This window comes from Sorex fumeus, unplaced genomic scaffold, assembly GCF_029834395.1.
Source record: "Sorex fumeus unplaced genomic scaffold, SorFum_2.1 ptg000028l, whole genome shotgun sequence".
NCBI classification, from domain to species: Eukaryota; Metazoa; Chordata; class Mammalia; order Eulipotyphla; family Soricidae; genus Sorex; species Sorex fumeus.
The window spans coordinates 15,427,010-15,498,950 of NW_026606085.1; the positions used below are offsets into that span (position 1 = coordinate 15,427,010).

A 71,941-nucleotide genomic window follows, 5' to 3' on the forward strand; every position below is an offset into this window, starting at 1 on the left:
AAAATATCTAATTTGAAAATATTCTGCTTATGGTGGTGGGATTGGTGTTGGAATATTGAATGTAACATCTTCATGAACAGCTTTATAAGAATAAATAAAAATAAGAAAATACTTTGCTTGTTTCTAGAATGCTCACTTCATTTTTGCGTGGCTCAGAGTTAGTATTTTGTTATTTCATAAACAGCATGTTGGCTCTGTTCATTGAGAAAGAAGCCTTTGGGACTAGTGCATTGGGAGACTTAGCTAAAATACATTGTTTTTCTGAAAAATTAAAAAATATGAAATTAGAAGTTTCTGCTAATGTTTATAATCCAGAGAACAGGTTATGAAGGAGAAAAGAACCCAAATCATGTTACTAGGCTGAAACTCAAGAAAAATGGCAAGCTAAGAAGAGACCGCTACTTGGGCCCTGCTAATGGAGGTTAGACCCCGATAAAAACTTAGAAATCCAAGTTTATATCTTGTTTCTTAGAATATGTAACTGTGCACAGTCCACTGTCCATGAAGTCTTGCTAAAACCAAAATGCACGGTCATTGCTTATTGTGGTGTTTTGGGAAAATAAGGTGGAAGTTTCTGGCTCCAGAAACAAGGCTGATGGGGCAGCAGCTTCAGGAGAGAAAATAGAACTGAAACCTCTAAGAAGGACTTAGAAGGCAAAATGATGAGTAACGGAAGCCTTGTCTTTGGTTCTCTTCTGCTTTAAGGTCTTAGATGTGTTTAGGTGGTCACAGGATTTCAATCAATCAATCAATCAATCAATCAAAGGATTGATGTCCACTAAAGGTAAAATTCAGAGACCTGGGCCCTACAAACAGGATGAGAACGCTATTCAGGTCTCCCAAAGAGGAATTGAAAGAGCTATGCTTGGAATATCACGTTTCACTCAAATGAGAGAAAGAATCCGGAGTTCCGACCTCCATCGACGATCAAGAATCAGGGACGCTGTCTCGTCTGCCAAGGTGTCAAAAATCAGATGGGCTGGTCACGTAATGAGATTTAAAGATGACCGCTGGACTAGAGCTGTTACCGACTGGATTCCACGGGATGTCAAAAGACCGCGTGGCCGCCCACCTACCAGATGGTCAGACTTCTTCATCAAGATCATGAACTATCGGTTTGAGGCTCTTCGTGTTCCTAGAGCGAACAGACGCCATTGGGCTACACGAGCACGTGACAGGGACAAATGGAGACTTTACTGGCACCCGCTCGAGCAAACCAACGATTAACGGGAAGTCAAGTGATCAAGTGATCAAAGGTAAAAGAGCAGGGCTGAAGAATCTGAAAACAGCCACATCATTCCTATTTTCATTTTTTCCTCTATCAAGTACTTTGCATGGATTTCAAGATGCAAAATATCTGAACTTGATCCTTGGAGATCAATGATTAGGCAAATTGTGATATTGTGTCTTTTTCTTAAGGATGTTGGATTCTTCTTCTTCCTCTCCTCATTCTCTTTATTCTCCTAAAATGAAATGCTACTCTAAAAACGTTCAGGCGGCTTCACTAGTAGTAATTTAACAATATTGATCATTTACTGTTTTCCTCAACTCCACTTAGTAGGAGATATTTTGAAATTGAACTGCTTTGTTGGCTTCTTTGTTTTGTTTTGTTTTGTTTGCTTTTTGGGTCACACCCGGTGAAGCACAGGGGTTACTCCTGGTTCATGCACTCAGGAATTACTCCTGGTGGTGCTTGGCGGACCATATGGGATGCTGGGAATCGAATCTGGGTTTGCTGCATGCAAGGCAAATGCCCTACCCATTGTGCTATCATTCTAGTCCCTTGTTGGCTTCTTTAATGAAAAAAAAATTGGTGACGGAAACTGTTGCCATTGAAGGGAGTGCAGGAACTGTCAGGATGGTGTCAGTGGGCCCTGCACCATGGATGAAACTCAGGACACAACCCTGGCCCCCTTATTTTAATACTCTTATTATCTATAAATGTCAGGCATTGGCAAATTATTATCCTACGGTATTAAATGACTACTCTGACTCTATCCCCTGACCTCAAAGTCAGTATTTCATTTCTGTTGTACAAAATCACAATCACAAATCATCCTGTTATTCGTCAATTGCTTCGAGCAGGCCCCAGTAACGTCTCTTTCATCCTAGCCCTGAGATTATATTCAAGGCTCTTTAGGAGAATGAGACCCATCATTGTTACTGGTATTTGGCATATTAGGTACGCCACGGGGAGTTTGCCAGACTCTGCCGTGTGGGCAGGTCACATTCGGTAGACTGCCAGTTTGTCCAAAGTAGGAATGAGATAATAAGATGTCATAATAATGCGGCCGCGTGGGTTCCGGGAGCTGGTTTTTATAGTCTCTGGGTCTTGGCCGTTGATGGGATTACACGGCACCAGGGGGCCAGTTGGTGGGTGTGACCCCCACCTACTGGAGTTTGGAGGATCTGGGTGGAGGATGCCTGGCCCCAATCCGAGTAGGCTTGGAGATCTTGGCCCTGGAACCCGCGTGACTTTGTCCCTCTGCCAGTACCTTCATGTGTGCGGAGAGTGGTCTCAGCATGGTGGTGGCTGGTCCTGGATGTCTTTGGCTGCCGGAGCCCTGGTCGGGACAGGGAGGAAAGCTCGACCTGCTCCCCTCCAAGGGGCTCCAGCGAGGGCAGCCAGGGGCCAAGATCTCCAAGCCTACTTGGATTGGGACCGGGCATCCTCTGTTGTACAAGTGAGAACAAAAGAATTGATTTTAGTTGAGTGTCTCCCAGACAGTGCTCAGAAGGCCCAGGGCCCCCACCTAACTCTTCTTGATCAATCAGGCAGGTAGACACTTTTTCCCACCCGCAGTGAGCAGAACAAGTGTTCAAAAGGAGCATCCAACTGTCATAGTTAGGGAAGTCCTCTGGTGTGCTGGCAATATGGTTGTGGTTATATCATGGCATTTGTAATAGCAAAATGTCATTCTATGTCATTTTGATCATTTAAGCTGTATCTCACAATAAACTCAAAACGCTGATAGAGAACCACTTAAACTTATTTCATAAAGAGACACTGAGAGCTAAGTGCCAAGCATACCGACAGCTTTCCTCTTCTCGAATGGCTCCTGTGGAGGAGCTTCACAAACCTGGGTAGCACAGGAGCACTTTTTTTTTAAATTTTCTTTTTCTTTTTATTTTTTATTAGTGAAACACCATGAGGTACAGTTGTAGACTTACAAGTTGTTGTGCTTGGGTTTCAGTTATACAATGATCGAGTACTCATCCCACCACCACTGCCCATTCTCCACCCCCACCAATCCCAGTATCCCTCACACACCCCCACCCCCATCCCACCCTGCCTCTGTGGCAGGGCACTCCCTTTTGTTCTCTCTCTCCTTTTGGGTGCTGTGGTCTGCAGAAGAGACATTGGGTGGCAATCATGTTCGGTCTATAGTCTATTTTCAGCATGCATTTCCCATCATGGGCGGATCTTCCCAGCACCCTTTATTTGGTGCTCCCTTCTCTATCTGAGCTGCCTTTACCCCTAGAGTGTGTGGCTGGCCTTTAAGCCATGGAGTGAACAACCGCACAGGAGCACTTTACTCAGAGCCAGCCAGACCAATGCTCTAATAGTACAGTGGAGACTTTCCACCAATGAGTGGGCTGTGGGAAGCTATTCCAGTATCTGTATTTAGAGTATGTTATGCAGTGTGCTTAATGGTTTAGTAATGAGAATATATTTGTTATGCAGTGTGCTTAATAGTTTAGTAATGAGAATATATTTGCTATTTAATACTGTGTAATTTTATTTTCTAACTCTTCTGTTTTAATAAAACTTAAAAGGACCTTTTCTAGGGATATTTTTGAACTAGAATTAAAATTTTTGGGGGGAGTGAAGGCCCGCCCCTGGCAGTGCTCAGGGCTTACTCCTGGCTTGTTGCTCAGGGATAACACCTGGCAGAGTTCAGGGCACCAAATGGGGATCAAATAATATTCCATTCTACACACATACCACATCTTTTAAAAAATTCATTTGTACATTTTTGGGCATTTGGGAGGTTTCCAGAGCTTGGATATTGTAAATATTTTCCATAAAGATAGGAGGCCAATATTCCATTGATACCTGTTGTTTTTTCATACACACACACACGCACACACACACACACACACACACACACACACACACACACACCTTGATGTGAAAATTTGGTGTATTTAGGTAGGATAGGATGGTTTAAATTTTTTGAGCGACTTTATTACAGAATTTTTAAACTAGAGGTTGGACTAACTTAAATAGCTAAAAACAGCATATGAGGGGTCACTTCTCACTACATTCTCATCAGCATCTGTTCTCTCTTATGATAGCCATTCCAACAAATTTAAGATAATATTTCATTTTAATTTTACCTTTATGGATGATTAGTGGTAATGAAAAAATCATGTGCTGTTGAGCACATGCTGTATCTCACAATAAACTCAGGTAACAAAATGCTGATAAAGAACCACTTAAACTTATTTCATAAAGAGACACTGAGAGCTAAGTGCCAAGCATACCAACAGCTTTCCTCTTCTCGAATGGCTCCCTTTTGAACAGATGTTTAGTCTAATTTTTTTTTTACACCTGGTTTTTGGTCCACACCTCATGGTGCTCAGGACTTGCTCTGGCTATTCTCAGGGATCAGTCCTGGCGTACCCAAGACAAGCACCCAGCCTGCTGTATTATTGTCCCGGCCCTTAGACCAGCCATCTGTAATTGGATTATTTTTCTTGTTAAGTAAGTTGCAAGTGTTCTTTATTTCTTTATTTTGGTTACTAACCTTTTCCTAAATGACTTGCCAAAAAAATCTCTCCCGTTCTATTTACTTTCTTTTCCAATTACTAATTGTTTCTTGGCAGACTCTTTGCCATTTGATATATTTGTTTTTAATTAGTTTTAGAGCTTATAGTTTAGTTATTATAACAAAAAAAAACCATTTCCAAGACTAATATTGACAAACTCCCATTTTTTCTAGAAGTTTTATACTATTTTAAGTGTGTATATAGTCTTATATATACTCTCTATATACAATTGATATATAAATTTATATAATATACACTTTGTATATTTATATATAGTTTATATATAAATTATTTCTTTATCCAAGTCTTATGTTTTTTATTTTGTTTTTGGGATATACCTGGTTGTGTTCAGGGCTTAGTCCTGCCTCGGCACTCAGAGATCACTCCTTGGTGGTGCTTGGGGGAACATACTGGGGTGCTGGGAAGTGAACCCCGGTTGACTGTGTGCAAGGCAAGTGCCTAATATCATTTTTCCAAATCCTACAAGTCTTCTGTTTGATCCATTTTGAATTGCCCCCTTTCCCTTCTGAGGGAGTAGTGTTTTTTTTTCTTTTTGGGTCATACCCGACAGTGCTCAGGGGTTACTTCTGGCTCTGCACTCAGGAATTACTCCTGGAGGTGCTTGGGGGACCATATGGGATCCTGGGTTTGAACCTGGATCGGTCGCATGCAAGGCAAATGCCCTACTCGCTGTCCTATTGCTCTGTCTCCAGTAATGGGGTTTTTAATCCTACCACAAGATTCTTTGCAGGGACTGGCATTATGATAAAAGAAAATCTTAAACTTCGTTAATAGGTTCATATGCCCGGTGCTATGCATAAACTGTGTGGAGAATCCTCTTACTTGGCTTCTAGATTTCCTCTAAAGGGGACATGAGTAGAAACTAATTTTGAGCTAGTGTGATAATAAGGAGAAAGACACTAGAGCTTCATCTTCTCCCATCTTGCTAGATGGCAATGGGAGTTTACTTGTGACTCTTCCTTAGGGATACACAGTCCCTACAGTGAATGGAAAACTTGAACAAAATACCGAGTCCCTAGAAAGCACTGCTGTGGTCCAGGGTGCGTGTTCAAACCCCCTTGTTCCTTATTATGCTTGGAAAACTTCCTTGGGGAAGATCTGAATCAGCCTCTGTCCTCTTTATAACTGAGGACATTATAGTATAATGCTGCATTAACTTTTTTTGACTTATCTCATAGCAAAAATGATAATTAATAATAGTGTCTTTTATCTGTTGCTGGGAAGGCTAAAGGTCATAATTTGAGGTGATGATCTTTAGTTCTGGAAGATTTCTAGGCCACATTAGAAATTAAGTGTGGGCTGAACTCTCTTAGGATCAAAAGGGTAAATTTGTAAACCCTGAAATTGGTCCTCTAGGACTACATGTGCTGTGACTCAGAGTGTGCACTGATGGTCTAGCCCACGGTGGGTGAGTTTCTGAATCCTGTTTTTATAATCATGTGAAAGATAGAAGTCCTGGGATCTGAGATGCTGCTTCCATCCTCGTTTCATTCTACCCAGAGACTCAAGTAAAATAAGCTAAAAAATGTCTTTGAAGGGGAAATGTTTAGAAATTATAGGAAGCTCAGTGATGTATTATATCAGTCAGGAAGTTCTCGCTCCATGGCTGAGTGGCTGGTTTCTCTCTCTCTCTTTCTCTCTCTCCTCTCTCTTTCTGTGTATGTATACACACTTTTATTTTGTGACATGGGGCAGGAACCTCTCTCAGACCCTGATAATTTAATTACTAGATTATAAATGTTTTTGGTTCATACTAGACCAAGTTTAATCTGTATCAGAGGCCAAATCCTTGTAGGTGAGGTTGGTACTTCATTTTTTTTTGGTGAAGAGAGGGTTCCGGTGAATTAAATGGTAAGACAAGAGAAAGATAATTGTGCTATGCTTCAGAGTTCTCCTTTACCCTTTATTTCTACCAGTACTATGTTTGTATATACAGCAATTCCCTGCACTCCCTAGGCTAAATTGTAGCTCAGGGAATGTGACTCAGAGATAATGCAAGCCCTGGTATCACACGGACACACAGGCACAGACACAGATAGACACACACACACACACACACACACACATGCAAGCACACACCCTTCCTTCCTTCCTTCCTTCCTTCCTTCCTTCCTTCCTTCCTTCCTTCCTTCCTTCCTTCCTTCTTTCCTCTCTTTCTCCCTTCTTCTCTTTCTCCCTCTCTTTCTCCCTTCTTCTCTTTCTCCCTTCCTCTCTTTCTCCCTTCCTCCCTCCCAGCACCCACACATATTATATGGGTCCAAGTTGGACTAGACTCAGATATTCCCAGTGCATACACCATGTGAGTGAGAGGACATATTGAGGGTCAAACCTATTTGTCCACCATGTGACTTTTTCTCCTGTGCTCTCAGATTCCCTTGGAGAAGAATGGCTCCTGCCAACAGCTCTTTAGTGACTGAATTCATCTTGGCAGGATTAACAGCCCAACCAGCTCTCCAGCTTCCCTTGTTTTTCATCTTTCTGGTAATGTATATAGTCACTGTGTTGGGAAACTTGGGTTTGATGACTCTTATTGGGCTGAATTCCAATCTCCAGACCCCCATGTACTTTTTCCTCTTTAACCTGTCTTTTGTGGACCTCTGTTATTCTACCGTGTTTACACCCAAGATGCTGGTTAACTTTGTGTCAGAGAAGAATGTTATCTCCTACACAGGATGCATGACCCAGCTTTACTTCTTCTGCTTTTTTTCCATTTCTGAGTGCTATGTGCTGACGTCCATGGCCTACGACCGTTATGTGGCCATTTGCAATCCACTGATGTATAGCATTGCCATGTCCCCTAAGGTGTGTGCCAGCCTGATGCTTGCCTCCTACCTGATGGCATTTTCTGGTTCCCTGGCCCACACTGGATTCATGTTGAGACTGATCTTCTGTGATGCCAGCACCATCAACCACTACTTTTGTGACCTCCTTCCTGTGCTGCAGCTCTCCTGCACAGACACCCACATCAATGAGATGGTTGTGATCATTGTGGTAGGTATCAACATTGTCGTGCCCATGATCACCATCTTTTTCTCTTACGGTTCCATTGTCTGCAGTATCCTTCGCATGAGCTCCAAAGAGGGCAGGTCCAAGGCCTTCAGCACCTGCAGCTCCCATATAGTTGCTGTTTCTCTCTTCTTTGGATCAGCTTCATTCATGTATCTCAAACCATCTTCTCCCACTTCCATGGACCAGGGGAAAATTTCCTCTGTGTTTTATACCAACACCGTTCCCTTGATGAACCCCTTAATCTATAGTTTGCGGAACAAAGACGTTAAACTTGCTCTGAGAAAAACCCTGAGTCAGAGAAAATTGTGATCAGGAAAGTTGATCTCTTTGCACAGTTGGCAAGGACATGTGGCAAGGACAGTATATGTGTCTGATTAAAAATATTTTTAGTGGTAGACTTTTTAACTTGTTCAAGTAATCTTAAGTCTTATCTCAAAAATGTACTGCCAGTTTTATTTTCCCTTTAATATGTTCACAATATTTTCCCATCTGTTTTCCTATCTACTCTTAATATTTGATATGAATTACAGGAATATATATATATATATGTATATATATATATAGTTTTGGTTTATTTTTTGAGTCACATCCGGCAGTGCTCAGGATTTACTCCTGGTGGAGGTCAGGGATCTTTGGAAGCAGGTATCAAACTCCAGTTGGCCATGTGCAAAGTGTGTACCTTAATTGTACTGTCTCTCTGACTCCCCGAAAACTGTTGTTTAGAACTTGAAAACTATGATCCATCTTCAAATGATACAATTAGGTATTTTATCATTGACCTTATATCACTGGTTATTTTTAATCTGCCATTTGCTATTAAAATTATAAGCGTGATATCCTGTCTCTACCTTTTCTTTCCATACTGCAGTTGGCAAGAATATATCCATTTCAGACCAAAAACACAAATTTAAGATTTCAAAAGATGACCAAGGGCACTAAATTTTATTTTTATTTTTTATTTATTTATTTTTGACTTACAAATTTTTGTGCTTGGGTTTCAATTATACAATGATCAAATACCCATCCCTCCACCAGTGCCCATTTCCCACCACCACGGATCCCAGTATCCCTCCCACTCCCCATCCCCCCCACCCCACCCTGCCTCTGTGGCAGGGCATTCCCTTTTGCTCACTCTCTCTCTTATTGGATGTTGTGGTTTGCAAAAGAGGCAATGGGTGATAATCATGTTTGGTCTATAGTCTACTTTCAGCATGCTTCTCCCATCCTGGGAGGATCCTCCCAACACCTTTATTTGGTGTTCCCTTCTCTGAGCTCCCTTTTTTCCCTAGCATGTGTGTTTGGCCTCCAAGCCATGGAGTAAAATTCCTGGTACTGATCTCGGCCATTCTTGGGTGTTAGTCTCCTATTTTGTTACTTTATGTTCCCCAGATGAATGCAATCTTTCTATGTCTATCCCTCTCTTTCTGACTCATTTCGCTTAACATGATACTTTCCATGTAGTACCACTTGTATGTAAGTTTCATGACTTCGTCTTTTCTAACAGCTACATAGTACTCCATTGTGTAAATATACCAAAGTTTCTTTAACCAGTCATCTGTTCTCGGACACTCAGGTTTTTTCCAGATTCTGGCGATTGTAAAGAGTGCTGCAATAAACAGGCAATTGCAGATGTCACTTCGACTATACTTTTTTGCCTCTCTGGGATATATTCCCAGAAGTGGTATTGCTGGATCAAATGGGAGCTCAATTTCTAATTTTTTGAGAATCGTCCATACTGTTTTCCAAAAGGGCTGAACCAGTCGGCATTCCCAGCAACAGTGAAGGAGTGTCCCTTTCTCACCACATCCGCGCCAGCATCGGTTGCTTTTGTTTTTGTGGATACGGGCCAGTCTCTGTGGTGTGAAGTGTTATCTCATTGTGGTTTTGATCTGCATCTCCCTGATAATTAATGATGTGGAGCATTTTCTCATGTGCCTTTTAGCCATTCGGATTTCTTCTTTGTGAAAGTTTCTATTCCTTTCATCTCCCCATTTTTTTTGATGGGGTTGGATGTTTTCTTTTTGTGGGGTTCAACCAGTACTTTGTATATCCTTGATATCAACCCCTTGTCAGATCTGTATTCAGCGAATATTCTTTCCCATTCTGTAGACTGTCTTTGTATTCTGGTCACTGTTTCTTTTGAGGTGCAGAAGCTTCTTAATTTAAGATAGTCCCATTTGTCTATCTCTGTTTTCACTTGCTTGGCCAGCGGCGAAGGCACTAAATTTTATATCCATAAGTATTTTTTTTATCAAGTGGCTGTTGGAAAAAGTTTTTTTTGTTTTACATTTTCTACAGTTAGAACAGCCCTCATTATATTATAAAAATATATGTAATTGCATAGATTGTAGACAAAATTCAGAGTGGTTAATGATTTAAAGTCAATCAGCTTCAGAAAGCAAATGTCTAGAATTTAGGCCCCTTATGTCTGTTCTTCATTGCAGCTTTCATCCACGTTATTGAGTTGGTTTTCTTTCAGTAAGCATGGACCTTGAGGATACATTTCTAATTTTATTTTGTATTTTTATTTGTTTGCGGGCCACACCTGGAGATGCTCAAAGATATTCCTCACTCTGCACTCTGGAATTACTCCTGGTGGTGCTCAGTGGGACTAAATGGGATGCCAGGCATTGAACACCAGGTGGCCGCATGCAAAGCGAACATCCTGCTCTCTGTACTATACTATATCTGGTGCCTACATTTCTAACTTGAATATTGACTTCGTTTTGTCCCAGAATTACAGGCAAATCTCAGGCTGTGCATACATTATTGTTCTTTTTAAAGGAATATAATTTGTCTGTTCTTTTTATTGAAAAATATGTGACTTTCTGGACTAGCATTTTGGTAATCCAACTGACTCACATAGAAATGTGACTTTTTTGGGAAAATTATAAAGCTGACACTGTAGCACTGTCCTCCCGTTGTTCATCGATTTGCTCCAGCGGGCCCAGTAACGTCTCCATTGTGACACTTGTTACTGTGTTTGGCATAGCAAATACATCATGGGCGTGCGGGGGAGATACTCCCAATAGCTTGCCGGGCTCTCCGAGAGGGGCCGAGGAATCGAACTCGGGTCAAACATGAGGCCAACCCAGCCAACCTGGGTTCGATTCCTCCGTTCCTCTCAGAGGAGGACAGTGACAGTGACAGTGACAGTGATAAAGCTGGATTTGACTTGTCGTATTTTAATTCAGAGTATAGTGTTTTGGAGAGAAAGGAGCAGTGATAGGAGTCATGGCTAGTCATTAAGATCATAGTCATTAAGAACAGACTTGTACATTGTGACATCATTGTTTAATGTGGACTTGCGTGGTGTAGTGCCACTTTTAATCTTTGCAAGCTTTCCAGGTAGAGGGTTCCTGCTTCTGGCTCCAGAGGGACCAGGTCAGTAGTAAGTACCCGAGTAAGAGGAAATAGTTAATGCCTCAAATAACCATTAAAAAAAGTAAATAAATATAAAATTGTAATATGAATGCAAAAGTTGTGCACTAACGACGTGTGGCAATCTGATGTATATATATGATGTATAAAAGGAAGAATAGAAATAAATGAGTTACCAGGGGCAAAAGAATATAAACAGTGCTAAATATTTTGTATACTTAAAATTGATGCTAGAAAAAAAATTGTGTAACACAAAATGTACTCAAACATAAATAGGATGTTTCTTCCAATGAATAAAATTATAGTAAAAATCTTGAACAAAAATAATAAAGTTTGAAAAACCAATTCATCAAACAAAAATTATAAGTTCATTGAGAAAATCATTGCTGGTATGCTAAAATTAAAAGTATAACACCAACCACCTCCTACCCCCTGAATAAAATCTCCTTAGTATTTCTTCATATATAGAAAAATAAAAGACAGTATGTAGTATATAGTATATAGAGCCAGGGAGGCAGTACTGGACTTAAAGCATTTTTGTGCACATGGCAGACCTTGCTTTGAGACCCCAGCACCACATACAGTTTTCTGAGCACCCCAGGAGTGATCCCTGAGCATAGAGACCGGAGTAAACCCTGAGCACCACTGGGTTGTGGTGCCTCAAACCAAAATAAAGATATAAATAATAAAAAAAGTAAAAGACTGAAATGAAGGTAGATTTTCCTAATAGACATCATAGAGCTAAATACCACATGTGGACAGATTCTAAATTTGGTCTGTCATGGTCATCATTATGCCTAGAAATTGGCCATGCCAGCCAATGTCTACATTAGGGACAGATTTGGTATTGACCCCCACTTTCCCCCATATGGGGCCAGAGCCGGGCTCTCTGAAAGGGGCGGAGGAATCGAACTTGGGTCGGCTGTGTCAACCGCATGCAAGGCAAACGCCCTACCTGCTGTGCTGGAGCGATAGCACAGTGGTAGGGCGTTCGCCTTATAAGCGGCCAACATGGTCGACCAGAGTTCGATTCCTCCGCCCCTCTCGGAGAGCCCGGCAAGCTACCGAGAGTATTGGATATGCCAGACACAGTAACAACAAAGTCTCCAATGGAGACGTTACTGGGCCCGCTCGAGCAAATCGACGATCAATGGGAGGGCCTTTACCTTTACCTTTACCTTACCTTCCCCCATATAGTTCACTCCCCACCCCCACACACATGTGGCACAATTGAGTTTTCTTTTTAATGATGGTTTTTTTTTCTGTATCTTCAGTCAGTAATTTGGGTATCAGATGAAATCATTTGTTCAATGCAGGACTTTATTGTATAAAACATACATACATATTTTGGGGGTTTTGTTTTTGGGCCACACCTGGCTATTCTTAGGGGTTACCTCTCAGGGGTTACTCCATGCTTAGGGATCATTCCTAGCAGTACTCAAGGGCCATATGAGATGCTGGGGATTGAACCTGGGTCGGCCATGTGCAAGGCAAGTGCCCTAATCACTGTAATATTGCTCCAGCCCCTAAAACATGCATCTGTAGATATTAGATCTTATTAAGGGTGAAAACGTTTAGATCTTAAGTCAGAGACATCTGTCTTCTCAGAGTGGGGCAGCTGGTGGGGTCCCCTGGGCTGTTGAAAGTCCCTCTCACACAGATAAAATAGACCCAGTGTAAGTCAGAGACCCGTGCAGGGCTTGCTGCTCTTAGAATGAGTCCTTCTTTGTTTTCTGTGTGTCCCTCTGTCTGTCTGCGTGCTCCTCAGGATGACCTGGGGGGCACATAGGAAGGAGGTCCTGGTTCCTGTTAGATGGTGGAGCTGTTGCTAAAGGGGTGTTGATGGTTTGTTCTAATCCACAATGTGTAAGGGGTAGAGCTGAGACTAGAATTAGGGTGTTTGGGTTCTGAACTTGTTATCAATAATACATAGGATTTGCCATCCTTATAAAACATCAACCTGAACAGTGCTTTTAATGAGTACAGGCTACCCGAACAAACTACAGGCTGAGTACCCAAATAGAAAAATGCACACCTCACACTGCCCACATTTCATATTTGCCAGCTCTACTGAGAAATTCAGAGTAGAGTCAGATAGTCTCATTCCTCAGTGTTTTTTAACATGGCCCTACATACAGGCCTTTACCATAAATGGAAACACACAAAGCATGTAAATGAATTCGAGAGAACTGTGGCATTAGAGCCCCATGGAATCCTAGGATCAGAAACTCACCGATTTGGGTTTTGAATTTGACACAAGTGGTGTTTAGGAGGCAGGAGACGAGCTCACAGAGAACTGCTGACTCTTGGGATCTTTTTCCAGAACATGTGTGTCCCCCTTGCAATGAAAAGAGGCCAGTGACTGACGCTTAAGGCCACTCTCCCATGGTCCCTCTGACCATCTGTGTGGGCTGCAGGAGACAGTGAGCCTTCCCTTGTAGGATAATATTGGTTTGTCCTTCCTGCCTTGCCACAGGGAGCTTAGGTTTATTGGCTTACTCCCAACACAGTGCTCCCATTCCTCTGTGTTTATTTGTAAGCTCTTCCTTTGTGCTCCGCTTCCCCAACTAGTCAATCACCTTTATTTCCTAATCAGACTCTTGTAAATATTGCTTTTTCTCTTCTCCTTAAGTCCTTTGCATAGTTAATTCAGAGCAATGTCCTTTTTGTATAGACACAGAAAGACAGTTAATACTTTTGTAATTTGGGAGTTAATTGGCTCTGAATGATATTCACTCCTGGGCATCTGTTCTCTCAACTTAAGCCTCAGTTGCCCTTACTTCCTAGCACCTCAAAAGCAGGGTCCTGATGTGGAACTGTGAGCTACCCTGGCATTGAAATGGGCCAGGCCAAAGTGCCATAATACTTAACTATAAGCAAGAGCATGGTCATGGACAAATTCTGTCATGATCTAAAAAGTATCAGCTAGATTAAGACCCTGCTAGGGTTTAGGAAAGATTAATCTGGCCTGAGCACTGTAGTCTGAGTCTATAGCAAGATGTCCCCAGGAGAACCACCCTACAAGTTTAATGTATCTCTTACTGTGTCCATACAAAATAACTAATATTAAGAAGTAGAATTAAGATGTTAATTACGATGTTAATTAAGTTATTGGACTAAGGAGAGGCGAAACACCCTTAAGTGGTTTTTTGCCCTGGAGTTGAAGAAGGGTTTTCATATGTTGATTGTGCTATCAGACAGGGTGTGGTGGCTACTCCCAATGCGGGGAGTGGTGAGAGACAGAGAGACCAAGGAGCCAAGTAAGAGCACAGAGAGATGAGCAAGGGAGACAGGAGGAGATGGGAATGGGGAGTTTAGTGAGATTGGAACAGGCATGTGGAGAGAATGGAATAAACGGCAAATGATCACCAACCAGTCTGGACCTCATTTCCTCCTTCATCTGCCCTTGGCATCGGCCCTCCCGGGTAGGGGAGCGGCTTGAGACCACTGAACGCAGCCTGAGAGAGAGAACAGCGGAGTGTCCTAGCCCCCTGGTGATTATACAATCCCTCAGGAGAAAGTTGTCAATCAAGTCAGGGAGGAGATGGATACTTGGCTGGAGCTGCCAGGACGGTTTTGCTGTGTTGGCTCCGTTTGATCCTTGTATCCAAGGGTGGTTATAATTTTTGTTGAAATGCGGGGCCAGAATGGTAGTGCAGTGGGTGGGCGCTTGCCTTGCACAGAGTAAATCTGGGTTTGATCCCCGGTATCCTGTAAAGTCCTCTGTGCACCACTAGGAGTGATCCTTGAGTGCAGAGCCAGGAGTAACCCCTGAGCGTTGTTGGGCGAGACAAAAAATAAATTGAAATGCATTTTTATGCGTTTGGGGGTACATAAGCAAAATTTTATAACCACTTTAAAGTCATGCGATTCTGAATGTTAATTGTTTAACTATTAAAACAATGTCTAGGCAAATCACATAACCTAAGTCCCAGTGTTGGAGATGGTCTCTCCATTTCTCAGTAGCTCATTTGAAACTTCTGGGTGCTCAGAGGAAGAGATGCTTCTCTTTATGGCCCAGAGGAGAATTTCCACCAGTGTCTGGGGTGGGGGAAGGAAATCAATGGTAAATCCTACTTTAGGGATTTGTATGTTATTTTTCATTCTGTCTCCTAATGGCACGATAAAGAGAGTATAATTCTGATTGCCCATTATGAAATTTTACTCTCTGAGTCCTTTCTTAGACTCTTCTTTGAAGGATTTCTTCAGGTATTTTTTTTGGTGTTTGTAATGAAATGAAATTTAATGATACAGAAATACAGCAGTGTTTAGGCATAGAAAAAACAGCTGTGCTTCCTTCACTAGAAAATTATAGGGCAACAGTGGAAGCCTCCTGTTATCATAATCGTAATTGAAGCTTAGAGGTAATTCAGCAATAAGCGTGCTTATGCTGAGTTTAGGAATTTGGGGTTAAAGCATTTTATATCTCACCTGCCTGAAAATGCATTTTTCATACAGACCAGGGTAGAATTTAAGGTAGGAAACAGTTATGCTCAGATAATGGAGAGTGAATAAAGGTTTGATTATTGGTCTTTGTATGTGTAATCCTCAAATGTGTGTGTGAAGAGTTTTTGGAGGAGTTATGTGGGGGCACCCCTAGAGTGCATTGGTGGGGGTACCCCGGAAGTATATTGGTGCTAAGGTGTGTGTGTGTATGCGTGTTTGTGTATGTATGGTTTACAATACATATAGAAACATCCCAGCTACTTGTCAATGTGTGTATATATTGCATATGTATACATGGGTTACTCTTCAGCCATAAAAATACAATTTTGCCATTTGCAACAATCTGATGAATTTTGAGATGGAATTATGCTATTTGAAACAAATCAGGTGGAGAAAGATGAATAGTGTACAGAGTTTCATATATGTGGAATAAAACTACTCAAAATAAAAATAATAAAAATCTTCTGTGTATAGAAAATATTAGGATTGCCCGCAGGGAAATTGGACAGGGAGTGTAAGAGGTAAAGGGTGAAAAGGGTCCATTGTGAGGGGATTATAATACTGTTCCCCCAAACTCAGGTGACATTATAAACCAGTTTACCTACCTCCACTCACACTTTAAAACAAGTACATTTGAAAAACCAATCAATATATTTCCAGGGACTGGAGTGATAGCACAATGGGGAAGGTGTTTGTCTTGCACGCTGCTGACCCGGGTTCGATTTCTCCGCCCCTCCCAGAGAGCCCGGCAAGCTTCTGAGAGTATCTTGCTTGCATGGAAACACCTGGCAAGCTCCCTGTGATGTATTCGATATGCCAAAAACAGTAACAAGTCTCACAATTTGTTGTGAGACGTTACTGGTGCCCGCTCAAGCAAACTGATGAACAACGGGAAGACAGTGCTACAGTGAATATTTCCAGGATCTTGATTTTATTTTAAAATTTTATTAGACATCTTCACTTGGGAAATTCTCTAAACTAACTTTTAAAATTGGTTCAATACATGCCTATGTGAAAAAATCGAATTGTCTGAGAGATTCCCAGAAGAGGGAGCTGTTTCGCTAGATGATCCCATCAGCACAAATTTGCAGTTGAGAAAATTTTCCTTCTCTGATAAGAACAGTCTTATCTTAAATTTTCTGTCACATAGATCATCTATTTCTAAATTACTAGGGCTAGTTTGTGGAAAAATTGCAAACTAACTTAATGTCTTTTTTCCTTGAATTGTAGACAAAATAGCCACCTGCCCTAAGCTCAGTGAGTTGGCTTTGTACTGAAGTACAACTTTACCCCTAGCCAGATGCTGAGGGCCATTTAGACTGAGTCCATTGGATATTGTCAAATCCCATCAGCACTGGACAAGTGAGACTGAGGATTCTTGAACTCAGCAACTTCCTGAGGTATTGGGTTCCAGAGCCTACAGGAATGCAACCCCCACCCCTCACCCCCCTTATTATTATTATTTTTTTTATCACCAAGAAGAAACTTGAGGCAAAGACTTGATAGTTCAGCACAGTATTGGGCCAGTGGGAGGGGCGGGGTGATTCTATGACCTTATGCTGCTCAACTGTGCTCATTTCCTGGACCCACTTCACCCATCTGAGTCAGGCTCTTATAGAAACTGGTCTTCTCTGTAGGCCCTCAGAAGTTGCAGTTTGTATTAAGTACCTCTTACCTTCCCAGGAAACTATGAATGCACAGGGGTGGTTCTCAGATAGGTCTTATGACCAGGCCCTTGAATTTCTCTAATTGCTTCCCTGTGTCTTACTTCTTGGGTGAATGGCACGCAGGACCCTATTTATTTTTTTTTAATTGAATCACCATGAGATACAGTTATGATATGTACTGAGGTTCTGCCTTCAGGTGGGTGACTATTGGAATATACTGATATTTATTTTCTCTTTGTTTGAGATGGAAGTCAGATCACATTTGCTCTTTCCTAGTTTTCAGTCTGTAGACTCAAGTAAAACTGGTGGGAAATTCTGTTTGAGAAAAAGAATATTTATTATATCAGTCAATTCTCTCCCCAGAGCTCCAACAAACACTCTTCTATCTGGGTCTTTTGCTCTGTGACACTGGGAAGTCATCCTTTTTAGATCCCATCACTCAGTTTTGCATTAGAAATAGCTTCCTGGCTTTCCTGTAACACCAATGCAGTTCCCTCTATGCAGCAGTCACCCTCTAGTAGCTAGGGTTACTGTCTCCAATTTTAGGGGTGAGCAGAAGGCCCATTTGGAGTAAAGACAGAACCGTCTGGGTGCAGTTTCTTGTTTTTTACCCTTTTGGGTTTCCTCTGACTTTATGTTTACAGTTGGTAGCAATCTCACTGTATTCCTGCCCTTTCTGTGGTGTTCAGTTATTTAAAATTTTTTTTGCAATTTTTATACATTTTATTTTCATAGTTAATGATAGCACAGCGGTAGGGCGTTTGCCTTACAAGCGGCCAACATGGCTGACCCGAGTTCGATTCCTCCGCCCCTCTCGGAGAGCCCGGCAAGCTACCGAGAGTATTTGATATGCCAGACACAGTAACAACAAAGTCTCCAATGGAGACGTTACTGGGCCCGCTCGAGCAAATCGACGATCAACGGGAGGGCCTTTATAATATAATTTTATAATTATATTTTCATAAAGTAGTTCACAATAGCACAGAGGATAGGGTGTTTGCCTTGCACGTGGCTGACCCGGGTTTGACTCCTCCATCCCTCTCGGAGAGCCCGGCAAGCTACTGAGAGTATCCAGCCTGCACAGCAGAGCCTGGCAAGCTCGCCGTGGCATATTTGCTATGCCAAAACAGTAACAACAAGCCTCACAATGGAGACGTTACTGGTGCCTGCTTGAGCAAATTGATGAACAACGGGAGACAGTGCTACAGTGCTACAGTTCATAATAGTTCATTACAGATAATATTTAAACACCCATCTAACCAGCAAGCATCTTGAGACCACAGTGAGAGGAAGGTGTATAAAGATTGTTGATTTCATTCTGAGCCATTTAAGCCTGTATATAAGAGAATACAAGCAAGTATGTTAAAACCAAACACATGTGTGCTGCTTTAGGTACATCAGTGGGCTAGAGTATAAGAGGAAAATTTTTCGTGCTCCAGGAAAAAATGCATCACTCTCTTCTGGGAGCTTTGTTTTATACTCTGGATCTTGGCCGTTGATGAGATTACATGGCATCAGGGGCAGTTTGTTGGTGTGACTGCTAAGCTACTGGAAAAACTGGGAATCTGAGTGGAGGAGGCCCATCCTGATCCAAGCAGGCTTGGGGATCTCAGCCATGTGTCCCGCATACCTGGGTTCCTCTGACAGTTCCTTCATGAGTGAGGCTTGTCCGAGTGTGTGGAGAGTGGCCTTGGGCATGGCTGTGGCTGGGTTCTGGAGGTTTTCAGCTGCCGGGGTTCTGCTTGGGACAGGGAGGGAAACTCAACCCTCCCCCGTCCGAGGGGACCCCGGTGAAGACAGCCTGGTACAGGAGCAGAAGATTCTCCTTGTGGGGTCCAGTTTGGACTAGACTCAGATACTCCCAGTACATTCACCCTGTGAGTGAGAGGAAATATTTAGGGTCAAACCAATTTGTCCACCATGTGTCTTCCTCCTATGCTCTCAGTTTCCCTTGGAGAAGAATGGCTCCTGCCAATGGCTCTTTGGTAACCAAATTCATCTTGGCAGGATTAACAGCCCAACCAGGTCTCCAGCGTCCCTTGTTTTTCATCTTTCTAGTAATGTATATAGTCACTGTGTTGCGAAACTTGGGTTTGATGACTCTTATTGGGCTGAATTCCAATCTCCAGACACCCATGTACTTTTTCCTCTTTAGCCTATCTTTTGTGGACCTCTGTTATTCTACCGTGTTTACACCCAAGATGCTGGTTAACTTCGTGTCAGAGAAGAATATTATCTCCTACACAGGGTGCATGGCTCACCTTTACTTCTACTTTTTTTCCATTTCTGAGTGCTTATGTGCTGATGTCCATGGTCTACGACCATTATGTGGCCATTTGCAATCCACTGATGTATAGCATCGCCATGTCCCCTAAGGTGTGTGCCAGCCTGATGCTTGCCTCCTACCTGATGACATTTTTCTGGTTTCCTGGCCACACTGGATGCATGTTGAGACTGATCTTCTGTGATGCCAGCACCATCAACCAATACTTTCTGTGATCTCTCTGTGCTGCAGCTCTTCTGCACGAACACCTACATCAACGAACTGGTTGTGGTCATTGTGGTGGGCATCAATATTGTTGTGCCCAGTCTCACCATCTTCTTCTTTTATGGTTCCACTGTCTGCAGTATCCTCCGCATGAGCTCCACAGAGGGCAGGCCAAGGCCCTCAGCACCTGCAGCTCCCACATAGTTGCTCTCTCTCTTCTTTGGTCAGCTTCATTCATGTATCTCAAGCTATCTTCTGCAGGGACGGTGGACCAGGTTAAAAAATCTCCTTTGTCTTTTATACCAATGTGGTTCCCATGATGAACCCCTTGATTTACAGCTTTCAGAACAAAGATGTTAAAGCTGCTCTGAGAAAATTGCTGAATAAGAGAAAGTTTTGATTAAAGTTAGTGACTTTTTGCACTGTATGTTTAGATGTTTCAGTTTGTAGATTTCTTATGCAATTAAAAAATTCATGATTAGTCGAATTTAGGACTGCTTTCAATATTTTTCTACTCTTTGTATATAGATCTTCTTAGTATTTTTCACTAGTTATATATCATCTTTTCTTCCTTTCCTGTTATAATATTGTTATATTAATCCACCTTATTTATTTTGTTTGAGCTTTCTTCATTATATTCCTTTGGAATTGGGAGAGAGGTATAAAGTGTGAAAGTAAAGCCTTTGAGGAAACCTTTTGCTGTTATGCTGAAACACAAATGGAAATTTATCTTGTTGAAATAAAAGTACTGATAAATCAGAATAGGTGGGCATTTTTTATTATTTTTGCATGCTATGATAAACATTGTAGAAACAGATGTCTATTGGGTCATAGTTGATAAGTTATTCTATATAGTGAATTGGAAATTACATGGATTTTTAAATGAAGTCTTGAGTCAAAAAGCATTTTCCTGTGAGTATTAACTATTACAAGGCATACAGATCACTTTTTATATTGTTTTTGTTACTCTATAGAGCTTTTTCTTGTAGTAACAGGTGAAGTACAACAGAAGGAGTCACGATCTCGATCATTCTGTTGTTCGTCAATTGCCTCGAGCAGGCACCAGTAAAGTCTCCTTTGTCTAGCCCTGAGATTTTAAAAAGTACCATATTCAAGGCTCTTTCAGGGTTAGGAGAATGAGACTCATCATTGTTACTGGTATTTGGCATAATGGGTACGCCATGAGGAATTTGCCAGACTCTGCCATGCAGGCAGGCTACATCAGTAGCCTGCCAGGTTGTCCAAGCAAGAATGAGATAATAAGATGTCGGCCACGCGTTTCTGGGAGCTGGGTTTTATAGTCTCTGGGTCTTGGCCGTTGATGGGATTACACGGTGCTGGGGGGCAGCTGGTGGGTGTGACCCCTGCCTACTGGAAGATGGAGGATCTGGGTGGAGGATCCTCAGGCCCGATCCGAGCAGGCTTGGAGATCTCAGCCCTGGGACCTGCATGCCTTTGTTCCTCTGCCAGTACATTCATGTGTGTGGAGAGTGGTCTCAGCATGGTCTTCAACAGAAGGAGTGTTGAACTTAAAATTAACCCCCCTTCAATCAATTGGGGTCCATACTACTTTACAGGGCAGTAAAGAAGAAATTCACACGACTGTACATGGGATGTGTACCCACTGTGGGAGAAATTTTGCTTCATATTATTCTTGTTGGTTCTCTTCCCTTTTGCTGTTTTTCTTTTAAAATTTAGAGGTGGAATTCACAAATTTTCCAAGGTTTTTTTTTAATCATTCATTGCAGATGAATATAGTTTGGTAATGGTAATAATTCCTTCAGATAAAACTTTAGAGTTCATATTTGAATTTTGTAGTATTTCTGTTAGAGTATTCTTCAGGCATCTGAACTTAGCATGTGAAAAATAATCTTACCAGAGCACTATTTCCTCACCAAATTCTTATTTTCTGTGATTTATGTCACTGTGAAAGGCACTGGCTTAATTCTTTTTCTATACTTTTGAAATTTTTAAAATTGTGACCTCTTGATTCCGTGTCACACCTACTCAACTATATATCTGTGAGTAGGATTGATGAATCTGTACTCTTGACATTGTTTCCCAGTGATTGATTATATTCCTATCTGAGTAATTTACTATTTTGAAACTTTTCACTTTGAATGTTCTGTGAGTCAACATTAAATGAGTGAAGGTGGTCAGATTTCCAGTTAGAAATGAAATGGGTCCGGGAAGTGTCACACCTGGTAATGACAGTTAATACTGCTTTGTATACAATACTGGATTGTACAACTGTAACTAATATTATGTCAATTCTATCTTAATGAGTAGAAACAAAGAAAAGAGGCAATTCTGGGGGAAGGAAAGACACGGGTTGGATGGCAAAGGAGGAACAAGTAGAGCAATATGGAGGATTCTGCAAGGATCATGAAGAGCATGTCTGAGAGGAAGCTATGTCTTTCTTTTTTGCAGGTTAAGTTGAGTCAAATGGAAGGAGGAGAACTAGAGCCAGGACCTTGATTTTTCTTGCTGTGGAGCAGTTCTGTTTCTTAATGTTTTCCATACCCCCCAGGTTCTCTTTCTCCCTCAGATACTAAAAAGAGATTACCACCTGCTAGTACAGTGGTGGAAGACCTTAGGAGAGAGGAAATGGTTTAAAAACAACCTATAGAGGCTGAAGAGTTAGTGCAGAGGTTCAAGCACATTCCTTGCCACCCAGGGTTTCTCCCTGGTACCATGTGGTCCCCTGAGCATCACTGGGTATAGTCCTGGAGGATCACTGTCCACATCACTGTCAGATGTGTCCTTGAAATGCAGTCAGGATGGTTCTAGTGGTCTTTGGCACTGCAGAGTTCAAGTGGCTACACATGCTCAGGCCCTTGCATGAGCCACCAGCCTGTTGGCCGAGAACACTGGAAGGGGGTCCCTGCAGCTCCCTGCTTGGGAGAGGGAGATCCCTCTCCAAGCACAGGACATGATGTCTGGCGGGAGCTGAGCCTGGTGGAGACTTAAAGGGAAAATGCAGCTGAAGTCAGAGGCATGGAGGGCACAGAGAATATTGCTCAGCTTCCAGCTGAATGACTGGCAAAGGCACAGGCATAGTTTTGTCCCACAGTGTGTGAGAATGGCAGAAAGACAAAGGCGGCAGAACTGCTGGTGCCCTGCAGGGGATTTTCTGAGGAATCAGGAGGCTGAGGTGAGAAGCTTGCAGTTTTTCTTGCTGGCCACCTAGGCTCCATTCACATGCAAACAGGACAACTCAACGAAAACCCACTTGGGCCTTTACTCATAAATTGAGACTTAGTTTTCCTCCATTGTACTTGTATAATTGTACTTGTATAATTTTACATGTTTGTTTGGTACTCAATAGATCCTATTTATTTTAGAAGGTACCTTTAGTCTTAATTCAAATCTGTTATATTTTTACATTGTATTTTAGACTTTTAGTGTTTGATTTCTTCTTTGTAGCTTTAATCATTTTAAGTAAATGTTCTTATGTTCTCTAATAGGAGTCCAAGGACATGTATTCTAACAGTGTTCTCCACCGAGTTCTAAACTGATGGAAAATGATTATGTAATCATTGGAATAAAATGTAAATATATCAATAAAGTGGTAGGCTAAACACAGTGGAGGAGAGAAATGATGAATAGAAAAATGATCAGAGTAAATTGTATAATAAGAAGCAGACGACAAAGAGAGACAATCTGAATGTGAATCTAGGTCACAGAGAAAGAGAGACAGAGAGCGAGAGACAGAGACACACAGAGAGTGTTCAAATAGGAATCCAAGACAGAATAGTATAGAGGCCATAAATGAATGTATAATAAGTGGGTCACTGTCACTGTCCTCCCATTGTTCATCGATTTGCTCGAGTGGGCCCAGTAACATTGTGAGACGTGTTACTGTGTTTGGCATATCGAATACGCCACGGGTAGCTTGCCAGGCTTTGCCGTGCGGGTGAGATACTCTCGGTAGCTTGCCGGGCTGTCCGAGAGGGGTATTGTTTTGATTTGAGAAAAAGGATACGAACTGTTGCACACAGAATAAGTGCCTTGAAATACTGTGATCAAAATTTGAAAATCCAGAAAACAATTGAAATGGGGGAGAAGAACAATATGAAAAGGAAAGTGTAATTATTGCAACAATTACTTGAGACCCATATATTCTTGTAGGACAGAAAACAGATGGATTATTAAATAGAAAAATTCAGAGGTTCCCTGGGCAGCCAGGATCTCAGGCTGTCTGAGGGCAACTGGAGCAGAGATTTGGATAAACCACTCACTGAAAACAATGTCACAAAATACTTGGTCTTTCTATAACACTTTACAATGTGCAATGTTTATTATTGACTTTTAAATTTTATTTTTTGTACTTTCCAGCAGTGCTCAGGGGCCTGGAAGCCACTCACAGTGGTTCTTGGCCAACGGGGATGGTCAGTTCCATGCTAGAGCCTGAAAATATGTTGTCACTTGGGCCTCACAGGGCCAGGGACCACTGAGGTCACCCTGGAGGTGCCAGGGGACACCAGGGCCATCCCCAGCAGTGCTCAGGGGACTTCTAGTGCTACATGCCTTGGGGAACTTGCCAGAATGGAACCCATTAACAGATACTAATCCCTTGGGTGATGAAATATTTTTGAGATTCATTAGAGTTTTAATTTGTTATTGTTGTTGTTTAATCATTAATTGTGTAATGCACACAGAACCAAATCTTGAGAGAATTTGTTAACCACTGGGAATTTGTAATTGTATATACTACACCTTTCTCAACATTTCTACTCCATATAGGATTTGGTTTTTGAAGGCAAATTAAGGTAAGAGAATATCAATCAGAAAAGCCATGGAAGCAACTTCTCTGGCATTTGAATCGATTTTATTTAAATGGTTGGGTGTTGTGGTCTGCAAAAGAGGCTCAAGCTAACTCCTGGCTCTGCACTCAGGAATCACTCCTGATGGACTCAGGGACTGTATGAGATACCAGGGATCAACCCTGGATTGGCTGTGTGCAAGGCAAACACCACTGTACTATGACACTCCCTGGAAACATGAATAAGCTTTAAAAAGGGATATGGTGACTTTTATATTGAAGGTGCTTTTACTTTTTAGTAACATTGTTAAATTGTGAGGTAAATGTCACAAGATAAGAAAAATATTAGTTCATATTGCTGCCTTTTAAAATCTTACCTGTGTTTGTCAAAGCAGAACCTAATGGACTTTGTTTACTCTGGCAGATCAGAATTTTGAGTCTCAAAATAAGCAGGAATATTTCTCAGTTGCAGAGGAGTCTGTTCTGGTTCCAAGGAAAACCCTTTTCAGTTGTAATGAGTTAACTGGTATTTGGGAATATGAAAGGAGTTTGGGTGTTGGGGAGCCTGTTGTAGAATGTGGTACCACTAATTGGATCTCAACCTGAATGCCCACTCCTCCCTGATGACTCATGCAGAGGCTTCTGTGGATTACAAAGCATCACAGTCATGGTGATTTCAGAGGATCATAGGACAAGGTCGGAGCACTTCTCTGGAGCAGTCCAGTCTCATGATCATTGGTGATTGGGTTAAAGTGGCATTTCATCAGCCACAGCTATCTCTTTTCTTTCAACCCAGTTTCCTGTTTTCAGCAACTCAACTCTCTTCTGATATGTTCTTGGAGATAGTCACATCCTGAGTGACTCAGTCTTCTAGTTAATACTTGAATAGGCATCTGTTCAATCTGTAATAGAAAGGATAAGAAAATAGATGGGAGGAATTTATGAAATATTTGAGAGCATGAAAATAGAAACAGATCTGTATTACTTTGTGCAAGGAATTTACATTATTATTTTTCTGATTTGGGGAAAATGGCATTTAAATTCAAACCATGATTGAATTTTGATGTGTTTTCTCTTGAGTATCATGAATCAAAGGAACTTTTGTTGTTAAATATGACTCAGTGAGAATTGACAAAATTTAGTTCTTTAGGAAATAGGCCCAGTTCTGATCTAATGATACTTACATTGTCAGGTCTGTGAGAGTCTGGTCTCTCATACTGCAGCAAGCAGGAGTCAGGGAGGAAGCACTGATTTATGAAATAAATCTCAGGTATTGGACCTGAGAGCCATTGGACTAGGAAACTTTGCTGTATCTTGAACAGGAGAGAATTAAAGTATGGTCTAAGATAACCTTTTTTTTTTTATCTTTTTTTTTATTAGTGAAACACCATGAAGTACACTTATAGACTCAAATTTTTGTGCTTGGGTTTCAGTTATACAATGATCAAGTACCCATCCCTCCACCAGTGCCCATCCTCCCCCACCACAGGTCCTAGCATCCCTCCGACCCCCCATCCTCCCCACCCCCCGTCCCACCCTGCCGCTGTGGCAGGGCATTCCTCCCTGTTCTCTCTCTCTTCTTTTGGGTACTGTGTTTTGCCAGAGAGGCATTGAGTGGCAGTCATGTTTGGTCTATAGACCACTTTTAGCATGTCTCTCCCACCCTGGGAGGGTCTTCACAACACCCTTTATTTGGTGCTCTCTTCTCTATCTGAGCTTCCTTCTCACCTAGCACATGTGGCTGGCCTTCAAGTCATGGAGCAAAATTCCTGGTACTAATCTGAGCCCTTCCTGGGTGTTAGTCTCCCGTTTTGTTGCTTTATGTTCCCCAGATGAATGCAATCTTTCTGTGTCTATCCCGCTCTTTCTGACTCATTTCGCTTAACATGATACTTTCCATGTAGTACCACTTGTATGTAAATTTCATAACTTCATCTTTTCTAACAGCTACATAGTACTCCATTGTGTAAATGTACCAAAGCTTCTTTAACCAGTCATCTGTTCTCGGGCACTCAGGTTTTTTCCAGATTTTGGCTATTGTAAAGAGTGCTGCAATGAACAAACAATTGCAGATGTCACTTCGACTATACCTTTTTGCCTCTCTGGGATATATTCCCAGGAGTGCTATAGCTGGGTCAAATGGGAGATCGAATTCTAATTTTTTGAGAATCGTCCATACTGTTTTCCAAAAGGGTTGGACCAGCCTGCATTCCCACCAGCAGTGAAGGAGGGTCCCTTTCTCGCCACATCCGCGCCAGCACCTGTTGCTTTTGTTCTTGTGGATGTGGGCCAGTCTCTGTGGTGTGAAATGATATCTCATTGTTGTTTTGATCTGCATCTCTCTGATGATTAGTGATGTAGAGCATTTTCTCATGTGCCTTTTTGCCATTCGGATTTCTTCTTTGCGAAAGTTTCTGTTCATTTCCTCGCCCCATTTTTTGATGGGGTTGGGTGATTTCTTCTTGTGGAGTTTAACCAGTACCTTGTATATCCTTGAAATCAACCCCTTGTCGGATGTGTATTTGGTGAATATTCTTTCCCATTCTGTAGGCTGTCTTTGTATTTTGGTCACTGTTTCTTTTGAGGTGCAGAAGCTTCTTAGTTTAAGATAGTCCCATTTGTCTATCTCTGTTTTCACTTGCTCGGCCAGTGGCGTGACGTCTTTGAAGATACCACTAACTTCAATATCGTGGAGAGTTTTGCCAACTTTGTCTTCAATAAACATTATGGATTCCGGTCTGATGTTGAGGTCATAAATCCATTTCGATCTTACTTTTGTGCATGGCGTTAGGCAGAGATCTGAGCCCACTTTTTTGCATGTAGCCGTCCAGTTTTGCCAGCACAATTTATTAAAGAGGCTTTCCCTGCTCCATTTCACTTTTCTTGCCCCCTTATCGAAGATTAGATGATTATATGTTTGGGAGGAGATGTCAGTATATTCAACTCTATTCCATTGGTCTGCAGCTCTGCTTTTGTTCCAGTACCATGCTGTTTTGATTATTACTGCTTTGTAGTAGAGCTTGAAGTTAGGTAGGTTGATTCCTCCCATTTTCTTTTTCCCAAGAATTGCTTTAGCTATTCGTGGGGGCTTATTGTTCCATATAAATTTCAGGAGTGTTTGCTCCATTTCTTTGAAGAATGTCGTGGGTATCCTTATAGGGATTGCATTGAATTTGTACAGTGCCTTGGGAAGTATTGCCATTTTGACAATGTTGATTCTCCCCATCCATGAACAGGGGATATTTTTCCATTTCCTCGTGTCCTCTTTTATTTCCCGAAGTAGCGTTTTGTAGTTTTCTTTGTACAGATCCTTTACTTCCTTAGTTAAGGCGATTCCTAGGTACTTGATTTTCTGGGGCACAATTGTGAATGGAATTGTTTTCTTCATGTCACTTTCTTCTCTTTCATTATTTGCATATAGGAAAGCCATGGATTTTTGGGTATTGATTTTATAGCCTGCCACTTTACTATACAAGCCTATTGTTTCTAGGAGTTTCTTGGTAGAGTTTTTAGGGTTCTCTAAGTATAGTATCATGTCATCTGCGAATAGTGAGAGCTTAATTTCTTCTTTCCCTATCTGGATGCCCTTAATATCTTTTTCTTGCCTAATCGCTATTGCAAGTACTTCCAGTACTATATTGAACAGCAGTGGAGAGAGTGGGCATCCTTGTCTCGTCCCTGACCTTAGGGGGAAGGGTCTCAGTTTTTCCCCATTGAGGATGATGTTTGCTGTAGGTTTGTGGTAGATGGCTTTAACTATATTGAGGAAAGTCCCCTCTATCCCCATTTTGGCAAGGGTTTTCATCATGAATGGGTGCTGGATCTTGTCAAATGCTTTTTCTGCATCTATTGATATGATCATATGATTTTTATCTTTTCTTTTGTTGATATGATGGATTATGTTGATTGATTTCCGAATGTTGAACCATCCTTGCATCCCTGGGATGAATCCTACTTGGTCATGATGTATGATAAGATAACCTTTTATGCTACATTTCCGTCAACTAAAACTACAAGGAAAAGGATTCTTTAGCTTATTGAAGTTTTCTGACCAGAGGATCAAGTAGGAAAATGAACCTCTGACGTTTTAGAGCAATTCTGTAATTTCCTTATAAAATTATAGATCATGTCCTTCTGATCTCTTTAAAAGGCTATCATGTTTCTAATTTCAATTTTAGAGAATATTAATGATGTTGACTCAGATAAATAGGTTAAAACTAGAATTTTTAAATTTATTTTTAATCACTTAATCACTTAAGTGATTAAGTGATTAAAAATAAATCACTTCCGTTAGTCGTGGATTTGCTCGAGCGCCAGTAACATCTCCATTTGTCCCTGTTGCGTGCTAGTGTAGCCGAATGGCATCTGTTCGCTCTGGGAACATGAAGAGCCTCAAACCAATCGTTCATGATCTTGATGAAGAAGTCTGACCATCTGGCAGGTGGGCGGCCTCGCGGTCTTTTGACGTCTCGTGGGATCCGGTCGGTAACAGCTCTAGTCCAGCGGTCATCTTTAAATCTCATTACCTGACCAGCCCATCTGATTTTTGACACCTTGGCAAACGAGACAGCGTCCCTGATTCTTGATCGTCGATGGATGTCGGAATTCCGGATTCTTTCTCTCATTTGAGTGAAACATGATATTCCAAGCATAACTCTTTCAATTCCTCTTTGGGAGACCCGAATAGCGTTCTCATCCTGTTTACGTAGGGCCCAGGTCTCTGAGGCATATGTTAATGCAGGAAGAACAGTGGAATCAAAGAGATGTGCCCGGAGCCGGAGGTTCTTCGTCCTCTTAGCAATTTCTTCGACGTTCTTGAAGGCGTTCCAAGCCGCTCCCTTCCTCCTGTGCAGCTCGGGTGCCAGGTCATTTGTCATGTTGACTTCTTGACCTAGGTACACATAGCTGTTGCATTCAGAGATGGTCACTCCATTGAGAGCGAATTTATTTTTAATATACACAAATCTATTTTAATATACAAACACCACCAAGCTGTTTCCACTGGGGTGTCCCAGAAGGGGGAGAGCGAGAGCCCTTCCTGCCCCAAGGGACCTAGCCCCAGCAGCTGTCCTCCACTACCCAATCGCCGCCATGCTCTAGACCGCTTTCCAGACACATCATAAGACACTTCCTACCCATTTTCCATAATTTACCACACCATGTTTGATGGAGTGCAGACAGTAGGCAACAAATCATGAAGAAATATATCTATATCTATATCTACATCTATCTATCTCGGAGAGCCCAGCAAGCTACTGAGAGTATCCCACCTGCAAGCTCCCGGTGGCGTATTCCATATGCCAAAACCAGTAACTATAACAGGTTTCATTCTCCCGACCCTGAAAGAGCCTCCAATCATTGGGAAAGACGAGTAAGGAGAGGCTGCTAAAATCTCAGGGCTGGGACGAATAGAGAAGTTACTGGCGCCTGCTCGAGTAAATCAACGAACAATGGGATGACAGTGATACAGTGATACACAAATTGATCATTATATTTTATTTTTTGAATATTTTAATTAAAACTTTTCATTTGAGATTCTGTGGTTTACAGTACTCTTAGTAATGATTCCTCATGCTCATAATTCCAGCACCACAAGTATCTGGAACTCAAATAATTGTATGCTATGAGAAATTTACAAACTATATTGAGACAAAAATCTCAAGGTTCTGATAGTCTCTACCTAGGAAAAAAGGGTACATAATTTAATGAAAAACCAACTAGATACTTTATTTATTTATTTTTCTTTTTTTTATTAGTGAAAAACCATGAGGTACAGTTATAGGCTTACAAATTTTGTGCTTGGGTTTCAGTTATACAATGATCAAGTCCCCATACCTCCACCAGTGCCCGTCATCCATCCCCATGGGTCCCAGCATCCCCCCCACCCTCATCCCCCTCCCCCGTCCCATCCTGCCTCTGTGGCAGGGTATTCCCCCTTGTTCTCTCTCTCTTCTTTTGGGTACTGTGTTTTGCAAGAGAGGCTTTGAGTGGCAATCATGTTTGGTCTATCGACTACTTTTAGCACGCTTCTCCCACCCTGGGAGGGCCCTCACAACAACCTTCATTTGGTACTCTCTTCTCTATCTGAGCTTCCTTTTCACCTAGAGCCTGTGGCTGGCCTTCCATTCATGGAGCAAAATTCCTGGTACTAATCTCAGTCATTCCTGTGTGTCACTCTCCCTTTTTGTTGCTTTATGTTCCCCAGATGAATGCAATCTTTCTGTGTCTATCCCGCTCTTTCTGACTCATTTCGCTTAACATGATACTTTCCATGTAGTACCACTTGTATGTAAATTTCATAACTTCATCTTTTCTAACAGCTACATAGTACTCCATTGTGTAAATGTACCAAAGCTTCTTTAACCAGTCATCTGTTCTTGGGCACTCAGGTTTTTTCCAGATTCTGGCTATTGTAAAGAGTGCTGCAATGAACAATTGCAGATGTCACTTCGACTATACCTTTTTGCCTCTCTGGGATATATTCCCAGGAGTGCTATAGCTGGGTCAAATGGCAGATCGAATTCTAATTTTTTGAGAGTCGTCCATACTGTTTTTCAAAAGGGTTGGACCAGCCGGCATTCCCACCAGCAGTGAAGGAGGGTCCCTTTCTCGCCACATCCGCGCCAGCACCGGTTGCTTTTGTTCTTGTGGATGTGGGCCAGTCTCTGTGGTGTGAAATGATATCTCATTGTGGTTTTGATCTGCATCTCTCTGATGATTGGTGATGTAGAGCATTTTCTCATGTGCCTTTTTGCCATTCGAATTTCTTCTTTGCGAAAGTTTCTGTTCATTTCCTCACCCCATTTTTTGATGGGGTTGGGTGATTTCTTCTTGTGGAGTTTAACCAGTACCTTGTATATCCTTGATATCAACCCCTTGTCGGATGTGTACTTGGTGAATATCCTTTCCCATTCTGTAGGCTGTCTTTGTATTTTGGTCGCTGTTTCTTTGGAGGTGCAGAAGCTTCTTAGTTTAAGATAGTCCCATTTGTCTATCTCTGTTTTCACTTGCTCGGCCAGTGGCGTGACATCTTTGAAGATACCATTAGCTTCAATATCATGGAGAGTTTTGCCGACTTTGTCTTCAATAAACATTATGGATTCTGGTCTGATGTTGAGGTCATAAATCCATTTTGATCTTACTTTTGTGCATGGTGTTAGGCAGAGATCTGAGCCCACTTTTTTTGCATGTAGCCGTCCAATTTTGCCAGCACAGTTTGTTGAAGAGGCTTTCCCTGCTCCATTTCACTTTTCTTGCCCCCTTATCAAAAATTAGATGATTATATGTTTGGGAGGAAATGTCAGTATATTCAACTCTGTTCCATTGGTCTGCAGCTCTGCTTTTGTTCCAGTACCATGCTGTTTTAATTATTACTGCCTTGTAGTAGAGTTTGAAGTTAGGGAGGTTGATTCCTCCCATTTTCTTTTTCCCAAGAATTGCTTTAGCTATTCGTGGGGGCTTATTGTTCCATATAAATTTCAGGAGTGTTTGCTCCATTTCTTTGAAGAATGTCATGGGTATCCTTATAGGGATTGCATTGAATTTGTACAGTGCTTTGGGAAGTATTGCCATTTTGATGATGTTGATTCTCCCCATCCATGAACAGGGGATATTTTTCCATTTCCTCGTGTCCTCTTTTATTTCCTGAAGTAGCGTTTTGTAGTTTTCCTTGTGCAGGTCCTTTACTTCCTTAGTTAAGCTGATTCCTAGATACTTGATTTTCTGGGGCACAATTGTGAATGGGATTGTTTTCTTGATGTCACTTGCTTCTCTTTCACTATTTGCGTATAGGAATGCCATGGATTTTTGGGTATTGATTTTATAGCCTGCCACTTTACTATACAAGCCTATTGTTTCTAGGAGTTTCTTGGTAGAGGTTTTAGGGTTCTCTAAGTATAGTATCATGTCATCTGCGAATAGTGAGAGCTTAATTTCTTCTTTCCCTATCTGGATGCCCTTAATATCTTTTTCTTGCCTAATCGCTATTGCAAGTACTTCCAGTACTATATTGAACAGTAGTGGAGAGAGTGGGCATCCTTGTCTCGTCCCTGACCTTAGGGGGAAGGGTCTCAGTTTTTCCCCATTGAGGATGATGTTTGCTGTAGGTTTGTGGTAGATGGCTTTAACTATATTGAGGAAAGTCCCCTCTATCCCCATTTTGGCAAGGGTTTTCATCATGAATGGGTGCTGGATCTTGTCAAAAGCTTTCTCTGCGTCTATTGATATGATCATATGATTTTTATCTTTTCTTTTGTTGATATGATGGATTATGTTGATTGATTTCCGAATGTTGAACCATCCTTGCATCCCTGGGATGAATCCCACTTGGTCATGATGTATGATCTTTTTGATGAGTTGTTGTATTCTATTGGCTAGTATTTTGTTGAGAATCTTCGCATCCGTGTTCATCAGGGATATTGGCCTGTAGTTTTCTTTTCTTGTGGTGTCTTTGTTTCCTTTTGGTATTAGAGAGATATGGGCTTCATAGAAGCTGTTTGGGAGAGTTTCTGTTTTTTCAATTTCCTGGAAAAGCTTGAGAAGAATTGGCAATAGGTCCTCTTTAAATGTTTGGAAAAATTCGCTAGTAAATCCGTCTGGGCCTGGGCTTTTGTTTTTGGGAAGACTTTTGTTTGCAGTTTCAATTTCCTTGATGTGAATGGGTCTATTCAGGTACTCTATATCTTCTTGATTCAGCTTTGGGAGATGGTAGAGATCCAGGAATTTATCCATTTCTTCTAGGTTCTCGTGTTTCGTGGCATAGAGACTTTCAAAGTAGTCTCTGATGATCTCTTGAATTTCTTTAGTTTCTGTTGTGATATCCCCATTCTTATTTCTGATTCGATTTATTAGGGTTCTCTCTCTCTGTTTCTTTGTGAGTGTTGCTAGTGGTTTATCTATCTTATTTATTTTCTCGAAGAACCAGCTCTTGGTTTCATTGATCTTTCGGATTGTTTCTTTGTTTTCCATGTCGTTGATTTCTGCTCTAAGTTTTATGATCTCTTTCCTTCTGCCTGATTTAGGCTCTTTCTGTTGATCCTTTTCTAAGGTCTTGAGCTGTGAGGTCAAATTGTTTATGTGCATCGTTTCTATCGACTTAAGATAGGCTTGCAGAGCTATAAATTTTCCCCTTAATACAGCTTTCGCTGCATCCCATAAGTTCTGGTAGTTTGTGTCTTCATTCTCATTTGTTTCCAGGTATCTTTTGATTTCATCCTTGACTTCGTTCCTGACCCACTCATTGTTCAGCATCGAGTTGTTTAATTTCCAGGTGTTTGATTTGGTTCTCCGTGTCTGTGTGTGATTCACTTCTATCCTCAGTTCATCATGGTCTGAAAAGATGGCTGATACTATTTCTATCTTCTTGATTCTGTTGAGGTATGTTTTGTGTCCTAGCACATGGTCTATTTTGGAAAATGTTCCGTGCGCACTGGAGAAGAATGTGTATTCTTTCTTTTTGGGGTGTAAAGCCCTGTATAAGTCCATAAGCCCTTTCTCTTCTATTACTTCTTTCAAAGCCAATAATTCCTTGCTGGGTTTTGTTCGTGTTGATCTATCCAGAGGTGATAAGGCGATGTTGAAGTCTCCAAGTACTATTGTGTTGGTAGTGATGTCCTCCTTAAAATCTGTTAGCAGTTGTTTTAAATATTTAGCTGTTCCCTCATTAGGTGCGTATACATTTAAGAGTGTGATTTCTTCCTGTTGTACGTATCCCTTGATGAAGAGAAAATAGCCTTCACTGTCCCTTCTAATCTTTTTCAAGGTGAAATTAATGTTGTCAGATACTAGTATGGCCACCCCAGCTTTTTTGAGGGAGTTGTTTGCTTGCAGGATTGTATTCCATCCTTTGACTTTGAGTCTGTGTTTGCTCTGGCTGTTGAGGTGAGTTTCTTGTAGGCAGCAGAATGTTGGGTTCTGTCTCTGTATCCATTTTGCCACTCTGTGTCTCTTAACTGGTGAATTTAGACCGTTGACATTGAGAGAGAGAATGGTTATGGGGTTTTGTGTCATGTTTCTGTGCGGGTGTGTTGTGGTTGTAGGGTTTGTCTTTTCTTATAGTAGCCCCTTTAGGCCTTGCTTTAGGTTTGGTTTTGAGTCTATGAAGTTCCTGAGCTGCTGTTTATCTATAAAATAATGTACTGTTCCTTCGATTTTGAGGGAGAGTTTAGCCGGGTAGAGTATTCTTGGGGAAGCATTCATTTCCATGAGTTTTTTGACTATATCTCGCCACTGCCTTCGGGCTTGTAGGGTTTCCTCTGATAGGTCTGCTGTGAATCTAAGGGATGCTCCTTTGTATGTGATTTCCTTCTTTGCTCTTGCTGCTTGCAGTATTGTGTCTCTATCGGCAGTATCGATCATTCTAAGTATGATATGTCTTGGAGTGTTTTTGTTGGGGTCTCTTTTAGCTGGCACCCTTCGGGCTCCTTGAACCTGAATGGCTGCATTGTGCAGCTCTGGGAAGTTTTCAGCAATGATTTGTTTGACGGTGTTTTTTTCATTGGGATTGTTTCCCTGAGGTTCAGGTAGTCCCATGATTCTAATATTGTTCCTCTTGGAGTCATCTGCTAGGACTCTGATTCTCTGTAGAGCCATTTTGAGGTCCCTTGCCAGTGTTTGTTGTTGCGTGTTGGCTTGTTGCAGCTGATCTTCCAGGTCACTGATTCTCTCTTCAGCTGCGGTCATTCTATTTTTAAGAGAAGAAACTGAATTTCTCATTTCATCTATGGAATCTTTTAATCGTGACATTTCTGCCCTCATTTCTTCTCGTAATTTGTCGATTTTTTCTGTGGTGTTACTGGCTGTCTGTCTGACTGTTTCATTGAGTTGATTGAACATCTTGATGACTTCGTACCTGAATTCTATGTCAGAGAGGTCCCTTAGGTGAGCTGTATTGACAGAATGGTCTAGATTGTTTTCGTTGTTCTCCCCTTGTGTTGGAGATTTTCTTTGTTTCTTCATATTGCTGAGTAGGTTGGGTTACTAGATTCCTTGGGTACTAGGTTCCTTAGTGTGGGAAAACAACCTGCGGCCGCGTGAGCGTTGGCCCGCTGGAAATCAAGCCACGCCCACTTTTGAGGCCACGCCCACTTTGAGGAGGCCACGCCTCTACAGAACCCTGGGTTTGGGATGAGATGGGCGCCGCAGTCAGGTCAGGAGTGAAGAGGGCAGGGCAGACGCTCAAAACTGCTTCTCTTCAGGCATCACGGGGGACACCTGGGGTCCTGCAGGGAAAGATGGAGGTCCCAGGGTCGCGAGCCGGCAGCTGTTCTGACCTGGAATTAAGATGAGATGGGCGCCGCCTCAGGTCAGGAGTGAAGAGGGCAGGGCAGACGCTCAAAACTGCTTCTCTTCAGGCATCACGGGGGACACCTGGGGTCCTGCAGGGAAAGATGGAGGTCCCAGGGTCGCGAGCCGGCAGCTGTTCTGACCTGGAATTAAGATGAGATGGGCGCCGCCTCAGGTCAGGAGTCCCAACTAGATACTTTAAATTGATGCTTGCCTTCAAAATAAGGTACTTAGGGGCTTGACCTGGAGGAAGAGTGACCTCCAGAAGAGCATTTGAGAGTAGGGTGGAAATGTGACCCTGATTTTTTTTTTTTTTAGAAAAAACAAACACTGAGCCTTTGAAGGGTCCTGGAGAGGTTTGAATCATAGGATAGTTGACACAATAGGGGCTTATTCTAGGGTATGTGATTCTAGCACGGGAATCAGAAATAACTTCCCCAACTTATCCTTTCTCTTCTTTCTTTGTACAGATAATACCTTACAAGAAATGGTTACTTCAAATGCTTCCTCAGTGACGGAATTTATACTTGAAGGTCTAACCCAGTGTCCAGAGCTTCAGTTGCCGCTCTTCCTCCTGTTCCTGGGCATCTATGTGGTCACGGTGGTTGGGAACCTGGGCATGATCCTCTTAATCGCAGTCAGTTCTCAGCTTCACTCTCCAATGTATTTTTTTCTCAGTCATTTGTCATTCATTGATCTCTGCTACTCCACTGTAATTACCCCAAAGATGCTGGTGAACTTCGTGTCAGAGGCGAACACCATTTCCTTTCTGGAGTGCATGACTCAACTTTATTTCTTCCTCATTTTTGTCATTGCGGAAGGCTACCTTCTGACAGCCATGGCCTATGACCGCTACGTTGCTATCTGTCGCCCCCTGCTTTACAATGTTGTCATGTCCCGTAGGGTCTGTTCCATCATGATGTTTGTGGTGTATTCACTGGGTTTTTTTGGGGCCACAGTCCATACTACTCGCATGTCCATGTTGTCTTTCTGTGGGTCTCATATCATACGTCATTATTTTTGTGACATTCTCCCCTTGTTAACTCTCTCTTGTTCCAGCACCCACATCAATGAGGTGCTGTTGTTTATTATTGGAGGAGTGAATACCTTAGCACCTACGCTGGCTGTGCTCATCTCGTATGCCTTCATCCTCTCCAGCATCCTCCAGATTCGCTCCACGGAGGGTCGCTCCAAAGCCTTTGGCACCTGCAGCTCCCACCTCATGGCTGTGGGCATCTTTTTCGGGTCTATCACATTCATGTATTTCAAGCCCCCTTCTAGCAATACTATGGAACAGGAGAAGGTGTCGTCAGTGTTCTACACCACAGTGATCCCCATGCTGAACCCCCTGATCTATAGCCTGAGGAACAAAGATGTGAAGAAGGCCCTGAGGAAGTCACTGGCGGGAGGGTCATCCTCCTGACTGAGGGAATCTCCCAGGGACAAGAAAAATGAGCCTGATAGGGAAGGGAAGGAAGGTCCCAGAGTCACTTTACACCTTCTGTGTTAATCCCAGTTGGTCATCCCTCTGATCTGACCTATGTCCACCATTTCCCTTTGGTGAAGGAACACAATGCTTGGAGAGAATGGAAACACAATCGCACTGGTGGTTTCATGTGCTGGCACAGTCATCCAACATCAGTGTCCAATCCCAGATCACTCTGCTCTTCTGTAGCTCTCTAAGTTGGTTCATGAGGCAGCTGAGAATCTAGTGATGGGATTTGGCAACTGTTGTTGATGAGTGAGAACACTAAAGTTTTCATCATATTTGTAGTTGTAGAACTGTTCATTTGATGACTGAGAGAACCATGGTTCAGAAAAATTGCTAGGGGCTGGCTGGGGTCACAGTACTTTTAAATAAAATTAAATGACTAGTAAAATTAAATTAAGTGTTTGACAATAGAATGGAATGAAAGAAATGAATTTGTCATGAAAAAGTTACTCCATCACACACTGCACAGTATCCAGCTCAGGTCAGATGATCTAATTTCCATCTTTGTTCTTTACACTTAAAAAATGTGTAAGTTCAGAAAAACAGAAACTCTTGTGTATTTAAGATGCATTGACTTGCTATTAAAGAACATATTCTCTTTGTTAGTGCCTTTTATACTCCAAGGCAATAGAGCATAATGACATTTGGAATGAATGAAGAATATGTCCTTTGTACAGTGAAACAAATAATTTTGTTCGAGTAAGCACAAAGATCTCAAACTGAGTTCTTTAATTGTTTGCCTGAATACCATTTGAATGCATATTTATAGTTTTTAATATATTAACACATTGCACAGAAAAAAGAGCTCAGCATTAAAACTTTGCTGTATTTTGTTTTCCTTAACCTGAATAAATCAGTGATTCACAGACACAAAACGTATCTGGTGGGGCCAGAGCGATAGTACAGTGGGTAGGGAATTTATCTTGCATGTGGCAACTCGGGTTTTATTCCCAACATCCCATTTGGTCCCTCAAGTACCATCAGGAATAATTCCTGAGTGCAGAATCAGGAGTAATCCCTGGACATCACTGGGTGTGGCCCCCTTCAAAAAATACATGGTAATGCAAAATTCCAATCCTTATAAGTAAAGTAAAGTAAAGGCCCTCCCGTTGTTCGTCGATTTGCTCGAGCAGGCCCAGTAACGTCTCCATTGGAGACTTTGTTGTTACTGTGTTTGGCATATCGAATACGTCACGGGGAGCTTGCCAGGTTCTGCCGTGCGGGCGAGATACTCTCGGTAGCTTGCCGGGCTCTCCGAGAGGGGCGGAGGAATCGAACTCGGGTCAGCCATGTTGGCTGCATGCAAGGCAAATGCCCTACAGCTGTGCTATGGAGCGATAGCACAGTGGTAGGGCATTTGCCTTGCATGCAGCCAACATGGCCGACCAATCCTTATAAAAAAGACTTTTATATATTAAAATTACTCCCCTCTTGGAGAGCCCGACAAGCTACCGAGAGTATCTTGCCTGCACGGCAAAACCTGGCAAGCTATCCGTGATGTATTTGATATGCCAAACACAGTAACAGTTGTCACAATGGAGTCGTTACTGGGCCTGCTAGAGAAAATCGATGAACAACGGGAGGACAGTGACAGTGACAGTGTCACCCCCTCCTACTATGACCTTTGAATTCCAGATGGATAGTTATCTATTTTTACCACATAGTTCAAGGCTTACTCCTGGTTCTGTGCTCAGGGATAATTCTGTAGGGACTGGAAACCCAACTAGATTGAGATGAATTCTGAAATATTGAGTGTCAGGGACTGAACTCAAGTTGGCCACATGCAAGGCAAGTGCTTTGCCCCTGCATTATGTCATTAACATTCTTCCTACCAATTTTAATATTTTGTTTCATTTAATTATTGTATCACATAAGTTATTTCCCATCCCTGAGCCATATCCAAGATCCCTTATCACACCAATATGATGTTTAGAAGAAGTAAACATTTTCTTATTCCTAATCTTTGAAGGAAGGCATCTAGTTCTCTACCATGAAGTATGATGGAGCCACAAAAGGTCTTGTAAGCTCTGGAGAGAAATTCCTGATGTAACTATGTCAAATCCAGTAAGAATATACAGAGGAGGGAGGTCATGCCTTTCCTATGTGGATCACTATAGCTCCCATTAGGATGCTTAGTCAATATTCCAGAATTCATCTGACTGGACCTAGTAGTGGTCAAAAGTACTAAAAATCTAAGAGCAGTTGTGAGTGTGCCATGATTCTGGAACAGAGCAGAGGGCTGGACTATATATTGATGTAATTAAGAACAGTGTTGCCAGAATTGTTTGTGATCATCTTACAGCCGTTCCACATGGGAGTCACTCTCATGTTCTGGACAATTTTTTTTTCCTTCTGAGGACAAATCATGTACATTGGGAATTCCTTTATTCTGCATGTGTTGTTGTTTGGGTGCAAACACAACCCGATAATTGCTTTTCGTCTTCTGGGGAGAATTTTCCCTCTGAGAATATTTCTTGGATATTGGGATCCTGGGAGAAATCAGAATCACTCATCTCCTTGGAGGTCAAAGTCCTGTGATCAACAAGCCCATATATTCCTTTGCTTGGAAAGGGAAGCTCAGGATATAGGAGATGGAAGGGGACCAGATTTCTGTGGAGTCAGTGTCACTAAATCTTAGCCCTCTAGCAGATCTCACCCATCCAGCTCCATCCTTTTTAGGAAAGCAGAAATGAGGGGCCTTTTCTAAGGAGACACCGTGAATTAGAGATACAACTGGAGTAGAAACCCAACTTTGGAGATGGTGAGAATGAGGCTTTATTTCTTCATTTCCAATCACTGCCCTTTAATTTGTAATTTTTTTTAAAGTGTTAGATGTTGGTAATGACACTGAGCTGAAACCGGTGATGCCGGCCCTTTTGCTTTCTGTGAGATGATCTCACAGAAGATCTTTCCAGATTAAAAAAAAAGAAGAAGATATAGCAGAGTATTCACTCATTGGAATACCAAACTTGGAATAAAGTCTAACTAGGGTCTGAGATTCTCTATCAGATCATCCTTCACCCTTGGATATGAGGTTCCTGCCCATTTCGTGTCGGGTCTGTGTGTTGGGGTGTGTGTATTTGCTGAATATGTTCCATGTGCACAAAGGGCCTATGAAGTTTCACAAGTACTTTCTTAAGACATAACAAAGCTCGATTTTAACACCAAGATTCCAGACGATTGCTGGTTCTTTCCTACTCCAGATACTAAAGCAATCTTTGAGGATACGGAAATGCCAGCTCTTGCTTATCAGATATTCTATGAGACTATCGGAGACATTGTATTAATTTTTTTCTTTTATTTTTTTGTACTTTTAGTTAAGCGAAAATAGATTCACTACTGATGTGAAAATACAATTATCAACACAGTTGAGTTTTTGATAACTTATAATTATTATAAAATTAGGTAATATAAAGTATGTCTCAACTGCATGATCATACTTTTCACTTCTCTCCCACTACTAAGTGTATCATCAGACTTAGTAACATCCCTTTCTTAATTTCTGTGGTTTCTCTTTTTCCTAGTCACACATTCCCTGTATCCTGAAGGAAATGACCAGGTGCAATAACTCCACTGTGACTGAGTTTGTCCTGGAAGGATTAACAAACCGGCCAGAACTCCAGCTGCCTCTATTCTTCTTGTTTCTAGTTATCTATGGGGTCACTGTAGTGGGGAACCTGGGCATGATCCTCTTGATCACTTTTAACTCTAAGCTCCAATCCCCCATGTACTTTTTCCTTGGTAATTTGTCATTCTTAGATCTCTTTTATTCCTCAGTTGTTACCCCCAAACTCCTGGGAAACTTTGTATGGGAGAAAAATGTTATTTCTTATCCTGGATGTATGACCCAGCTCTTCTTCTTTTGTGTTTTTGCTATTGGAGAGTGTTTTATGCTCTCTGCCATGGCGTACGACAGATATGTAGCTATCTGTAATCCTCTGCTGTACAGTGTCACCATGTCCCAGAAGGTTTGCAATGTCTTGGTGATTGGGGTTTACACTGTGTCCACATTGGGAGCCTTAGCCCATACAGTTGCCATGACTAGGGTCTCCTTCTGTGGGGACAATGTCGTCCACCATTACTTCTGTGACATATTTCCTCTTCTTAAGCTTGCCTGCTCCAGCACCCACATAAATGTGCTTCTTGTCATACTTGTTGGTGGATTCAATTTATTGACTACAACTTCAACCATCTTTATCACTTATGTTTTTATTATTGTAAGCATTCTTCGAATCCCTTCCGCTGAAGGCAGGTCCAAAGCCTTTGGTACCTGTGGCTCTCACCTTACAGCAGTTGGCGTCTTTTATGGCTCTCTGATATTTATGTATTTTAAGCCATCTGCCAGCACCAGCAGCATGGCCCAGGAAAAGGTGGCCTCTGTGTTTTATACCACAGTCATCCCAATGTTGAATCCCTTGATCTACAGCTTGAGAAATAAAGATGTGAAGAATGTGCTCAGAAAAGTCATGGGGATGAGATAAGGGGTAGAGTCACAAATGCCGAAATTCCTGGCAGTAGAATGACTATTCACTTTTCTCCCTTCTTTTATTAGAACTAGAAGGTTTTCTGTTTCTAATAGTTACATCTCATTCTCATTTACTATTGGAATGTGTTTTATATATATAGTACATGCATACACACAGCTATTCTCCATAATGTTATGCTTCAGTTGGTCATTGATATCATTAAGTTTATTTTCATATCATAAGTTTATTTTTAAAATTTTTCTGCGGTGAATTTTCATGGGTCTTAATCCTCTACTGTTGAGCAAGACACAGGTGGAATAAAATAAACCCTGGACCATGGAGACAGACCAAAAATATTGGCAAATTATGATTTGGTGGTTCCTTGCAGATCCTCCCAACTTTTTTTCCTATGCATATTCTTTCCCCTACAAGTATATTTATTACAGAAATAAAACTTCCCCTAGTGTGTAAAGCAATCACAAACAGATAAACATCTGACTCAAGGCCAATCAATAATGCAGTTTATCTGAAAGGCAGCTTCCTCCCCTCAAAGCTTGAGGCAGCAGAGAACTCTGCCTTTTCAGAGTTCGCCTACTTAAGGGAGAGATTTTTTCTTAGCAGCATGGCAGCACTGTGTGCACAAACCTGCACCTGAGTACAGCCCCAATCAGTTCTCTTGGGGTCACTCTTTCTTCCTGTTTTACTGCAGATGGTAGGTATCAAGAATCCTCTTTTCCCACCATTACCCAGATAGGCATTGTAATAGACCCAGTCTGTTCTGCAACTCTGACTTGGACACCAGTTAATTTTGAACTCTCAATTACATCATACTTTATTGTGGGGCCTAGGTGTGGGGCACCTCATTTGGCGATCAGGGTCCTTGTGGTGCAGGGGACTGAATGCGGCTTCCCAAGGCAAAAGTCATGCTCCATCTTTTGAACTATCTACCTGGTTTCTGACATTCTGTCTGCTCTCCTGTTGGGCAGGGAAGAAGGCAAGTTTCTTCTAGGTTTATCTCCTTACCATTCTTATTCCAAAGTTACCTTTTGCAAGCCTAAAGATGTAGAGTGAATTTTATATTTAGCCTAAGTGTTGCCTCTTTTCACACCAAGTAGTTTCAGGGCAGTGAAGAACTTTGTGATTACATGAACTCACTATACTTACCAAGAAGGGTCATGCCACTCTACAGATACATGTATTCATTAAATGTCAGTGCCCCTGTGAGAATACAGTTCCTCACATGTGATTTATGAAGAAAAATCATCATACAATAGCATGTAAATCAAGATAGATAGACCTGTGGTGTGCCATGCATTCATGTTTTGCATTGAAATGCTCAGATGGATGTATGCTTCAGCTGTTCTATTCCTGTTTGGGCCATTTATATATTTTCATCTTAAATCAACATTTTTTGTGTAGTCCAAGTAGATTTGTTAAACTCAATATTGATTTGGAATGTTAAATAACCTAGACAAAAATGTAGCATGAAATGGGGGATATTTAGGCAATTAAGGCCTACCAGATTTAAGTATGTAATCTGATTAGTCATTACAGATATATGAACTCTTCTCTCCCCATGTATTCTTCTATCCACCCACTCATCCTTCTATATACACTCAGGAAGCCATCATTGTGTCAATACAGAGAGTTTATATTTAATCCTTAAACATTTCCTCATTTCCTTGGAATATCTGCCCACCACATCGCTATATTTTCAGTAACTGTACTTTCATTGTCAGGAATTACAACAAATTAATTTTTACCACATGTACTTATTTTCTCTGGTTAATTTTATTCACTGTAATATATGACTTTGACGCATATTGTTGTGTGTATCAATGGGTGATTCTTCTTATGTAGCAAGCTCCCCGTGGCATATTCACTATGCCAAAAACAGTAACAAGAAGTCTCACAGTGGAGATGTTACTGGTGTCCGCTCCAGCAAATTGATGGACAACGGGAGGACAGTGCTACAGTGCTATGTAGGTAGTATTCTCATGTATGTTTTAGTTTTAAGCTATGATAATTGTTTCTAGTTTGGGTCTGCATGAAATAAAGATAGTACAAACATCTGTGTGCAAGTCTTTCTGTGGGTGTATGCTTTCATTTAATATACTGAATAGAAGGGTGTGGGTTGCATCCCGATGCAGGTATGCATTTAGATTTCTTAGAATGAAATTTGGTGATGATGTCATTTTACATTCCACCTGCAGTTTAAGAGATAGAATTTCTTTTTTAAAAAACAGTTTTATTATTTTATTTTTAAAAATTTTGTTGAATTACCATAATTATTATGTAGTTAAAATTATTCATGCTTGTGTTTCAGGTATACAATGCTATAATCTCTTGACCAGTGTTCTTTTCCCTATACCATGTCCCCAGTTTCCCTCCCATCCCCTTCCCACAACCTGCCTCTATGACAGGCACTTTTCCCTTTTTCTTTTTCCTTTAAGCACTGTGGTTTGCAGTACTGTTACTGAAAGTATATCATGCATATCACTTGACCTTCTTTCAACACCAGATTTCACCCAAAGTGGCCACTTTCCTCTATCATTATTGTAGTGGTCCCTTCCCTGCCCTAACCCCCTCTTCCACCACTGTGGCAAACTTACTACAAAGGACCAATTCGTCTGCCCTTTGTTCCTATTATCTTTGGGTACTATTCTCCCCCCCCCCCCAAAGAACAAGATATTTATCCATGCAGTTATAAAATGACTCATGGCAATAATACAGTTAAAATAAGATAACCCAGAATGCTGCTGTGCAGTGTCAATACATCAAATGATTCTCCCTCACCCCAAAAACAGAGCTGAAAAGGCCATACAGGGATGCAAGAAGTTGAAGAGAGTCAGGTCATGTAGGAAGACATACAGGAAAGGGCTATTAGAAGACAAACTGGACATTTTTTCTTACCGGAAAGTTCTTTTTACATCCATTTTCATGTTTTCTGTGTTTTTCAAAATATTTGATATTAAAAAATAAACAATGCTCATGTTTATTCAGAGATTCTGATGTTCCCAAGCTAAGGGACTTAGAGAGATTTAAGTGCATTGTCACAGGGCAATAAGAGAGACTGACCTCAGAGCTACTACTCATACCTCTTAACTACTCCTTTCTATACGCACATGAAGAAAACAGTATTTTGTAAAAGGACACTTTTAAAATTTTACTCAGTGTACACCCTGGAGAGCAGTCATGGCCATTTCTTTATAATAGACACCCGTGTTCTCAGCAAACCAAGAATTCTTCAGGGCAGCAGGGCATTATTCTTTATATCTCAAAAGTGAGTGTGGTCATTCTGTGCCCGTCCCTTTTCCTCTGACCATTTCACTCAGATACTCTCCATGTCCATCCATATATCAGCAGATTCCATGTATTCATCTTTTCTAATGGCTGCATAGTATATCTTGAATGTCAGAACTTTAACAATATCTCGGTGGTATAGAGTCTGAATTCTGACCTTATTCTTCTATACTAACATTATGATAGTTAAATATTCTTTTACCTTTCCACAGAACTTCCTGCCATTTTGGAAATTACCACAAAACTGCACTGATTATATATATATAATATATATGTATATAAAAGCATCTATCTGGCTAGTTGGATAATAATTATACATTAATGCATGGCAACTGGATAGTGCTGACCTAGTTACATATATTCTTAGAACACCTCTCTCTTGTCTCATTTCTTTTTGTTTCTTCCATCATATTTTATGGTTAAGTTTATATAGGTAATGTACACATTTAATAGATATAAAGAATTTCATTTGTTTATTTGTGCTGTTATGTATTGTACTTCAAATTCTAAATATATATATCTGGAATATGAGAAAAGTTGATTTTTGTAGATAAAAATTATACCCTGTGGTCATACTGTGAGCATATAATTCCAAAAGGATTTTCTGGGGTCAGAGTAGTACATAAGATAGGGAATTTGCCTTGTATATGGCTGACCAGGGTTAGATTCCCAGAACCCCATATGCCCCCCTGAACACCACCAGGAGTAATTTCTGAGTGCAGAGCCAGGAGTAACCCATGAGCATTGCTGGATGTGACTCAAAAATATTTCTACCCAGACAATCAAGTCATATGTGATCAAAAATGATATTCTTTTTATCATTTAAAATACTTTATTTAGTTATTTTTATCACATATGATTTATCTCATATGAAGTTTGTATCCTTTATTTCTATCAACCTCCCCCCCCCCCCACATACACCAATATAGTATTTAAAGGGAGCAGAGAGGCAGGAAATTTTTGTCTTGCTCTAATCTTGGAAGAAAGTATCTGGATCCCCACTAAAAGTCTGATGGAGCTACTGAAGTTACATACAGATTTTGAAGAGAAAATTTGAACATAACTGCATCAAATCCAGTAAGAATATACAGAAGACGAAAGTGACTTTCCTCTGTGGATCAATTTGCTCCCATTAGAATGCTTGGTCAATATTCCAGAATTCATCTGACTTGGCCTTATTGGTGCTGTAAAGGAACTAAAAATCTAAGAGCAATTGTGAGTGTGCCATGATTCTGAAACACAGAGCAGAGGTCTGGGACTATATATTGACATGATTAAGAACAGCCTCACCAAAATACTGCCTTTCTGTTTGTAATCATCTTCCAGCCATTCCAGATGGTAGTCACTATCATGTTCTGCCAACATTTTTTCCTTCCAGGGACAAATCACATACATTGGAAATTCCTTTACTGTTTGCGTTGTTGTTTGAGTGCACACATAACTTAATTGCTTCTCATCTTCTGGGGAGAATTTTACCTCTGAGAATATTTCTTGAATGTTGGGGTCCTAGGAGACTATTGGAATCACTCGTCTCCTTGGAGGTCAAAGTCCTGTGAACACGTATACCCTTGTCTAGAAATGGAAGCGCAGAAAAAAGAAATGGAAGGGGATGAGATAGCTGTTCACCTTTTGCTCTAACGCGTATTCTAGATCACCCAGCTCCATCCTTTTCAGATTAAAGCAGAGCAGTAGGGCATTTCCTAAAGAGATACAGTAACTTCCTGATATAGCTGGAGCAGAAACACAACTTTGGAGATGGTGAGAAGAGGCTTTATTTCTTCTTCATTTATAATTGCCACCCTTCTCTCTGTCTCTGTCTCTGTCCCTGTCTCTGTCTCTCTCTGTCTGTCTGCCTCTCTGTCTCTGTGTATCTGTGTCTCTGTCTCTGTGTCTCTGTCTCTGTCTCTGTCTCTGTCTCTCTCTCTTTTGCAATGTTAGCATTGATGATCGCACTCAACCAAAGCAGCAAGTATGGAGCAGAGAATGCTGGGCCATTTGGCAGATAGTGTGAGACTATCTCACATTACAAAAAAAAACCCCATCAATTTTGAAAATGTTCAACTCCATAGACAGATTCTGAGTCTTCTTTTCCAGTCCTTCCCTGTGATGTGGCACATCTAGTAACCTTCTTAGCATATAATAACAGTGCTCAACCTCATTGGTTGATCAGACCCTCACAATACCACGGACACGGAAGAACTGATGTTTCAGTTTCCTGTCTGTGTGCAGAGAGTGGAGCAGAGGGGAAAGCTGTCTTTTACTCACACTTTGTGGCGTCATCAGATAAAATCACACACACAGAATACAGCCAAAGTTCTATCTGAAGAGAAATAAATATAGCCAGCTACTTCCAAGAATCCATGAACTCAGAATGAAGTTGATGAGCACCTAAATTTAGAGTTAGTAATGGCCTGAATTTCCCTGGATATCATCCTTATCTTGTATATGTGAATTCCTTGGCCACTTGCTGCTGGAGAAAATGTCCTTGATGACTGGGAACCCATTCACAAAAGGGTCCTATGAAGCTACAGAATTTTCTTGTAATAAATCTTTGATGACTTGACCAGTGATGTGCCAACAGAATAAGATGTCATCCTAGACAGTTTTAAATGTTGAATACCTACTGGTTCCCATACCAAGGTAATCTTTGAGGGCGCCCAAATACCATCTCTTGTTTGTCAGGTATTTTTGGAGAATATTGGAAATATTGCATTGAGTATTTTCTTTATTCCTTTGTGTGTCTTTAGCTATGTGTAAATAGTTTTACTGTTGATGCGAAAGATAATTATACACACAGTTGAATTTTTGCATCACAGATGACACAGATCACAGATCATCCTGTTATTCGTCGATTGCCTCGAGCAGGCCCCAGTAACGTCTCTGTCATCCTAGCCCTGAGATTATATTCAAAGCTCTTTAGGAGAATGAGACCCATCATTGTTACTGGTATTTGGCATATTGGGTACGCCACGGGGAGTTTGCCGGACTCTGCAGTGTGGGCAGGCTACATTCGGTAGCCTGCCAGTTTGTCAAAGTAGGAATGAGATGTCATAATAAGATGTCTTGGCCGCTGATGGGATTACACGGCGCCAGGGGCCAGTTGGTGGGTGTGACCCCCGCCTACTGGAATTTGGAGGATCTGGGTGGAGGATGCTTGACTCCAATCCGAGTAGGCTTGGAGATTTTTTTTTTTTTGCATAACTTATTATTTTGCATAACTTATAATTAAAATAAGTTTAGGTAAATGTAAAATATGTTCTGGGCTGGAGCGATAGCACAGCGGGTAAGGCATTTGCCTTACACACAGCCGACCTGGGACCACCAGGGTTTGATTCCTCTGCCCCTCTTGGAGAGCCCGGCAAGCTACTGAGAGTATCCCGCCCACACAGCAAAGTCTGGAAAGCTACCCATGACGTATTCGATATGCCAAAAACAGTAACAACAAGTCTCACAATGGAGACATTACTGGTGCCTGCTTGAGCAAATCCATGAACAACAGGACAACAATGCTACAGTGCAGTGCTAAATATGTTCCAACTGCATGATAATTTTCATTTTCCCCGCAATACTAAATATCATCCTTAGTCTTATGAACGTTCCTTTATTAATTTCTATGGTTTTTCTTTTTCCTAGTCACACATCCCCTGTCTCCTGAAGGAAATGACCAGGTGCAATCACTCCACCGTGACTGAGTTTGTCCTGGATGGATTAACACACCGGCCAGAACTCCAGCTGCCTCTCTTCTTCCTATTTCTAGGGATCTATGGGGTCACTGTAGTGGGGAACCTGGGGATGATCTTCCTGATCACTTTCAACTCCAAGCTCCATTCCCCCATGTACTTTTTCCTTGGTAATTTGTCTTTCTTAGATCTCTTTTATTCTTCAGTTGTTACTCCCAAACTCCTGGGAAACTTTGTATGGGAGAAAAATATTATTTCCTACTCTGGGTGCATGACTCAGCTCTTTTTCTTTTGTGTTTTTGCTATAGGAGAGTGTTTTATGCTCTCTGCCATGGCGTATGACAGATATGTAGCTATCTGCAGTCCTCTGCTATACAGTGTCACCATGTCCCCAAAGGTGTGCAATATGTTGGTGATTGGGGTCTATACCATGGGGACATGGGGTGCTGTAGCCCACATAATTGCCATGACTAGGATCTCCTTCTGTGGGGACAATGTAATCCACCATTACTTTTGTGACATATTCCCCCTTCTAAAGCTTGCCTGCTCCAGCACCCTTGTCAGTGACCTCTTGGTGATCTTTGTGGGTGGATTAAGTGTGCTGACATCAGCTTTGACCATTATCATCTCTTATGCTTTTATTATTGCTAGCATTCTTCGGATCTCTTCCGCTGAGGGCAGGTCCAAGACCTTTAGTACCTGTGGCTCTCATCTGACAGCAGTCGGGGTCTTTTATGGCTCCGTTACTTTTATGTATTTTAAGCCATCCTCCAGCAATATGGCCCAGGAGCAGGTGGCCTCTGTGTTCTATACCACAGTGATCCCCATGCTGAATCCCCTGATCTACAGCTTGAGAAATAAGGATGTAAAGAATGTACTGAGAAACACCTTAGGGAAAAGGTAAAGACCTCACTCTCCCTTTCTACAGTTCAGAACCACCTAGGGTTACAGGGATATTGTGATTATGCTCTCTTTTTTGAATACATAAAACTAGAATCTCTTTCAAAGATTTGCTCCCTAGTTTTGTTCCTTTTAAAACATATATCAAATCTTAATAATTTATCTAGATTGCACAAAAACTCATACATGTGTTATGATTCTGTGGTCATGATTATGTTAACTGGGTTTATTCAAAATTTTTTTTCCAAGAAAAATTAGCATGGACCATATTTTGTTTCCTCTGAGGAAGCTATCAATCGAATTATGTCAGTCCTTGACTGTAGAGTCTAAAATAGTTTGCCCTTTGGTGATTTCATGGTCTTTCCCAGGTACTACTCCCCCCCCCCATTTACATTTTTTTCCTACAGTACACCTTCTCCCAAGAGTATGAAAAAAATCACAGAGTTTTAAGACTCTTAGTATCTAACACAAGGTAAACCATTAACACATTTTGTCAGAAATGAAACCCTTTTCCAGCGAAGCTTGAGGTAGCAGAGAGTTCTGCCTTTCCAGTTTAGCTTTGTAAGTGATAGTTTTCCCTCAGAAACATGGTTATTGTGAACATGAACATGTTTCTAAGGGCAGCCCCAGAATTCCCCTTTAGTCACTTTTCCCTCCTGTTTCACTGTAGATGGGGTTTCTCAGAAACCCTTTCCCAGGCACCCTGATTAGGAATGTGGTAGACTCCGTGTTCTTTCTCCACCTCTGACTGTGCCTTCAATATTTTTATCTCTGTCCATTCTCTGATGTTCACTCTGAGGAGAACACACCTGCAAAGGGTGCCATGCATGGCACCCTGTGCTCCTGCATGCAAAGCCTCTGCCCTCAGCCTTGGATACACTGCTCTTGGTCCGTTCTTTTGACCTACTCCCGCAGTTGGCACAAAAGATGATGAGCATTTTACTTAGTTTATCTGCATGTTATTCTGGTCCCAAAGATACTCCTTTACTACCTATGGACAGGGATTGAATTTCATATTCAGCTTAAGGATTGCTCTCTTGGATCCTTCTGTGTAGCTCTTTCTTGTCTGGATACATAAAATAACCTTTCAGGCCATGGATAGGTGCTCTACTCTACAAACAGAGATAAATATCTTCACAGCTTCAGCATCACATCCTTGGAGGATGCAGTTTTTCACATCTCCATTATGTAGAAAAGGGAGTAAAACTCTGGTGTCATTCGACAGACAGAGATATTGGTCGGCGTTTCTTTCATGTTTTCCATTGAAATGAGCAAATGGATTGTTGCTTCTAAACACTATCCCTTTTAGAAGCACTTCTTTAGGGATTCCAGAGTTTCACCTGAAATCAACGTTTTGGGCTCAAGCACATGCTTTGCATGCAAGAAACCCTTGTTCTGCTCCATGTCCAGCATGTTCTCTGAGCAAGTTCCTGAGCATGTAGCTCCACATTGACAGCAGCAACATCACCAACCAGCAAAAAAAGGGAAGCAAACTTTAACACCTCTCTTGGAAATCACGCATTTATGTTAGAATTTTTGTTGAATAAGACAATCTCGTACTGCCGTATAAGTACTGCGCACTAACCAATTGCACCACTGGAGCGATAGCACAGCGGGTAGGGCGTCTGCCTTGCACGCAGCCAACATGGCCGACCCGAGTTCGATTCCTCCGCCCCTCTCGGAGAGCCCGGCAAGCTACCGAGAGTATTCGATATGCCAGACACAGTAACAACAAAGTCTCCAATGGAGACGTTACTGGGCCTGCTCGAGCACATCGATGATCAACGGGAGGGCCTTTACTTTACTTTTACTTTAAGACAATCTCAAATAGCTAGAGAAATAGTTTATATGAAAGGGGGATATTATAAAATAAACATATGTCAAGGTACTGTTTTCACCAAAGGTGTATCTCATCTATTTTTCCATTCTTCCACTCACCCACAATCAGGAAATATCTACTTTATTCCACAGAGTGAACCCCTCTGGAAACCCTATAACTTTTCCTCATTTGCTTGCACTATCTCTACCCTCTACACCACTGTGTTTTATGTCACTGGATATTACTTTCACTTCCACAAATTCCTGAAAATCCAAAGAAAATCCAATAATGTGTTACTTTGTGTGGGTTTATTTTCCCCAATGTAATTATTTTGATTTTCATACATGTCATGTATCAATAGGTCATTCGTTTTCCCCCCCCTGAGGTAATATTACCATGTACCCATGTACAAATAAACCACAATATGTTTATTTATGCTGTGATGGACATTGGATTATTTCTAATATAGGGCCATATAAAATACAAGTATGAGTGTGTGTTCAAGTCTTTTGTGTAAGTTTCTTTGTTTTAGTTTTTGGTTTACACTTGGCAGTGTTCAGGGATTCCTTCTGGCTCTACACTCAGAATTACTCCTGGGGGATCTCATGGGATCATAGGGGAGGCTGGGGATCCAACCTAGGTGGGCAGGATGCAAGGGAAATGGCCAATCTGCTATCCTATCACTCCACCCCTCTTTTGTGGTTTGAGCATTTATGCTTTTATTTTATTTCGTATATCCACCTGAGTAAGTATATGAGAATGGAATTTCTGAATCCTATTGCAAATATGAATTTAGATTCCTTCAGACTAAAATATGTGGCCACCCAATCTTACTTTCCGACCTACCATTTAGGAAATTGATATTTCTGCATTATTTTATTTTATTTTTGCTTTTTGGGTCACACCTGGTGATGCACAGGGGTTACTCCTGGATCTTCACTCAGGAATTACTCCTGTTGCTGCTCGGGGGACCATATGGGATGCTGGGAATTGAACCCGGGTCGGTCGCGTGTGAGGCAAATGCCCTACCCGCTGTGCTATTGCTTCAGTCCCTCTGCATTATTTTAGAAGCTTTTGTTGTGATCGCTTTTTCCATTTTTGAAAATAATAAAAATTCTATTTAACACACTGTATATTTTAAGAGTGAAACTACATGCATCTTTATTTTTCTGATAGCACACCACACACACACACACCACCAAAGTTCTAAGTCTATACTTTTGTTGTATAGTGAGTTAATGTGATTTTAAAAACATGCACTGCACTGCACTGCAGCACTGCAGTCCCGTTGTTCATCAATTTCCTTGAGCGGGCACCAGTAACATCTCCATTGTGAGACTTGTTGTTACTGTTTTTGGCATATAGAATACACTGCAGGCTCTGCTGTGCGGGCAGGATACTCTGGGTAGCTTGCCGGGTTCTTTGAGAGGGATGGAGGAATCAAACCCGAGTTGGCCATGTGCAAGGCAAACACCCTTTACCTGCTGTGCTATAGCTCCAGCCCTTTAAAATATAATCAAGTAATTTATATAAATTTTATATAAATTTTACGTGTAATAAATAAAATCAATATTCTTAAAAAATACAAATAATAAAAAATCAATATTTTCCACCTGGCTCTAATTGTAAAAATAAGAGTATCTTTGATGAAGAATCTCTCCAACTATCGTTCTCATAATTTATTGCTGATCAATTTTCAATTTGAGTTTTTTTTTCTCTTTTGGGCCACATCTGGCAGTATTCAGGAGTTAGTCCTGGCTCTGCACTTGGGAATTACTCTGGGCGGTGCACAGGGGACCATATAGGATGCTGGTGGTCAAAACCAGGTCTACCACATGCAAGGCAAGTTCCCTCTCTGTAGTACTGTTGCTGGGTTCCATTATTTTTCATTTGTTTGATTAATATTGAAAATTCTTTCTACATTTTGGGTATATAATTTCCTAATAGTATGCCAATGATTCAAAATACTTTACGTGGAAGTATTTTTCACCATGGCAGTAAATAATTTAAAAAATTTCCCCTATTTTTTAAGAGCTAGGATTGTTTAATTTTTAATGAAGTCAAGTTATTCAATGTATAAGCTAGACTTATCAGGATACAATTGATATATGACATCACTAAATGTAATGATTTGATATGCAGATTGTTAAACATTTACTGTTATTACTTTAACACATTCTTTACCTCACATTATTACCACTTTTGGGCGTGAGGGTGAAACATTAAGACTCAGCATAAACCAGTGTATATGCAATAAGTTTTTAAAAAGTTGAAAATTATGGGGCAAAAACCTTTATTTTATATCGACCAGAACTGATCTGGAGAATTGTTTTCAGTTTAGAGCCTGTTTAGAAAGTTTGATAACAAATGAAAACTCTTCAGAAAACCAAAGAAAAATGGAAAAGCAAACAAACTACACAAAAGAAGTGGATGGACCTAAGAGCATCTCTGCTCTCTCAGGAGACAGTAGATCTCAGCAGATCTCTCATCTATTCATCAGAGTGTTGATAGTGGGTCCAGCCGATCTCCTCTGTATCTCACTGTAAACTCATCTGAAGCTTAGCAAGTTCTTCCATTTAAACTTGAGTCATTTTGCTTCTCACGAATACTCTTTTTGTTTATGAAAGCTACCTATGACCTCTTAAATAAAATCATATCTATCCACACCTGTGTTTTTATGTGTTTATTTGACTGTCTCTATATATGACCATTTGTGTGTGTGCATGTGTTTATACGGATGGTGAGATGACTTTCATAATTCTTCATTTAATTTTTGTCTTTTTAAATGTTTTTGTAGCGCTGTTGTTCATCAATTTGCTCGAGCAGGCATCAGTAACGTCTGCATTTTTAGAGTAAATGTAACCAACATAAAATACAAAAGTTAAATGACTTTAAGAGGTAGAGTGTTTTTTTCTTTTTGGGTCACACCCGGCAATGCACAGGAGTTACACCTGGTTCATGCACTCAGGAATTACTCTTGGCGGTGCTCGGGGGTCCATATTGGATGCTGGGAATCGAACCTAGGTCAGCTGCATGCAAGGCAAACGCCCTACCCGCTGTGCTATTGCTCCAGCCCCAAAAGGTAGAGTTTTGATGGATAGACTAAGGCACAGGGCACAGAACAGCCACTGAATCCAGAATCTGCCAGGAGAGGCAGAGAATAGGCAAGTGTCTGTGGTCACCACTGTGGTCTTGTGCAGTTAAGTGCCACCAGACATATTGTTTGATGAGATGTCTGTTCAGGTAGTTCATCATTTTAAGATGTATTTTTTCTGTCTTTATTGTGTATATTAGACACCTGTCCTTTCTCAGAGGTTGTATGGTAAATATTTCCTTCCATACTGCAGTTGTCTTCTTCTTCTTCTTCTTCTTCTTCTTCTTCTTCTTCTTCTTCTTCTTCTTCTTCTTCTTCTTCTTCTTCTTCTTCTTCTTCTTCTTCTTCTTCTTCTTCTTCTCCTTCCTCTTCTTCTTCTTCTTCTTCTCTATTTATTCAGTCAGTGATTAGGCTGATTGAAGTGGGCATGAACTCTACCTTACTTTTATTTTTTCATTTTTTATAATTTTATTTATTGAATCATCGTGAGAGCAGTTACAAAGCTTTCAGGTTTAAGTCTCAGACATACAATGAAAAACCTGTACCTTCACCAGTGCCCATTCTCCACCACCAAAAATCCCAGTATACCCCCATCCCACACCCTCTCCCTACCTGTGGGGCAGACAATTTCCACATTACTCTCTCTCTACTTTGATTACATTCAATATTTTGACACCAGACCCACCATTATTGTTTGGGGTTTTACTCCAACACTCAGATATGCCGAAAAGGCAACAGTAGACAATTTATTTTCTATTCCTGATTATGAATAACACATGATGTCACACGGTTGCGGTGGTGGCTGCACTATTTTGAAATTCCAAAATTTTAACAGTTAAATCTGGAGGGATTTCTGCCAAAACTTGCTGGGTTCTGAGATTTGTTCCTGAGTCTCTGGGATCATGGTCATTAAGTAGCTTGATCAGGAGCCAGACAGGCCGTTTGTGGGCGGTGACTCAGGGTCTTGTTGGGATGGGGAGGAAAGGGCCAGCTCCACACCCATTCCCCTGAGGCCCCGCGTGTCTTGTCACTGAGGGCCCAAACCTGACTCTGGCCTCTGGAGGATGGTAGCCACCGAACCGCCAAGGGGGAGCAGGTGGAGGAATAGCACCCTTTCTCACTGGGGTAGCCCAGCGACAGTAATCTACTGTGGGGTCCGGACACATTTCTGCCAAAAGCCACTGGGTTCTGAGATTTGTTCCTGAGTCTCTGGGATCATGGCCGTTAAGCAGCTTGATCAGGAGCCAGAGAGGCCATTCGTGGGCGGTGACTCAGGGTCTCATAGGGACAGGGAGGAAAGGTCTGGCTCCCCACCCATCCCACGAGGCCCCGTGTGTCTTGTCACTGCCCAACTCTGACTGTCCAGTAGCCTCTGGAGGATGGGGGCCACCAGGTCTCCAGTGGGAATAGGCCAAGGCATGAAACCTATTTCTACTTGGGGTGGCCTAGCGCCAGTAACCTACTGCAGGGACTGTACACATTTCTGCCAAAAGCCATTGGGTTTCAAGATTTTTTTCTGAGTCTTTGGGATCAGGACCATTAAGCGGCTTGATCAGGAGTCAGAGAGGCCATTCGTTGGCGGTGACTTGGGACTTGTTGGGACGGGGAGCAAAGGGCTGGCTCCACTCCCATCCCATGAGGTCCCACGTGTCTCACTGCTGCGGGCCCAAACCTGACTGTCCAATGGCCTCTGGAAGATGGCGGCTACCGAGCCACCTAGGAGGGAGCAGATGGAGGGACAGCACCCTTTCCCCCCTGGGGTGGCCTGGCAACAGCAACCTATTGCATGGTCTGGATACATTTTGCCAAAAGCTGTTGGGGTTTCGAGATTTGCTTCTGAGTCTCTGGGATCATGGCCATTAATCAGCTTGATTGGGACCAGAGAGGCTGTTCGTGAGCTGCGACTTGGGGTCTCTTTGGGGTGGGGAGGAAAGGGCCGGCTCCACCCCTATCCCATGAAGCCCCACATGTCTTGTCACTGTGGGCCCAAACCTGACTGTCCAGTGGCCTCTGGAGGATGATGGCCCCGGGCTGCCAGGGGGAACAGGCCAAGGCACAAAATGTATTCCCACCTGGGTTGGCCCAGCACCGGTAACCTACTGTAGAGACCAGACACATTTCTGCCAAAAGCCATTGGATTTCAAGATTCGTTTCTGAGTCTCTGTGATCATGACCGTTAAGCAGTTCGATCAGGAACCAGAGAGGCCATGCCTCCAATTATATAGCTGTGCCGGAGGTGGTTTGTGGGTGTGTCTCCCACATACTTAACTTTTTTTTTAGGGTCTTTTTTTTTAAAAAATTTATTAGTGAAACACCTTGAGGTACAGTTGTAGACCTACAAATTTTTGTGCTTGGGTTTCAATTATACAATGATCAAATACCAATCCCTCCACCAGTGCCCATTTCCCACCACTACGGATCCCAGTATCCCTACCCCCTTCCCCCCCATCCCCCCCATCCCACCCTGCCTCTGTGGCAGGGCATACCCTTTTGTTATCTCTCTCCTTCTGGGTGTTGTGGTTTGCAAAAGAGGCATTGAGTGGCAATCATGTTTGGTCTATAGCCTACTTTCAGCATGCTTCTCCCATCCTGGGAGGATCCAACACCCTTTATTTGGTGCTCCCTTCTCTATCTGACCTCCCTTTTCCCCTAGCATGTGTAGCTGGCCTCCAAATCATGGAGCAAAATTCCTGGTACTAATCTGGCCTTTTGGCTGTTACTTTCTTGGTAAACTTTGCCCCAAATTTTTGGGGTCTGGCCAAAGGCACAGCTACAATTTTGGGGTATCTGGAAGTCTCAAGGAGCCATCAGGCTGCTGATGCACTCGCCTCACAGGTATAGATTGACCTGCTGGTGGCACCATACCCTCATGCAGTTGTCTTCTTGTTTCCTTGACACTGTCTTTCTTAGGGCAGGGCAGAAGCTTTCCGTGGAATAAAGTCTAATTTCTTTATTTTTATCTCATAATTTGGTGGTTGCTGCATCTTAGAACTCATCTCAACTGCAATTTTATCTGACTTTTGTCTTAGGACATCCAAGCATCTGTCTTGTGGTTTTATATTTTCATTTACATTCATATGGAGGATAGGAATTTTTGTTTGTTTTTTAGGGCAGCACCTGGTGGCTCTGTACTCAGGGATCACATGCTCAAGTTGTGGGTCTGTGCTCAGGGATACTCCTGGCAGAGCTCAGAAGATCACATGCTGGCATCAAAGCTCCTCTGGCTGTGTGCAAAGCAAATGCTTGTTGTAATTATTGTCTCTGAATTAATTTTTATGAAAGGTGTGGAGTCTGTGTCTCAGTTTATTTCTGCACACTGGTTTTCAGTATTCTAGAAAACTTGGTTTAAAATACTGTCTCTTTTTCAGTGGATAATCTCTACTCTTTTATAATAATCAGTTAATGTCATATGGATTTATTTCTTGTGTCTATTCTACTCTGGTTGTATGTTTATTTATTTATTATGTATTTCAATTTGGGCTGGACCAATAGCACAGCAGGTAGGGCGGTTGCCTTGTACGCTGCTGACATGGCCAACCCAGGTTCGATTCCTCCACCCTTCTCGGAGAGCCTGGCGAGCTACCGAGAGTATCTCGCCCGCATGGCAAAGCCTGGCAAGCTACCCGTGATGTATTCGATATGCCAAACACAGTAACAATTGTCACAATGGAGATGTTACTGGAGATGCTCGAGCAAATTGTTGAACAACAGGAGGACAGTGACAGTGACAGATATTATAAATAATATAGGAGTACTGCTATTTATTCAGCCATTGATTAAACTGGTTGAATTGGGCATGAATTCCAAATTACATTTTTAGCGATAGCACAGCGGGTAGGGCGTTCGCCTTACAAGCGGCCAACTTGGCCGACCCGAGTTCGATTCCTCCGCCCCTCTCGGAGAGCCCGGCAAGCTACCGAGAGTATTCGATATGCCAGACACAGTAACAACAAAGTCTCCAATGGAGACGTTACTGGGCCCGCTCGAGCAAATCGACGATCAACGGGAGGGCCTTTATCACCTTGAGATAGAGTTACAAAGCTTTCATGTTTGAGATTCAACCATACAATGTTGGAACACCCATTCCTCCACCAGTGCACATTTTCCACTACAGATGTCCCAACTGTCCTCCACACCCTCCCCCAACATCCAAGTCTTCCCCCGTCTCTATGGCAGGCAATTTCCCCAATACTTTCTCTCTAATTTTGGGCATTATGTTTTGCTAGAATTTTCTCAACATGATTCAAGCCTACCTGCCAGGGGCAGACGCTAGCTAATATGTTTTCCATAGCTCATTTTGAATATCATGAGAGCTCGCACAGCCATGATTGTAAATGTAAATTTCTAGATTGTAAATGGTTGGATTCCAGAGACATCTCTGTATGGCACTAACCCATTTTGGTATTCAATTGGGAGCCTCTGGGCCAGGGCTATTGGTGCGATAAGATGGTGTCCAGAGGCAAATTGTGGGCATGACAGCCAGTCTTCTGGGCAGATGGAAACCCGGGGAGGGACAGCCTGGATCCTTTCAACCATGCGACCTGGAGATTTAGTTCTGAACCCGCATACCTCTGCCTTGCTTGTGGAAGATCTTGGTCACGGGGATTCCATCTGGAGTAGGTGAGGAGGCTGCACCTGCTCCGTCTGGGGTGCCCCGGTGATATTGGCTCAGCAAGGGGCCTGGAGAGATCTCCAGCGCTGTGATGTCTTCTGGGACTTGCTGCTGTGTCTCTGGGCCAGGGCTGTTGGTGTGCTAAGATGGTGCCCGGAGGCAATTTGTGGACATGACAGCCAGTCTACGGGGTGGGCGAGGACCTGGGGCAGATAGCCTGGGTCTTCCATCACCATGCAGCCTGGAGATTTGGTCCTGGAACCCGCATCTGGGCCTTGCTTGTGGAAGCTCTTGATCACCGGGATTCCATCTGGAGTAGGCGGGGAGACTGTACCTGCTCCATCTGGGGTGCCCTGGTGAAATTGGCTCAGTATGGGGCCCAGAGAGATCTCTAGCACTGTACTGTCTTCCAGGACTTGCCTCTGTGTCTCTGGGCGATGTCTGTTGGTGTGCTAAGGTCCACAATACAAAATTTTCAGCAGAGTATATCTTGGTGAGGTCCATCCTGAGGTGGTGGAATCAGGGTTGGTGTATGGTGGCAATTTTTGATTGTGTAAGCAAGTGGGGACTCTGCTTGGGTGGGCACAGGCCAACTCGCCCCCTCCAATTTACTCTGGTCTGTTGAGCCATGTAAGGGTCCAAGCTTAACTGCGGCTTTTGATCTCTTTCAAGATTAGTTTAGGGATCTCTGTAGCAAGGCTGGTAGCAGAGCTTATAACATAGTTCTGGAGTTGGTTCATGTGTGTGTGTGAGGGGGACTGCCAGTGCTTCCATGTGTACTGGGAAGAGGGAGAAGTAGCCCATCCAAACTCTGAGAAAGTCTGGAGATTTATGTCATACAACCCGTGTACCAGAATTTTCAGCAGATATCTCAGTGAGGTTCATCCTGAGTTGTTGGAGTCAGGCAAGGGGTTTGGCAGTGATTTTGCTTTGTGGAAGCAAGTGGCTGCTTGGACTCTGCTTGGGCAGGCCACCAGGTCAACCCACCCCTCTCCAATTTACCCCAGTCTGCTTAGCCATGGTCAGGTCTGAGATTAACTGTGGCTTTTAATCTCTTTTGAGATTTATCTATGGGTCTCTGAAATAAGACCAATAAATGAGCTTGTATAGTGGAGCCAGAGGTGGTTTGTGTGTGGTTTGTGGCTCCCACAAGCTGGCCAAAGGCACAGTGGAAATTTTGGGGTATCAGGAAGCCTGAAGGCATCATCAGACTGCTGATGCACCTGCCCCACAGGTACAGGTTGACCTGTTGGTGGCACCATAACCCCAGGATATATATTTTTAAGGCCAGATTTTCTTTGTAAATTTTTTTTTATTAAGACACTGTGATTTACAAAGTTGTTCATAATAGATCTGTTCCAGGCATACAGTGTTCCAACACCAACCCCATTACCATTGTTCCTAGGTTTCCACTCACCCTCCAGCCTGTTCCCTTGGTCAGTATAACAAGTCTATTTCCTATTACTTGCTCCATGGAAAGGAATGGCAAACAGAATTATAAGAAAGTAAATACATTTAGTCAATTTGTGATGATTGATTGCTATATGTTTTTGAGCTTTCTTTATCTAATAGCATATCTATCATTCATGAGTGCCACACTCAAAGCAGAAGTTGGGAAGTTTCTTACAAAATTGGTCTCAAGACTGTGAATTTTCTAACATGTTGTGATTCCTTGAAGCTCTGTGTCATTCCTTCAAATCTGAATGCTAAGCTAGCTGGGTAGAGTATTCTTGGAGAGGTGTTCATTTCATTGAGTTTTTGCACTATATTTTTCCATATTCTTTTGTCTCAGAGAGTCTCATTTGATAGATCTGCTGTATGTCTATGGGTTTTTATTTGTATATAAGTTCCTCTTTTTCCTTGATGCTTTCAATATTCTGTCTCTATCTCTGATTTTTGTCATTTAGAGTATAATGTTCCTTGGAATTTTCCTAATTGGATCTATTTTCACTGGAACCCTTGCGCCTTTTAGATCTTGGTGCCTATAATCCTCTGGGAAATTCATATGTATATATCACTTGATCACTTGGTCACTTGACTTCCCGTTAATCGTCGATTTGCTTGAGCGGGCGCCAGTAACGTCTCCACTTGTCCCTGTCGTGTGCTAGTGTAGCCCAATGGCGTCTGTTCATTCTAGGAATATGAAGAGCCTCAAACCAATCGTTCATGATCTTGATGAAGAAGTCTGACCATCTGGTAGGTGGGTGGCCACATGGTCTTTTGACGTCCCATGGAATCCAGTCGGTAATGGCTCTAGTCCAGCGGTCATCTCTAAATCTCATTACGTGACTAGCCCATCTGATTTTTGATGCCTTGGCAAACGAAACAGCGTCCCTGATTCTTGATCGCCGATGGAGGTCGGAACTCCGGATTCTTTCTCTCATTTGAATGAAACATGATATTCCAAGCATAGCTCTTTCAATTCCTCTTGGGGAGACCCGAATACCGTTCTCATCCTGTTTGCGTAGGGCCCAGGTCTCTGAGGCATATGTTAATGCAGGAAGAACAGTGGAATCAAAGAGATTTGCCTGGAGCCAGAGGTTCTTCATCCTCTTAGCTATTTCTTCCATGCTCTTGAATGCGTTCCAAGCCGCTCTCTTCCTCCTGCCCAGCTCGGGTGTCAGGTCATTTGTCATGTTGACTTCTCGACCTATGTACACATAGCTGTTGCATTTGAAGATGGTCGTTCCGTTGAGAGCAAATGGGGCGTCAGGAACGAGGCTGTTTCTCATAAACATTGTCTTCATAAGATTCAGCTGTGGTCCGACCTTTCCACACTCAAGGTCGAAGTCGGCCAGCATTTGTGCCACTTGGCTAATGTTTGGTGTTATTAAAACAATGTCATCAGCAAAGTGGAGGTGGTGTAGTTGCCAACCATCTGTCTTCACTCCCATTCCTTCCCATTCCAGTCATCGCATGATGTTCTTGAGGGTGGCACTGAAGAGTTTTGGTGAAATGGTATCACCCTGCTGAACCCCTCTCTTGACATCAATGATTACTTCTTTGTAGAATGGTGAGATCCTGGTAGTGAATCCATAATACAGCTCATCCTGATGTACTGGGTTTGAATGACCTGATTGGCTAGGGCATTAATTATATGTATATATATGGGAAATTCATATATATGTATATATATATGTAAATTCAAAAAAACAGCAATAGTCTATCTCTCCCACCGCCCACATTTGTTATTCTCAGGCCAGTTCCCCCATCCCGGGGAGGTTGATGGCGATGGGTATGCGAAGGAAGGAAACGAGGGCCAGGTGGTTGGTCTTAGTTGCAGTTTATTCCAATCCTCTCTCCATCCACTCCTGTCTCTCTCCTCTGCCTTACTACTTCATTCTCCTTCTCAATCCCCCTTTATTCTCCTTCTGGCTCTGGAATATGGATCCCATTTCTCCTTCTCCTTCTGGAGTCTCAATCCAGATCCCCCAGCCCACTCTTAACAGTTGCGTTAAATCCCAAAGCATGAGTGGTTGGGGCCTACACATAGGTGTGGTCACAATCAATAGGGGTAAAGTTCTTTCCCTCAGGGAAAGCCGCTTCTAGGACAGATTATCATTAGCAGGTCGACCCACCCTAGAGTGGCATCCCCTGGGTGTGTTTCTCCTTTCCTTGTCCAACATACATAATATAAATCATTTTGCATGGATACAGTAAGAAATACATTAAGCTTATAGAATTGCTCTCCTAGGGCCATCTCAATCTCAGACTGCAGTGCTCAGGCCAGATAGTCTTTCCTCTCCCTAGCAGGGTCCTAGTCTCGTCATTACTTTTGGATCATGACAGCATTTGTCTATGATCAAGCTCTTAACTTAATAGTTAAGAATCGTGGCACTTCGGCCTTGCCCACTTCGATGCCAGGGTAGCGCACAGCTTGCCCTGGGTCCATTCAGTCCCTCGTCGGGACCCTGCTTTTGGGGTGTTAGGAACTAAGGGCAACTGAGACTTAAGTCAAGAAAGCAGATGCCTGGGAGTGAATAATATTCAAAGCCAATTAAATCCTAAGTTACAAAGCATAATATTAACTGTCTTCCTGTATCTATACAAAAAGGACATTGCTTTAAAGTAAACTATTCATAAGACATAAGGAGAGGAGAAAGACAATATTTCACTCATACATATAAAATCAAGGATTTCTGAGGAATCTGAACTTACAAGTTAACAGAGTCTGATTAGGGGAAAAAGCTGATTAACTGGTTGGGGAGGAGAGCATAGGGAAGAGTTTACAGAGAAATACAATGGAATTGAAGTGCCTTAGGAGCACTGTAATAAACCTTAGTTCCTTGTGGCAAGGGAGGAAGGACAAACCAATGTCATCCTACATCTCCCCCTTTTCTGTTCACAGCACAAAAATTTGAAATAGAGTAACAATTCCAAACACAAAAGTCTCATTTGTTGTACCAAAACTTCAAATATTCTTTTTATCATTTCTTTCCGTCTCAGCAGAATCAAAGGCCTTCTTTAAATCAATGAACGTTAAACAGAGCGGCATCTTGAACTCCCGAGAAACCTCAATGAGCTTGGTTATCGTGTGGATATGGTCGATGGTGCTGAATCCTTTGCGGAACCCGGCTTGCTCGCATGGTTGTCCTTCATCTAGTGTTCTGCCAATCCTATTTAGGATGACTCGAGTGAACAACTTGTAGATGACAGACAATAGGCAGATCCGGCGATAGTTGCCAATGTCATGGATGTCTCCCTTCTTGAACAGTAGTACGGTCCTGCTGGTTTTCCACTGGGACGGAACCTTGCATTCAGATAGGTAGCGAGTGAAGGGCTGAGCCAGTGTATTGATGCGTACTGACGGCAGGTTCTTCAGGTGTTCAGGTCTGACCTTGTCTGGGCCGGGTGCTGTTTGTTTCTTTACCGACGAAATGGCGTGTCGGATTTCGGAAGGGAGAACTTTGGGAACAACATATCCATCCTGTGGAATTTGGTATGTCGGCAAGTGGACATGGCTATCGAAGAGATTTGAGTAGAAGTCATGGATAATCTTCTCCATTGCTGTTCTGGAGGATGTGATGGATCCATCAGGACGTCGGAGGGCAGTCATCTTGGTCTTATAGTTGGCGAAGGACAGGCGGGCATTACAAATACTTTTCCCGGCTTCTGCCGCATCTACCAGTACTTCTGCTCTTCTCTCTTTGAGGTCTTCCTTGATTGCATCTCTGCACTGCTTTGCTAGCTTGAACATTAGCTTGCGGTTGCCTGAGGCATGCGCCAAACCACGCTGTCGAATTAGCTCAAGAGTTTTCGAAGATAGGCAATTTTTTTTGGCTATCTCTCTCTTGGCGTTCCTCGCACATTCATGGAGGTGCTGAACCAGTCGATCGTATTCCTCATCAATGTTGTCAACAATGGCATCTTCCCATGTTGCCGCAATAGTACCAAAGAGTTCCCAGTTGGTGGTCATTCTGGGAGTTCTCTTTTTGAACTTTGCAGCCCTTTCTCCCCGCTCTGTGAAGTAGAATTTTGCACGGAAAATTCACGGAAGCAGTCATTGAAGCCCTAGCCAATCAGGGTATTCAAGCCCAATACATCAGGATCCTCCGTGAGCTGTATTGCGGATTCACTACCAGGATCTCACCATTCTACAAAGAAGTGATCGTTGATGTCAAGAGAGGGGTGCGGCAGGGTGATACCATTTCACCGAAACTCTTCAGTGCCACCCTCGAGAACATCATGCGACGACTGGAATGGCAAGGAATGGGAGTGAAGATAGATGGTCGGCAACTACACCACCTCCACTTTGCTGATGACATTGTTTTAATAACACCAAACATTAGCCAAGTGGCACAAATGCTGGCCGACTTTGACCGTGAGTGTGGAAAGGTAGGACTACAGCTGAATCTTACGAAGACAATGTTTATGAGAAACAGCCTTGTTCCTGACGCCCCATTTGCTCTCAATGGAACGACCATCTCCGAATGCAACAGCTATGTGTACCTAGGTCGAGAGGTCAACATGACAAATGACCTGGCACCCGAGCTGCGCAGGAGGAAGAGAGCGGCTTGGAACGCCTTCAAGAACGTCGAAGAAATAGCTAAGAGGATGAAGAACCTCTGGCTCCGGGCACATCTCTTTGATTCCACTGTTCTTCCTGCATTAACATATGCCTCAGAGACCTGGGCCCTACGCAAACAAGATGAGAACACTATTCAGGTCTCCCAAAGAAGAATAGAAAGAGCTATGCTTGGAATATCACGTTTCACTCAAATGAGAGAACGAATCCGGAGTTCTGACATCCGTCGACGATCAAGAATCAGGGACGCTGCCTCATTTGCCAATTTCAATCCTTTTATTTATTTTTATCACATTATTATTTCTCATATGTGTTTCTTCCATTTGGTGTCGAAAATTAGATGGGCTGGTCACGTAATGAGATTTAAAGATGACCGTTGGACTAGAGCTGTTACTGATTGGATTCCACGGGATGTCAAAAGACTGCGTGGCCGCCCACCTACCAGATGGTCAGACTTCTTCGTCAAGATCATGAACGATCGGTTTGAGGCCCTTCATGTTCCTGGAGCGAAGAGATGCCATTGGGCTACACTAGCACGCGACAGGGACAAATGGAGACGTTACTGGTGCCCGCTCGAGCAAATCGACGACTAACGGGAAGTTAAGTGATTAAGTGATTAAGTGATCATTTCTTTGTTTTTTTTTATCATTTCTGATTGTACTACTATTTAAAATTTTTTTTAATCTTATGCTTTATGCTTTGCTAACTACTGGTGTTATCATTTCTTTGAGCTCATTGATGCCCTCATCATGATGTCACTAAAAACATTGCATGAGAATCTACTGAACTAGCTGGTGTTTATGTCTTTGGTGATACTGTTGTCATGCATTGAACTTGGTGTGCTTCTACTTGTGTGTGTTTTTTCTGTGTTTTTTCCCTAGTATTCTTGCTGTGTTGGGGTGGTGATGAGACTTTGTAAGTCACCCCCTTCGGAAGATGCTGTGGGGTTAGAGTGAAGGTTACTCTCTTTATTCTTGGCCCATCTTCACAAAATGACAGGAAGAGTAACTGTGAGCAGCGTGCCATTTGATGAATAGATTTGCTGTGCGGCTACATGAGCTGTGGTGTGGGCCGTTCACATGGTGCAGGTTGGGTCTGGAGGCTGTTGGGACCTACCCAATGGGGAAGACTCTGCCTCCTGTTCTGGAATAGGAGCAGTGATGCCAGCAGGAGGCAGAAGGTCCCAGACCAGACTTTCTTGATTGCTCTGTTTAAGGAATCTCTAAGTTGTAGGATGCCTGATTTCTGACTTTGTTCTTTTATTTCAAGAAATAGATGGTTGTGTGTTCTTTTGCCCAGAACTTCCTACATATTTTGTAAATATCCACAAAAGTACTTGCTGAAATTTTTATGGTCAAGCTGGATCCATAAGTATATTAAAATCTATTTATAGAAAACGCATCCAAGAAGAAATGACACCTGAACAGTGTTGGCTCTTCCTCCTCCTATTCGTGGAATGCTAATTTGTCATCATAGACTTCTTTTATTTATTTCTATCACATTCTATAGCTTAGTATATGTAGATCATACCATTTTTTAAGTTTTATAGTTAAGAATTTCCTTTGTTTGTTGATCTTAAGGTTACAGAAGTATGTGTTAAACCTCCACTTACTCAGTCTTTAATGTGAGATAAATTGACTTTTGTATATCAAACTTATGTCTCGCAGGATTGCTGTGACCACTTAGTTCCAGAAGGATTTTAAATTATCTACATAGACAGTCATTTAAATTTGGATCAGAAAATGATATTATCCTACCAATTTCAATCCTTTTATTTATTTTTATCACATTATTATTTCTCATATGTGTTTCTTCCATTTGGTACCAGGGATTAGTCTTTGGGCCTCATACATTTGGGACATATCCTCTACCCTTGACCACATGTCATCTACCTCCAGCACCAGTATAATAGTAAAGGAAGTGTAGAGGCAAGATGTCCTAATGTCTCATTCTTGATCTTATCAGGAAAGCATCTAATTTTATTCCATAAAGTACTATGGAGCTACAGAAGTTACATGTAAACTTGGGAGATAAATTCCTGGTACAATAAATCAAATCCAATAAAAATATACAGAGGAGGGAGGAGACATTGTATGTAGATATAATTGTTCTCATTAGGAACCTTACTCATTATCCCAAGAAAATTCATCTTAATTGGTCTTAGAGGTGGTAAAAAGAACATTGGTGCTGTGAAATTACACTCGTGAAGGGATGGGTGTTGGAACAAAGTATGATTGAAACCCAATCATGAACAGCTTTGTAATGCTCTATCTCATGGTGATTCAATAACAAAAAGTAAATAAAAAACTAAGGGGAAAAAGAACTAGAAATCTAACAGCAGTTGTGAATGTACCATGATTCAAGGAACACAGAGCAGTGGCTGAGACTATATATTGAATAGACGGAGAACAGCCTCATAAAAATTCTTCCTGTCTATTTGATCATTTTCCCGTCATTCCAGAAAGAAGTCATTACCATATTCTGTCCAAAGTTTTCTTCTTGAAAATGCAAATCATGTACATTGGTAATTTCTTTATTCTGAGTGTGTTTTCTGGATGCAGACATAACTTGATAATTGCTTTTTATCTTCTGTAGAGAATTTCCCCCTCTGAGATTATTTCTTGGATGTGGGAATCCTGAGAGAATATTGGAATCACTCATTTCCTTGGAGGTCAAAGTCCTGTGAACATGTATTCCCTTGTCTAGAAAGGGAAGCTCAAAATAAAGGAACGGAAGGGGATGAGATAGCTGTTCACCTTTGTCTCTAAACTTTAGTGCTATAACAGATATTCTAGATTACCCAGCTCCATCCTTTTCAGCTGAAAGAAGAGCAGTAGGGCATTTCCTGAAGAGATACGGTAACTTCATGACACAGCTGGAGCAGAAACACAACTTTGGAGATGGTGAGATGAGGCTTTATTTTTTCTTCATTTCCAGTCACCACCCTTTAATTTCATTCTCTTTTACTCTCTCTCTTCTCTCTTTCTTTCTTTCTTTCTTTCTTTCTTTCTTTCTTTCTTTCTTTCTTTCTTTCTTTCCTTTCTTTCTTTCTTTCCTCTCTTTCTCTCTGTGTTAGCATTGATGATCACTCTAGAACCAAAGCAGCAAGTACGGAGCAGAGAATTCTGGGCTATTTGGCAGAGAGAGTGAGACTATCTCACATTACAAAATAGAAAAATGCCATAAACTTTGAAGATGTTCAACTCCATAGACAGAGTCTGAGTCATCTTTTCCAGTACTTCCCTGTGATCTGGCACATCTAGTAACTTTCTTAGCCTATGATAGCGCTCAACCTCGTTGGTTGACCATACCCTCACAATGCCACGGACGCGGAAGAACTCAGGTTTCACTTTCACAGACGGGGAAAGCTGTCTTTTTTCTTACGTCCTGTTGATTCATCAGATAAAATCATAGTAGAATGCAGTCAAAGTTCCATATGAAGAGAAATAGAAATAGACATAGCCAACCACTGCCAAGAATTCAGGAACCAGAATGAAGTTGAAAAACCACCAAACTTGGAGTTAGTTATGGCCTGAATTTCCCTGGATATCATCCTTGTCTTGTATATGTGAATTTCTTGGCCATTTGCTGCTGGAGAAAATGTCCTTGCTTTATTGGTACCCATGCACAAAAGGTTCTACGAAGCCACAGAATCACTGTTTTGTTATAATAAATCTTTGATGATCTGCCAACACTATGTCATCATAGACAGTTTTAATTGTTGAGTACCTACTGGTTTTCATACAAAAGTAATCTTTGAGGGCACCCAAATGCCAGCTCTTGTTGTCAGATATTTTTGGAGAACATTGAAAACATAGCTTTAAGTATTTTCTTTATTCCTTTGTGTATCTTTTGCTATGTGTTTTATTGCTGCTGTGAAAGATAGTTATATACATAGTTGAATTTTTACACAACTTATAATTAAAATAAATTTAGGTAATGTTAAATACGTTATAAGTGCATGATAATTTTCATTTCTCTCACAATACAAAATATAATCATCAGTCTTAAGAATGTCCCTTTCTTAATTTCTATGGTTTCTCTTTTTTCTAGTCATACATCCCCTGTCTCCTGAAGGAAATGACCAGGTGCAATCACTCCACCGCGACTGAGTTTGTCCTGGAAGGATTAACACACCGGCCAGAACTCCAGCTGCCTCTCTTCTTCCTATTTCTAGGGATCTATGGGGTCACTGTAGTGGGGAACGTGGGGATGATCTTCCTGATCGCTTTCAACTCCAAGCTCCACTCCCCCATGTACTTTTTTCTTGGCAATTTGTCATTTTTAGATCTCTTTTATTCCTCAGTAGTTACCCCCAAACTCCTGGGAAATTTTGTATGGGAGAAAAATGTTATTTCCTACTCTGGGTGCATGACCCAGCTCTTTTTCTTTTGTTTTTTTGCTCTAGGAGAGTGTTTTATGCTCTCTGCTATGGCGTATGACAGATATGTAGCTATCTGCAATCCTTTGCTATACAGTGTCACCATGTCCCCAAAGGTGTGCAATATGTTGGTGATTGGGGTCTATACCATGGGGACATGGGGTGCTTTAGCCCACACAATTGCCATGACTAGGGTTTCTTTCTGTGGGGACAATGTCATTCGCCATTACTTCTGTGACATACTCCCTCTCCTAAAGCTTTCCTGCTCCAGCACCCTTGTCAATGAGAGTCTGGTGATCTATGTGGGTGGATTCAACGTGCTGACATCAACCTCGACCATTATCATCTCTTATGCTTTTATTATTGCTAATGTTATTCGGATCTCTTCTGCTGAGGGCAGGTCCAAAGCCTTTGGTACCTGTGGCTCTCATTTGACTGCAGTCGGGGTCTTTTATGGCTCTGCCATATTTATGTATTTTAAGCCATCCTCCAGCAATATGGCCCAGGAGCAGGTGGCCTCTGTATTTTATACCACAGTGATCCCCATGCTGAATCCTCTGATCTACAGCTTGAGAAATAAGGATGTAAAAAATGTGCTGAGAAACACCTTAGGGAAAAGGTAAAGCCTCACCCGTCTTTGCTGCAGCCCAGAACTGCTTAATGTTATGGGGATTTTGTGATTATGCCTTCTCTCTCTCTCTCTCTCTCTCTCTCTCTCTCTCTCTCTCTCTTTTGAGTGCATAATCTAGAATCTCTTTCAAAGATTTGCTCCATAGTTTTGTTCCCTGCAAAACATTTATCAGATCTTTGTATCTGATGTAGATTTCACAACAGCTCATACCTGCAGAGCAAGCATTTACATTGTATTATGATTCTGTGGTCATTAATTATGTTAACTGGGTTTATTTGAAAACGTTTTCCAAAAAAATAGCATGGGCCATATTCCATTCCCTCTGAAGAAGCTATGGATCAAATTATGTCAGTTCTTGACTGTAGAGTATAAAATAATTTACCCTTTGGTGATTTGATGGCCCTTTCCAGGTCCTACTTTCCTCCTGAATTTACATTTTTTATACAATACATCTTTTCCTAAGAGTATGCAAAAATCACAGATTTTAAAACTCTTAGTATCTTATGCAAGATAAGCCATTAACACATTTTGTCAGAAATGAAACCCTTTTCCAACAAAGTTTGAGGTAGCAGAGAGTTCTGCCTTTCCAGAGTTTAGCTTTGTAAGTTACAGTTTTTCCTCAGAAACATCAAGTTACTGTGAACAACAACATGTTCCCATGGAAAGCTCCATAATTCCCCTCTAGTCATTTTCCCCTCCTGTTTCACTGTAGATAGGGTTTCCCAGAAACCCTTTCCACAGGTACCCTGGCTAGGGATGTGGTAGACTCTGTGTTCTTTCCCTACCTCTGACTGTGCCTGCAATACTTTTCCCTCTATTTGTTCTCTGAGATTCGCTCTGAGCAGGGCATACCTTCGAGATCAGTGGGGGTTATGGGGTGCCACGTATGACACCCTGTGCTCCCGAATGCAAAGCCTCTGCCTTCAGCCTTGGAGACACTGCTCTTGGTCCTGACATTCTTTTGACCCACTTACCTCAGTTGGCACAAAAGACAGTGAGCATTTTTCTTAGTTTAGCTGCATGTTATTCTGGTCCCAAAGATACTCCTTTTCTAACCCATGGATAGAGATTAAATTATATTTCAGTTTAAGGATTGCCTCTCTTGGATCCTTTTGTGTAGCTCTGGTTTGCCTGCATACATAAAATAAATTTTCAGACCATGGAGAGACACTCCTCTATAGACATAAATGTCTTCACAGCTTCAGTAGTCCCTTGAGGGTGCAGTTTTTCAATTCTCCATTCTGAAGAAAAGAGAGTAAAACTATGGTGTGATTTGACAGACAGATATTGGTAGACATTGCTTTCACATTTTGCATAGAAATGGGTTGATGGATTGATGCTTCTAAAATCTACCTATTAGAGGCATTTCTTCAGGGATTCCAGACTCTCATCTGAAATTGATGTTTTAGGCTCAACCACATACTTTGTATTCAGAAAATCCTTTTTCTGCCCCATATCCTGCATGCCCCCTCAAGCACAGAGAGACCCCTGTACTTTAGTTCCACTGGGTGTGGCACAAAAATACATCGACAGCAGCAACACCACCAACCAGTTAGAATAAGGGCAGCAAACTTGAACACCTCTCTTGGAGATCACACAGTTATGTTAGAACTTTTCTTGAGTAAGACAGTTTTTTTTTTGTTTTGCTTTTTGGGTCATGCCCGGGGATGCACAGGGGTTACTCCTGGCTCTGCACTCAGGAATT

General features: G+C 41.9%; 5 protein-coding genes and 1 pseudogene across 5 annotated transcripts; all 6 read left to right on the forward strand.

Moving 5' to 3' along the window:
* The first annotated feature begins 7,176 nt into the window (after positions 1-7,176).
* Positions 7,177-8,112, forward strand: LOC130024294 (olfactory receptor 8B3-like). Its single transcript, XM_056114999.1, has one exon. It carries the CDS (start codon positions 7,180-7,182, stop codon positions 8,110-8,112), a length of 933 nt encoding a protein of 310 aa, XP_055970974.1. The 5' UTR covers positions 7,177-7,179.
* Positions 8,113-19,258: 11,146 nt separating this feature from the next.
* Positions 19,259-20,185, forward strand: LOC130024388 (olfactory receptor 8B3-like; annotated as a pseudogene).
* Positions 20,186-36,317: 16,132 nt separating this feature from the next.
* LOC130024364 (olfactory receptor 8D2-like) lies at positions 36,318-37,256 on the forward strand. Its single transcript, XM_056115089.1, has one exon. It carries the CDS (start codon positions 36,321-36,323, stop codon positions 37,254-37,256), a length of 936 nt encoding a protein of 311 aa, XP_055971064.1. The 5' UTR covers positions 36,318-36,320.
* A 3,617-nt stretch (positions 37,257-40,873) lies between these two features.
* Positions 40,874-41,806, forward strand: LOC130024365 (olfactory receptor 151-like). Its single transcript, XM_056115090.1, has one exon. The coding sequence runs from the start codon at positions 40,877-40,879 to the stop codon at positions 41,804-41,806; it is 930 nt and encodes a 309-aa protein (XP_055971065.1). The 5' UTR covers positions 40,874-40,876.
* A 6,945-nt stretch (positions 41,807-48,751) lies between these two features.
* Positions 48,752-49,678, forward strand: LOC130024291 (olfactory receptor 151-like). The gene has a single exon (XM_056114995.1). The coding sequence runs from the start codon at positions 48,755-48,757 to the stop codon at positions 49,676-49,678; it is 924 nt and encodes a 307-aa protein (XP_055970970.1). The 5' UTR covers positions 48,752-48,754.
* Positions 49,679-69,304: 19,626 nt separating this feature from the next.
* Positions 69,305-70,228, forward strand: LOC130024292 (olfactory receptor 151-like). The gene has a single exon (XM_056114996.1). The coding sequence runs from the start codon at positions 69,305-69,307 to the stop codon at positions 70,226-70,228; it is 924 nt and encodes a 307-aa protein (XP_055970971.1).
* The last annotated feature ends 1,713 nt before the right edge of the window (positions 70,229-71,941 follow it).

Bases quoted from the DNA above. Each gene is read 5' to 3' on its own strand.
- LOC130024294 (XM_056114999.1), top strand. From the start codon at position 7,180: ATGGCTCCTGCCAACAGCTCTTTAGTGACTGAATTCATCTTGGCAGGA.
- LOC130024364 (XM_056115089.1), top strand. From the start codon at position 36,321: ATGGTTACTTCAAATGCTTCCTCAGTGACGGAATTTATACTTGAAGGT.
- LOC130024365 (XM_056115090.1), top strand. From the start codon at position 40,877: ATGACCAGGTGCAATAACTCCACTGTGACTGAGTTTGTCCTGGAAGGA.
- LOC130024291 (XM_056114995.1), top strand. From the start codon at position 48,755: ATGACCAGGTGCAATCACTCCACCGTGACTGAGTTTGTCCTGGATGGA.
- LOC130024292 (XM_056114996.1), top strand. From the start codon at position 69,305: ATGACCAGGTGCAATCACTCCACCGCGACTGAGTTTGTCCTGGAAGGA.